The sequence below is a fragment of the Choloepus didactylus genome, chromosome Y, assembly GCF_015220235.1.
Source record: "Choloepus didactylus isolate mChoDid1 chromosome Y, mChoDid1.pri, whole genome shotgun sequence".
Lineage (NCBI taxonomy): Eukaryota > Metazoa > Chordata > Mammalia > Pilosa > Megalonychidae > Choloepus > Choloepus didactylus.
Genome location: NC_051335.1, coordinates 8,604,568 through 8,676,656, shown reverse-complemented (window position 1 = coordinate 8,676,656; position 72,089 = coordinate 8,604,568). Strand labels below are relative to the sequence as shown.

The following is a 72,089-nucleotide window of genomic DNA, read 5'->3' as shown; positions in this document are numbered from 1 at the left end:
TGTTAGTCCCCAATACTTTCAAGAATGTTAGGAATTCCCCAGGTGGGGACGATTAACATTACCACATTTCCCCCCAGTCCCTCAAGGGGGCTTTGCAAATACTTTTTATTCTCTGCCCAAATTGTTCTGGGATGTATCAGGGCTTCACACTAAACTGTACAAACCAACCAGAGATCACCCCCTATTCAAGGTTCCTTGCTATTGTGGTGTTTGAATAAAGTGAGCACACAAGTTAAATTATATAGTGTGTTAGAGAAAATATAGATTTTTCAACAAATGAACATCTCTTCCTTTGGCCTTACATAGAAGTAGAAGTTTTAAAACACGGTCAATATCATCCTTTACCCTTTAGTCTAATTTGCCTTAGTCCCGACCAATTCCATTTCATTCATATCTCTGACTGAAGTCTGATTTCTTTTTCACCTTTTTAAACAGTTGCTGTATGGAGTAACCCTGACATTCATAGCTGGTGAACTCTGGTTCTGAGTCTCAGGTGTCACACAGATACCCAAAGTTCCAGATACCGACCAGGTTATATACAAAGAGCTCAGCATCTCAAAATTTAGAAATAGCCGTTACAACTCATGAATGGATGTGACTGCTGTAGGAGCTTACAATCTAAGAACCTTTACCATAAGCCTTCCCCTGATAATCTATGCTCTTAGACTAAATTCTCAGAGTTTGTACATTAGTCCATATTAATGAGATATTATGATGTTTGTCTTTTTTATTCTGGCTGATTTTATTTTTTCCCCTATACCATCCCATTCTCACCACCTTGCAAAGTTGACATTCATGTGTTCTCCCTCATGTAAAAACATTCATTGACCACTCTAGGTTTTGCTAAGTTTTACAATCCCAGTGTTTATATTCTGTCTTTCCTTCTGGTGTCATACATGCCCCTAGCCTTCCTCTTTCAACTGTACTCACACTCATCTTTGTTCAGAGTACTTAAACACTTATGATATTGTGCTACCATCACACAGTATTGTGCTATCCATTTCTGGATCTATGCAATCAATCCTGTTAAACTTCTTTTCTTTTGTGTGTAGGATTTCAGATGTCCTGTCCTCTACTTCATGAATCCTTTCTTCTGCCTCTTCAAATCTGCTGTTGTGTCTCCATTGTGTTTTTCATCTCTTCTGTTGCGCCTTTGATTCCCATAAGTTCTGCCAATTGTTTTTTCAAGCTTTTGAGTTCTCCCTTATGTTTGCCCAATGTCTTCTTTATATGCTTCACCTCTTTTGCCATATTTTCCCTCAACTCATGGATTTGATTTTTTAATTGATTTACCATATTTGTTTGAACATCTTTATTTAGTTGTTTCAACTCCTGTATCTCACTTGAAGTGTAAGGTTGTTCCTGTGACTGGGCCATATCTTTTTCTTTGTGTGAATTGTAATTTTTTTGTTGTCCAGGCATCTTGTTTCCTTGATTATCCCAATCAGATTTTCCCAGACCATATGGGGCCAGGTCTCAAGATAAGGGTGTAATCAGTATCAAGTTTTCCTGAGGCTGAGCCCCAGAAGATTGTCAAACTTTTCCTGTGAGGCCTCTAGATTCTGTGCTTCTCCTATCCTGCCAAAGGGGTGGCATTTGTCAGTCCACAGCTCCCCACCAGTGTAAAGCAGTGCATTGCCTTCAATTCTCAGCAGACCCTGTCCCTGATCAGGAGGGTGGTGGTCAGAAGCCAAACTTAAGCTATTTCTGCTTTGTTTTTTCTTTTTCCTGAGGCCCTAGGGTCTGAATTCTCTGATGAAAGGTAGCCACTTGAGCTGAGCCTTGCACCCCCTTTCCTTAGGGAGGATAAACCCTTGAGGAAATTATTTCCTTTGCTTGATTTCTTCCTTTGTCTCTCTAACTATCTTACCTCCACCTTTGCCTGGGTCAGTGGTGACAATTACAGATGCCTGAGGCATTCTCTCACTAACTACCCAGAATGAGAGAAAAAAAAGAACAAAAAAAGAAAGAAATCCCCTTTTCAGAGCAAGTCCCCAGCTCCCCAGTTTCACCAGTCACCTGGAGTTCGTACCCAGTTCTGTGTGCCCCTTTTCTTGGGACGCAGCTCTTTTCCATTATCCTGAGCTCAGCCGACTCCCAAAGCCTCTGTTTTTATTTATTTATTTATTTATTTATTTATTTATTTATTTATTTATTGTTTTTTTTTCTGTTAGCCTTTCTGCTGGGAGAGACCTCAGGGTTCCTTTCCTGCTTGCTCTGGGTTTATCTGTGCTCATAACTTGTATTCAGTAGTCCAAATTCATTAATTAAAACCACAATTCGAGCTTGGTTGAACTACCTTACCTTGCTCCCAGCAAAGATTGCTTCTTTTTCCCACTGGGAGTGTTCCAACTTAGTCTTCCATGCCAGCGGTGGGGGGAGAGACCAGCTCTGCAGTTTGGAGCACTTTACTTACAGTTCTATGCTGTGATCTCAGCCATTCCCCCCATTCTAGACTGTTGTGTGAAATGTGTCTGGCTATTTATTAGTTGCTCTAGGGTGCTAGCTAAATTCCACACCTCCTTATGCCTCCATGTTTCCCCGACTCCCTTGTGGCTTTTGAAACGGGTTTATTGATTCATTACTTGCCCTGTCAATGCAGCCCTTTAAATCTTTTCCTTACTTTTGATGAAGACTGCTGTCTTTAAGATTCCTCTGCCACCTTTGCCCAAGGTGGGTTTGGTCAGAGCCAGTACCCAGCAATCTGGAGTAGCTGATAAAAAGCAGGGATCAGGAATCATACCATACTCTCCTGGAGTTTGGAGGACTAGGTCTTATGTCTCACCCTGACACCAGCAAACTATACCAGGAGCCCAAGATCCAGTCCCCACTGTTGCTTACCATCAGGCTGGGCAAAGGGGGTTGGTAGTTTCTAGAGCGAGGGTGAAACTCACTGGTATTTTTCAAAATTTACAAGCCTCTACCTCCTGCTGCTCCCTGGTTGTTGCACAATTTTCTGCTAGACTCTGGAGTTTCAAATTAGTGGATTCAGACAGTTCCTACTAGTTCGATAGTTGTTTTAGTGGAGGGACTGATCCTGGAGCTTCCTACTCCTCCATCTTCTCACAATGCTCCTTATAGTATGTGTCTTGAAAATGTTTTTGGAATTGGACTGATTGCTATTGATATGCATGGACTCAAGGGATGTGGAATTAAATAAGATATGGATGGCCTAAACAACAAAGAATTGACAATGCACTTAGGCGGATGTTTTGCTACAAAATATGATAAATGTCTTAAGTGAAAACATAGGGTTAAGGGTTTCAGTGTACAGAGCACTCATATTCATTTTGGAACATCAAGAAGGGCCTCATCTCGAAGGTAAGATTGCAAATGGACCTGGGAAAGTAGTCAGATTTTGAAAGGTGAAAACAGAATAGGGCACAAGAGGGATGGTGAGAACCTTCAAGATGCATGAGAATGCCATGAACAAAGGTTTGGTAGTAGAAACACACAGTTCAACTATAGCATAAGGAGTAATTGGAGATTCTTTTTAACAATTGGAGGTTATACTAGGGGAAATGCTGAATGCCAATCTGTGGAGTTTGTGATTAATTTGTCAAGCAGTGTGGAATTTTTGAGGCTTTTGAGTAGGAAAATGATTTAAATGGAGCTATCTTTTAGGAAGGTTCTGCTGGCAATAATATGAGTGCTTGGCCTTCAGGTGGTTGGCTGATGTAGCAGTTTAGGTGAGAATTAAGATGCTGATTTAGAGCTGGGGGAGTGGGAAAGGAACAGCATAAGCAGATTGATTACCATTCAGTAGCTCATTTGAAAACTGGATCCATGTCTCATTCTTCTATGTATTTTCCTTGGAGTTCAGCCAGGTGCCTGCCATGGGCATTTGGTGACTATCTATGGTTAGAGGAGGGATGCTCTGGAGGTAAAATCTTCAGAGGCAATGCCGAATGATAGCAGCTTTCCTTCGTCCACATCTTCCACCTTTTCCCTTTGTTTATCACAAAGAACTTGCTTTGTTACATTGCCTGTTTCAAGAATATAACCTTCATTTACATCAAGGAGTGCCTTAGCTGTTATACCAAGATCTTGGTGAAAACAGTGCAAGCTAAACAACTAATGGCTTTGATTTTCTTTAAAACATAGAAGAAAGCATTTAAGACAGATTTCTCTGTATCTGTCAAGCTCCAATGAGGAAGTTGGTCCTCCTTACTTAAAGCCATCATCCTCTAACACAACTGACTGTTCCCAGGTTCTGAGACTCTAGCACCTCTCTTTCTGCCCATTTGAATGTGATGCTTCTGATAGCAACAGATAACACTTAATCACTTACAATTGTTAATTTTATAATCAGAAAAATAGCTAAAACATATATAGTAGACAATCTGAAGCTCAGAGAGGTTATGTAACTTGCCCAAGGTCATTCAACTGATAAATAGTAGAGCCACTTTTTGACTCTTCTGTTCTATTCTGGAGCAACTAATCTCACATCTGCCCTGAAAATGCAAAAGCAATGTTGGCACCTTAGCACAAATCAAGGTAATATCACTAAAATCAATTGGTAGTTATTGTATTCTTCCCCACCATGTATTCATCCAAAAAATGTGTGTATGTGTATGTATGTGTGTATACTTCATTTCTTCTTGCCACCACTCAAAATTCCAGTGTAAGTACACCCCACAGTTCACCATTCCTCTCCTCCCCGCCCCTCCCCTCCCCTCCCCTCTCTCTTCTTATTCATTCCATTTATAAAGTACTCCAGTAAGAGCATCCTGAATGAGGTGGGTCACATCTTAACTGAAGTAGTCTCATCAAAATATCCTAATTACAATGGGTCCACATCCACAGGCATGGATTAAATTTAAGAACATGTTTTTGTGGGGTACATAACAGCTTCAAGCCTCCACACCTGGTGTTGTCAGAAAGATTCCTATTTGACCTGGGGTAAGAATGAGTCTACCTGGGCTGCCTTCCTTTGCTAGATTTGGGGTCAAGAAATGCCTGGCTGGGGTCATGTTCTTGTGCTGGGTGGTTGGGGATGGGTAGTAACACACCTGATGCTTTGTTATTCCTCCAGTCCTGGGGTCCTTAATCAGTTTACCTACCTGTTTCCACTTTTCAGAGTTCCCCTTTGTTTGTCTCTTGCATTATTTCCTTGGTTTATAGTTGTACTGAGCCAGGAGGTATAGGGAGAAATGTGTGTATGTCAAGTTTTGGTGTAGTAACAAAGAAGAATATCCATAATTATAGAAAAAGAGTATTAAAATCCTCTTCCCTTTCCTAACTGCATTTCTGTTTGAGGCTAGATTTTCTTCAAATCCTTCAACCAAAAAATATATTGCAACTGATTGAATGCAGAAGCATATATAAGAATCCTGCTATCTTCTGATAAGCTTATTAAAGAGATTGCAAATTCTACCATTCTTTTCTTCATTTTTGTTTTGGAAAACATAGTTATTTTTGTAGAAACATGTTATTTATGTAAACATTTAATGTGGTTTATTAGTTTTAAATGAATATAAATATTTTAAAATTTCTGTTTCAATTTCCAACATGGTCAAAATTGATACATATTACCCACATGGACAGAAACTCTTAGAGGAGTCCTCAGAAATTTTTAGAATAACATGGTCCTCAGACCAAAATGTTTGCTATCTGTTGGATTCAGATAATGGAGATTGTCTCACCTTTTCCTGTACCATTATTTTTATGGGGTGATTACTTATGGTTTATGTTTTTGTAGTTAGCATGTTGACTTTTTCAAGAACAGAGCCTCATGTTAATCATTGATTCCCAGCATGACAAGACAAGTGCCCAAGTCACTATCTAGGATAAAAAATATATTTATAGAGGCAATTTAGCATATTGGTTATGAGCTTGACCTTTGCAGCCAGATATCCTTGTATTGCCTGTCACATTCACTGTGTCCTTGTGCAAGTTTCTGAAATTCTCTGTGCTTCCATTTCATTATGTGTAAAATTGGATAATAACAATACCTGTCTCAGAGTTGTGAGAATTAAATGAGTGTGTGCATATGTATATGCATACAGTGATTGGCACATAGTAAGTGCTCAATGAATGTTGTTAGCTATTGTTATTATTTAAGGGAAGGAAGGAGAGGGATAAGGGACCAATGAAGGAGAGGGTGGGAGAGCAGTCAGAGAAGAGGATCAGGAAAGTATAGGTCAAACCATGAAAAAACACTGTCAGGGATACCAAGACAAGAGTTTCTAGAATGTTGGCCGGGTCAGTGATATTAAAAGGTATGAATAGAATGAGGAGGATGGGGGAAATGGGTTTGAAGGGTAATGGAGAATGGGGGAAATGAGTATACAAGCCACATTCTAAGAGGTTGGAAAGTCAGAAGAGGAGGAAGTAAGTATGTTCTCTTTTCAGACATTTGGTATTGAGTGATAAGTGGGCCTGTAATTTGAAGAGGGTGTAGCAGGATCAAGGGATGCTATACGATAAGAGAAACCAGAAAATTTTTAAGTATGGAGAAAATAAGCCAGAAGAAAGGAAGATACTAAAGCAATTTGCTGTTCTGGATCTGGCAAAGTGGCTGATGGAAAAACCTGAAAATCATTTGACTCTAAAACACCTAAAATAGTAGATAAAATATAACAAACACCCTTTTAAATGCATGGCTGGGGTTTCAAGGATTTGAAGAAATAACCAGGGTCTAAAAATCAAGAGAGTGCTGAAAATAGAGTGGAAGGCACAGAGATTCCCCTGGGGAGGGGCTGTGGCAGGTGGTTAGGGACTTGGTTTTAAGCTACAGTGAAGGGACAGAACAGGCCTTGGGCTCTTTTCAGCTGAGAATTTGCAAATGAGACCCCCATAAATCCAGGGCCTTTGTTAGGCTATATCTTAATAAAAGGGTAAACTAGAAAAAGATCTTCCAGTGACCCAGGGATAGTACAAGAATACTTTTCTGCTTTGGCTTTTCCTCTAGTCAAGGGAGGAAAAGGTAAGGTCTTCCTTTCCCCCTGTGCTTCTCATGGATTTAAGGTCTGTGGTCTGGAAAACCTAACACTGAGGGCTAACTTTGATGAAACCTCTTGCCATCTGGCAGATTCAAATCTTCTCAGGCAAAACACTCCTTCTACCCAGTTGCGTAGCATTCCCAGAGATAACATCTCGCTAAAGATGAATTCACGATTCACAATTATAAAATATACAGGGAAATAATCCATTGTAAACAGATGACAGGAGATACAGTGAATGCAAGGGTTTATTCTCATCTTATTCTCTGTCTTTTTCCGTATGTTTGAGATATTCAGAATTAACAAAATAAAATGAAACAAAGAATATACAATTGAGAGAGGGAGAAAATTTGCAGAGCAGTGTTCCAGGAAGTACCAAAGGGAATGGGACTAAGCGGCAGAGGTATTAATTTGAAAAGGAAGAGGGATGGGACACTTCTTCCTTTGAAATTGGTGGAAGAAAGTGTGGGGGGGGGATGGGGGAAGGGGGGTTTAGATTGAGTTTTTGAGAGAGAAACATAGGAGTTTGAGGAGACACATCATATGACTTTCTTAATAAAATAGAAGGCAAGGTCTTTTGAAACGTGTAACAATAACATTGAGTTCTTTGGAAAATAGAGTTTTGAACTGCACCTTCTTCAAATACATTGCCTATGTTTAAAAAGTTTTCAGTTATTGAACAGAATTAATTGATAATCAGCCAAAGGTGCACTTAGGACAACAAACTGGATTTTTCTCATGGCCTAGTAGTTAGGTACTTTGGGGCAAGTATATTATAGTGCTCTGGAGTGTGGGCTGTGGAGCTGGACTGCCTGGGATCAAATCTAGGCTCTGCTGCTTTCTGGCTTTGTGATTATAACAAGTCCTTACCCTCTTTGTCTTTCAGATTCTTCATCTCTAAAATTGGAATGATAGTAGTACATACTTACCAAAAACTCCTCATAGAATCCTTTCGTGGATCAAATGACTTGGTATATGTGAACCCTGTCCTGTATTAAGTGTCCAATAGATGTTAGCTGGTGTTATCAATATTAGCTATTAATGGGGCATTAATATTTTGAATAATTGCTGTTCACTTTTTAAAATATTTTTAAATGCCATTTGGACTTCCTTTAGAATCTATCAATTTTTTAAATTTTAAAAAGATATATAGAAGGCATAGAGATGTTCTTTACCTTGGTCAAGGATTCTCAATTGTGGAATGACAAAGGGTGGCAGAACTGCCAGCATGCTGGGAATTGGCAAGACCCACAACTTCTGACATCCTCCAGTAAAATAGAAGCAGCATCAGGTTTTCCATGGTTGTGTCCATGTCACTAATATCCATGAATTTCCTTCTTCGGCAGATAGTTGTTAGATTGGGAAAGACAGCCAGCAAATATGCCTCTTCCTGATTTAAATGGCAGATAGCATTTGAACTGAAAGAGAGAACAAGGATGTTTGGAGAAAGTGACTTCAGGAAGGTTTATCCTCTCCTTTGTTCCAGTAATAGATCTTTCTAAGCATTTTTCTCCCCACCACCCCATAAAAGCAGCTTGAATGTAGCAGTTAGTATGCATGGTATCTTTAACAATAATCTACTCTGCATGTTTTTATACAATATTGAATTGTAAGTTGAAGCAAATGTACTGGAAATAATCCACTTGGTATTAGTTTTGACTACCATTAATTCTTTTACAATTCTTTTAGGCTTTTCTTAATGAAACCCACCAATCAAGAGGTCAAACTGATCATTTAAGGCCTTATTTTTCCTTTCCAGACAGCAAGTTTTCTTTGATTTTCAAAAAGCTCTTGCAAGAGAGATAATCAAAGGCATAAAATTTATCCATATAGTTTTATATAGGCAAAAAGTGGAGTAGAGACTTAGAACTTTACAAATGCTGGTTATTAAAATGATCATATAGATTTTATCTTTGTATTGAAAGTGAGGTGGAGAGTTGAGGCAATTATCTAGTTGGGGGCGTTGGCAGAATGTCTCATATTTACTTCAATTATTGGGTTTAAAGGCTTGCTTCCTTCCCCAGTTGAGGGTTGTGATCTGGACTTCCCTTCGTAAAGGCCGGCTTTGCTTCTTCTGAGCTGTAAAAGCTATGGAATTAACTTGGCTATGGTCTCGGCATTCAGTGCCTTTCCTAGCTTTATTTTGGCTTTCTATCTGTATAATGGGAATACCAACAAAGCTCAAAATAACTGGCTGCTTTTCTAGAAAAAAGAATGCCCAGTTAGCAGAAATTTAGTATTTTCAAGCTACCTATATAAGTGGTACTTGAAAATGTATGGTGCTAGTGTATATATTGGTTTGTTTGGGTTCTGTTCCCTACCACACATGCAAAAAGAAAAGAAAAAAGAAGAAGAAGAAGAGGAAGAAGGAGAAGAAGATAATTGGAATTTTAAAATACCTGAATCATGTTTGGGTAATCCTTGAGGCAATATTGTAATTAAGGGTCTGACCTTAGATGCTTCTCCATTTCTCCCAGTTTCCAAATAGGGATATGTGTGTATGTGTGTGTGTGTGTGTGTGTGTGTGTGTGTGTGTTTGCATCACAAAAGAGAGTAAAAGAGTTGGAAATGGGGAAAAATTAACACATTCACTTCTTCCTGCCATTTCTTAGGTTTGGTTGCCAAAGCACTGCACTGAATAAAACACAAATGTATTGCCCCCACAAAGCACTGCACTGAATAAAACACAAAGGTTTGCCCCCAAAATGCAAGCACCAAAGTTATTAATACAGAGTCTGTATTACAGACAGGCAGGCAACTTTGGGAACAGAGCTGTCAGACCACATTGAGCAGGGAAGTATTTCCTCCTGTTATTTTAATATGAAATGGTGTGAGTGGCAATTTAGAATAGAGAAGGGACTGCCACTGAGGAGATTCCAGTACTAAAAGCAGAGGTAGCCTCTGCTATTGCTGCTTGCAATTATTTCTTTTTTAAAGGGAGATTGTACTTATTCAATATGAAGATGACAGTGTTCCAGAAGGGTGTTGATTGAGAGTGTTAAAAATAAGGTCCTCTATTTTTGCATGAAATAACAGGTGAAAAGAAGAAGTACTCAGTGATGAATGGGCTTTGTGCTTGATGAGTAGAACAGCATTTTGTTCCCTGGACCTATTTAATTTTCTGTCTCTGATGCAATTATAAAATAGCACACTCATTGTCTTCTTCATTTTCTTTCTTTCTTTGGTCCCCCCACCACCACCTTTCCAATTTTGGTCCATCATGGGTTTGTCTCTTATTAGACCACCAAAACTCTCTGGACTGATGTGGGTGAGGTGGCTTGTCTGGAAGTCCTGCATGCCTTTAGGAAATTTTAGAGACAAAAGTCATGGTTTGCTTCCTCTTCTATTTATGGGAGAGCTGTGGGGCTGGTTACCTTGGTTGAATAGCAGGAGATCTTACTTTATGCTGTGCTATCATGTTGGGAATTCAGTTTAATTCACTTCAGCTTCTTATCAAGCGATTCTGGAGGGTGCTGGGCTATGCCCTAGGCAGTTTCAGCCCCTGAAAGGTGAGGTACTTAGTAGGATAGTTGCCTGCCCCTGCCCAACCCACTTCCCAAACTGGGTCCTGTGGTGAACAGTAGTGCCTCTTCCCACCGCAGCTGCAAAAATGCCTGCTGCTTGCTGGGGGAATGTGTTTGTCACTGTGCAGGGAGAGAGCCAGAGTTGGTGAGGTCAGGGTGGGAAGTTGTTCATGGGCCAAGACCACCCAACCATCAGGATAAGGCAGAGGAAGGTGTGGGGAGAATGTTGTGAGAATGTTGTGAGAATGTCAACCTGTACTCTCATAGGCAGTTCCCACAGCCATGGGGCGTGGACTGCAGCAGAGCTCTCAGCTCTTGGAAATAGAAGGTACTTCATCATGTTGAGGGAAAGCAGCATGGGGTTATGGGAAGAACCTGGAGTTGGTAGTCACTGGGCCTGTTCCTGAGTCCCTGCTGTGTGACTTGAGACAAGTCACTAGCTTTCTCTGATCCCTACCAACTTGACAGGACTATTATGAATATATGATCCAGCAATAAACTCCAAAACTTTTTCTAAAACTACAGAACACTAAATCAGTGGTGCTTGTTTGTCTGAGAGTTCAGGACTGGAAATGTAGATTTGAGCCATCCACATAAATGTGAGAAATAAAGCTTGAGAGAAGCCTGTTGAGATTTTCTGTCCTTAACTTATCAGATTTTGTAAACCCGGATTTTCTCGTATTAGTTTTGCTTTTCCTGGTGTTGATCTTCATTCGCGTACTCTCTTGGGGAAGCTGTCTCCCCTTGATAGTAGACACCCCCCTCACAGCTCCAGTTATATTTATCTGTTAAAAAATAGACTTTCACTGTTCAGCGCTCTCAGGCCTTCCATTTATTAGATGGGGTGTGTCTTCCTGAGCCTCCAGAGCTAAACTGAAGAACCAGCCAATCCCGCTGGCCTTCGTGAGCCTGACAACATCTGAGAGGACTTGCCCAGCCCCATGGGGCACCAGAGAATCTACTTGTCCCAAGAGGGGCTGTAACTCTAAGGGAGCTGCAGTTATACTTGGATAACAATGGCAAAGTTCCCACCTCACTGAAGTCCAGTCTCAGTGACTGGGGCTCTATCTGGGGAGGGGGAAAAGGGAGGGAAGGAATGACATTTGCTTGTCATTTCTAGGAGGTGGGAACCCTTCCAGCCCCTGGGCTTGAGGTGGTGATGATGGTGGTGTAATAATGAAGGTGGGAATGGAAAACTAAAATTCACTTCCAAAATCACAAACTTTAGATTTTGGCTCTTCCTTATTTGGGAGGTAAAGATGATAAATTCTGGTGATTTTTTTTTTTGGTGGGTCAAATAAATAATTTTGTGGGGAGAGGAAGCACTGAAAAGTCTGAGCTACAACTAGATTAAATTGTTGACAACTTCATGTGAGGGCTTTCATCACCTGGAACAATGATTTGTTATGTCATTTTAATAGCTTTTGGAAAACATCATAAATCCATAATTTAAACTATTTTAAATTGCCAAGCAGGGAGAGTCTCCCATATGAAACAAAACAAAACTAAACCAAAACCAAACTGACAGAAAGCCTGGGACACACTCATGAACAGTAATAAAGGTTATAGCTCTAAGTATAGACACATCGATATGAGTTAGAAGAATAGATACTTTATTCCCTGTCATTTTTACAGGCCACAAAGATTCAGACTGGTATTATTTGGCAGGAGTTTGGAGGCAGGTGTTAGACATGCAATTATCATAAAGGCTCTATGAGGAGGATGACCACATGATACAAATTTATCTTTATTCTAATATAGTTTACAGAGTTTTTTTCCTGACAAATTACACTTTATGGAAATGTAACATTTTGTATGAATGGGAAGGATAAGCTTTGTCACATGCTAATGAGGGAGAGAAAGTAGCCTCTCTCTTATTTGCAACTGGCCTAGACCTTTCCATTAGCAAATTAAAATCTGTTCAAATTTATTTACTAATATATTAGGAGAAGCTTCAGGCTCACCCCTCGACCTGTATTATATAGCAAACAGCTGTAGCAGTGAAAATAATTAATAACATGTAATGCACCTCCTGTTTATTTCTTCTTCATGCCCAAGGGTCAGCAGTATTATGGGTTTGCCATCTGCATTCGGTTACGCGGGTATATTTACTTAAAAATTATCGATTATAGCTTTAAATGGCTTTCCTTAATTGCAGCCTTCTTATTCAAGTGCGATACCTGTCATATATATGCTTTGTGCTTATTTGTATATTATATCACCTGCTCCTGACCAATTCCAAGAGGAGCCTATTAATTTGAAAATAGTCTCCCATAGCCTGTTGTGGTGTTTGTGTTTACAGCATAATCACTAGAGAGCTGTGGCTTTGTTCATCCTCATTACACTAACACAGAAACGATTACTGCTCACTCTTTATGTCTAGGAGAAACCTCCCTTCAATTATCCTGTGGATCATTATAAGTGAGTTCTGGCTGCTAATGGACCTGAAAATTTGCACTAATGCAAGTCAGGGTCTATGAGGCTTCCCAGGAGTAGATGAGTAGATTGGTCTTTGCTGACCTCTACTGTCTACTTTAAAAGGCAGTGGTGGCTTCTCTTACTGCAGAGGGTGGTTTTGAGGCACTGTTGAGAAACTGATCACAACTTGGAGCTATTAGCAATGGAAAGGTGCTGTTGGGATAGCCAGTGCACATAGAGGGTCCCAGAAGGACATGGTCTCTGCTTATCCAAGAGCCAAGCTCATGCACCTTTCATAGATAGAATTCAAAAATTGGGGATGGTCACTCATACAGTGCTATCCTGTTGCATTTTTTTTCAAAGTCTTTATCAGAAAATCTCCCAGCATACAACTGGGCCCCCTCCCCCAGTTTTTAATATGGTTGAGGATAATATCTGTGCTAGGATAGTCTTATGATGAGAGGGTCCTCCAAGTCAAAGTAAGACTCAAAGATGGGGTGGAAATGCAATTACAAATTGTGGGAGTGGTTGGGGTACAGACGTGCAGAGTGTCTGGGTGAGTTTGGGTGATTTCTGTTCAGCAGAGATGAAAGGTGAGTTTCTCTATATTTAGGATTCCAGGGAATTGTTATCTTCCTTTCTCTCTTACATCCTCCACATGAAGTTTTTCTGGTTGTAATCTACCTGTGAACCTCAGAAGAAACCATAAGTTGGGGTGATGAAAGGTCAGGGCCTGTTCGTGGGTGAACTCCCTGTAGCATCCACTGTGTCGCCCTCCTCCCATTTCTACATGCTAAACAGCGGGGCCCTGAAGGGTTGTTAATTTTCTTGGCCACTTGTTCCAGTTTCCTAGAGCTGCCATTAAGCAAAATACCAGAAATGGATTGGCTTTTGTAAAGGGGATTTATTAGGTTGCAAAGTTACAGTTCTAAGGCCAGAAAAGTATCCAAACTAAGGCATCAACAAGAGGATACCTTGACTGAAGGAAGGCCAGTCTGGAACACCTCTGTCAGCTGGGAAGGCATGCAGCTGGTGTCTGCTGGACCTTTGCTCCTGGGCTCTGGTTTCAAAATGGCTTTCTCCAAAATATCTCCAGCCTTGTCTCTCTTAGCTTCTTCAACTCCTGTGTATCCTTGTTTCTTTCTCACGGGGTGTTTCTCTCTAAGCATCTGGGGGTCCTCTCTTGGCTTCTCCAGGGCAAACTCCGGGCTTCTTCTCTTAGCTTAGCATCTCCAAACATCTTTCTGTCTGCATCTCCAAGTGGCTGCAAGCATCAGCATCTGTGTCGGCTCTCAGCTCTCTTAAGGATGCCAGTGAACTAATTAAGACCCACCTTGAATGGGCAGGGTCACAACTCCATGGAAATAATCTAATCAAAAGGTCTTGCCCACAGTTGGTGGGTCAGATCTCCATGGAAACAACCTAATCAAAAGATACCACCCATAATAAGTCTGTCCCCACAAGACTGAATTTTAGAACATAGTCTTTCCTGGGGTACATAACAGCTTCAAACCGGCACACTGTTCTATCATTCTACTGGAGTAGGGTGAAGATAGGTGTATCTCTGTTTCCTGTTTCTATGTGAACCAGGCTACATAGGCAGATGCCTTGAATCACAGCTGTCCCTTCTGTTTGTGTAGTGCTCTCTGTCTACAGGGGTCTCTCAAATAACCTGTGATGAAGAAACACTTACAGGATGTAAGTGACCTGATAAAAGTCACAACCCAAAACCTTGAAGGCCTCAAAATGCAGTGAGCTCTGGGAAGTGTTCTGAAGTAAGAAATCCTCGTACAATACATGTCATGTGCTAGCACCATCTCTTTCCTTTGAATTCCCATCACCATCCCATTTTCTCTTACCATCCTCCTATTCCTGAGCCCAAATTCCTGTCCAGTGCCTTTTGTCCTTTCCCTGTTTCTCCTTTGCTAGCCACCACCATATCTTCCCTCTGTCTCTAACTGCACAAAGCTCAAGGAGCCACATCAGGCCCCTTCCAGGTTTGCATCCATCCTCCTCCTCTCCTGAAGTGAAGCTAAAAGACTTGCATATCCTATGATACATGAACCTTCAAGTAAATTGCACTGCTTATGCTGCAAGAAAATGCCATATGCCATGCTGGTGCCATAGCTATTTTGGCCTGAAAGATTTAGCCCACTTTCTTAAATGGCTCTCAGCTTTCTCCGTCCCCATATGATTTCAGGTTCCTATTCAGAGGTGGACTAGAACTGTAGGCTTGTAGGTAGTTGTTACTTGACAGGTTGCAGTCCGTCTTTGGATTGTGCAGGCTGTGTGCTTTCTTTGGAGTAACAAGCTAGAACATTGTCCATATTAAGTGGTTCCTACATGTTTTAGGGTTCTCCAGAGAAACAGAAGTGACAAGATATATATATATATATATATATATATATATATATATATATATATATATATATATATATATATATATAAATATTAAGAGATTTATTATATACATTGGCTCACACAAATATGGGGATTGGCAGTGAATTCCATAGGGCAGGCTGTAAGTTGGGAACTTGATGGTGACCTTGAATTTACCAGGAGAAGCTTCAAGTTGGGAACTCTGAAGAGGGTGATGGAGAGTACCCCAGAAGAAGCTGGCTTGCTGAAGTTGAGATAAAAACTCTTTCTGACTGCTGAAATCCTCACTTCTCCCTTTAAGGCCTTCAATTGATTGGATGAGACTTCTCTCATTGCTGAAGGCAATCTCTTTGTTGATTATAGATGTAATCAGCCATAGATGCTGATTCAACTGACTAATGATTTAAATCCACGAAATACCGTCACAGCGACAATCAGGGCCAGTGCTTGCTTGGCCAAACAACTGGACACCATTAGCTAGCCAAGTTGATGTGTGAAATTAACCGTCACACTATACTAGGTGCTGTACCAAGCATTTACCGTGGACTGAATAAACGATATCTCAGAAATATAAACATGCTGTCTTTTTTTAATGTTGGTAATTGCCATTGTGCTTAATTAAATGCAAATTGACCATAAGATGTTACTGAATTTACAGGAGCAGTTTATCAGGAAAGAGTTTCTTAATGAACTGGCATTACTATCACGTGGTAGGCAATGAAAATTTTCAGTGCAAAAATGGTCTCCTAAGATTCAAAAAATTGGGGAATCTTCAGCAAAAAGAACTGAGCTGGAACTCAGAGGATTTGGATCTTAATTCTGGCTCAGTTATATAGTAAGCAATTTGGAAAAGTGAGTTATTCTCCAGTTCTGTATTTTCTCAGTCTAATAAGAAAGTTTCACTTGTTACTAAATATTTATTGCTATTCTGTTACAGTGCTAATATGTATTCGGTGCTTATTCATGAGTCTTAATTCATTATGGCATGCAATTAAGATTTCAGTTACTTTTATTTTTCCAAATAAAATTGATTCTCCAATTACTATATACTGAATTCTTTCATCACTTATTTTAAGTGGAACCTGTATCATATGCTGAATTTCTACATATACAGGATCTGTTTCTGGACTCTATTCTAGTCCATTGATGTATTTGCCTAATCCCGGGCCATTTCCGTGTTGCAATGACTGTAGTTTATAACGCTTTGATATTTTGTGGGGTGTGTGTCCCCTCCTTATTTTTCCTTAATATTTTCTAGAGGCTAGAAAATCTGGATCATTCTTGCCTGTTTTTCTCTTCTGGATGAATGATTAGACTGAAATTTTTTTCAAGTTTTATGGAAAAAAATCATTTGTAGAGAACTGACTTTTCCAGACCATGGTATATTTCTTCATTTATTCTCATCATCTTTCATATGCTTCAGTAAAGATTTTATAATTGCATTCATGTCAGTCTTAAACATTTCCTGTAGGTTTATTTCTTCAGATGATTATTATTATTGCTATTGTGAATAAGTGGAGCTAGCTTTTGAATAATGGGTGAAATGTGGCTTGGGGGAACAAAAACAGCAAAAGCAAAGACTTAATGAAGAAAATGGGCATGTAGTGTCCCAGAGAAGGTGAGAATTTATATGGGCTGGTAGAAGCTATCTGGTTGATTCCCTGTTATCTCCAGGATAAACTTTCACTGATGCTATGTGTCTTCCCTCCTTTGATAGAGCTATTATGAAAGTTCTTGAAGTGTATGAAATATATGAACATTAGTCTTCTAGTCTAATGTGAAGTAAGCAGAATTGTTAATTAAGGGTTATGTAGCTATTAGATGAACACATTCTGACACCTTGTGGTCATTTTAGGCTATGCGTGGTGTAATTCCATTCATTGAACTGAAAGCATATGCATTGTCCACAGAATGGTATTTAGAACTAAAAGGGGGATGCAGAGATGATCTAATCCAGCCTTCTTGTTTTACACATAAGGGAAGAGAGGCCCAGAGAGGAAAGGGGTCCTGCCCAAGCTCACACAGTGCTTAGTTGCAGAGCTGGGACTAAATCTACTGGCTTCTTGCCTCTTGCTCTTTCTGCTATATTATGTTCCATTTACCAATTTCCCACAATTATAGGAAAGAGAACTAAAAGAAATTATTATGATTTTATATCCCAGAAAGACATCTGTACATAATTTTGTGCCATCCCTAGTAGAGAATTTAAAGAATTTATGTGTATGTTTAGTGTCTGGGGGTGTTTTCTGTGGGTGGGAGGGAGGAGTAGGGCTGACTTCTGGGTATTCCTGAAGCTGGCCAAATTGTAGGCCCTAAAAGATTTGGTCACTCCAATTCAGTGCAACTCTTTGAGTGTCAGGGATCTAGAATGTCTTCCAAGTCATACGAGGATTTTCTTAATAGCCAAAGCTATTTGTGTAGCAGTTTTCAAAGTTGTTTCATATCGATTTAATTTATCCTGCCAGCATCCATCTGAGGGGTCATGTCTGCTGACTTTTATTTTCTTTTTCATAAGGAGTACCATAAGTTCTAGAAATATCCAGGCTTGCTCAGGGACACATATTATTAATGATAGAGTCAGGAATGCAACTCCATTCTGCTGACTTTCTGCCCATTAAGCTGTCTAATCTTCCATGCTATGATTCAGTTGGTCATAATTTTACTACATGAAACTGATTTAGAAACTGCTATAATCCTTGCAATCTAGGATGAACTCCGTCCTCCCAGTAACACTTCCCCCAGGCCACACAGTCATTAGGAACAATATGTGATATTATGGTGTGGTAGTCTGAAGCTGTATGTACCCCAGAAAAGCATGTTCTTAAAGCTAATCCATTCCTGTGGGCATGGACCCATTGTAAGTAAGATCTTCAGTTAAGATGTGACCCATCTCATTCAAGGTGGGTGTTTCTTTTTTTTTTTCTTTGCCTTGATTTTTTTTTTATTTCAAAACAAATCATACATTCGATTGTTCACAGTACCATTACACAGTTGTACATTCATCACCAAAATCAATCCCTGACACCTTCATTACCACACACACAAAAATAACAAGAATAATAATTAAAGTGAAAAAGAGCAATTAAAGTAAAAAAGAACACTGGGTGCCTTTGTCTGTTTGTTTGTTTGTTTGTTTCCTTCCCCCATTTTTCTACTCATCCATCCAGAAACTAGACAAAGGGGAGTGTGGTCCTTGTGGCTTTCCCAATCCCACTATCCCCCCTCATAAGCTACATTTTTATAGAATCATCTTCAAGATTCATGGGTTCTGGGTTGTAGTTTGATAGTTTCAGGTATCTACCACCAGCTACCCCAATTCATTAGAACCTAAAAAGCGTTGTCTATATTGTACGTTAAGAGTGCCCACCAGAGTGACCTCTCGGCTCCTTTTGGAATCTCTCTGCCACTGAAGTTTATTTCATTTCCATTCACATCACCCTTTTGGTCAAGTAGATGTTCTCCATCTCAAGGTGGGTCTTAATCCTCTTACTGGAGTCCTTTAAAAGAAGATAAAAGACAGAGAGAAGACACAGAAAAAAGCTCCGGAGAAGCTGAGAGAGAAAAGACACAGAGAAGCTCAGAAAGAAGGTCACAGATAGAGCAGCCAGAAGGTGAAAGCAACAAAACCCAGGAAAGAAGGACCAGCAGATGCAGCCATATGCCTTGCCATGGGACAGAGGAGTCCTGGGTCACCAGCAGCCTGTCTTCAGAGTCCAGATATCATCTTTATGATGCCTTGATTTGGACATTTTCTTGGCCTTAGAACTTGTAAGCTTGTAAGTTGTTAAGTCCCCATTGTAAAAAGCCCACACATTTCTGGTATACTACATTTTGTCAGCTTTAACAAACTAAAACATATGGTATTAGAAGCCTTGGGCACTCAGCCTTGGTAGTATGACTGGTAACTCCTGCAACTCCATCCTATTTGTAGCTGGTCTCCACTTTACCCTTCACTGCAGACAACACCATCAGAAGGAAGACAGGGAAGGAAGCACCCATCTGTCTCCTCTTTCTCCATGATTCTGGTAGTTGCAATTGCTCCCTCCAGAGTCACCACTTCTCACACTGGAAGTGAAAGGAGTTTGTTTTTACCTTCCCTTCCCAGTATGTCATCCTTTACAGCTGCTAATCTTAGGTGATCGTGCCTCAAAGTGTGTATGCCATTTTAATGTCTTTAATAGGTTTCCTTGCCTTTGAAGGTGTGAGTTATTCCACTCTAGGAGGAATGGCTACTTACCCTCCATCTTCCTGCCAAGATGGGGGTCAAGTGTTCTTGAATCTTTCCAACCTCAAGGGGACTTTCCTGCCTGCCTTGTTAATATGTGTGTAAGAGGGTCATTAAGGAGAGGGAGTCTAGAAACATATGCCTGGATCATATGTCAGAACCCCACCTATCTCATAGCTAGGCATTTCTGGTTTTTCCCTCCCATATATTGGGCTTGAGGCTGCCAAGCATTGTACATTATTGTGTGGTTGACATCAACCCTCCCTCCTTTACTTGATGCATAATACAAAGCAGCCCAGCTTCTCCTTGCTGGTATCAGTACACAATACATACTTAGGCTGGAGGGCCTAGCCACTGTCTTCAATGGTTTTGTGATGTGTCACAAATGGTTTTGTGATGTGTCAACTGGCTCCCTCATTTTCTAAGAGCTTCCCTAATTTGGAGCTCTGAAATGTAATCACTGTGAAGTTGAGCAATGATATACTCATTGTTCTCCCTTACTACCTGTAAAACTGACCAGCAACCAGGGAAGTTTTGATTTCTGGCATATAACCAGATGGTTGTAGCAGGGATGTTTTTAGAGTTCATACCTACTCACTGAAAACACTTTAAGCCCAACAGAGATAATGAGGAAGCCTTAATATATCTTTGGAGAAATGTTCAAATTTGGTTTGCCATGGAGTCTATCACATGAACATGCTGCGGGCACATAGTAAGGGCCAGACAAATATTTGTTCAGCCAAAAAAAAAAAAAGATAAAGGAAGATAAAGAGGAGTTGTTACAACTGCTTTTAACTTGTCTGCGTGGCCATTTCTCTCAGTAGATTCCAAGCTCCTTAAAGACAAGGATGACTGTATTTAATCTGGTGTTATTTATTTTGATAGCCTTCATTTTCTTGTATAAAATGGAGAAGAGCTCCTGCTTGCTCTTTGGGTCATCATGCAAATTAATATATTTTGGAATTGATAGATAATATCACTGGAAGATTTTTTTAAAAATGAAAATGTTTTCCTGATACTTGTACTTCTTGTGCAGGAGTAAAAAAAGAAGAAAGTCTTCCAATCCATAAACATAGAATGTTTCGCCATTTATTTAGATCTTCTGTGATTTCTCTTAACATTGTTTGTGGTTTTCACTGTAAAAGCCTTGCACTGTCTTCAGTTTATTTTAGTGTATTTTAGTCTGTTTCATGCTAGTGTAAGTGGAATTGTTTCCTTAATTTCATTTCTGGATTATTCATTGCTAGTGTATGGTAATACAGTTAATTTTTGGTGTTGATCTTGTATCCTGCAACTTTGCTGAATTCATTTGTTAGTTTAGTTTTTCATGAGTTCTTTAGAGTTTTCTACATATAAGATCATGTCATCTGCAAATTGGGTTAGTTTTACTTGTTTCTTTCCAATCTGTGTTTTTTTTTTGTTTGTTTCTTTTTCTTTCTTACTTGCCCTGGCTAGAACCTCCAGTACAATGTTCAATAGAAGTTTCAAGAGAAGACATCCCTGTCTTTTTCTGATCTTAAGATGAAAGCATTCAGTCTTTCACTGTGGGTTTTTCATAGAGGCTCTTTATTAGGGTGTGAGCATTCCCTATTCCTAGTTTGTTGAGTGTTTTTATCGTGGAAAGGTGTTGGATTTTGACAAATGTTTTCCCTGTGGTTATTGAGATGATATGCTTATTCTTTCCTTTATCATATTAAATAAAAAATAAATAATATATTATAAATGTATTCTATTACATTTTTTTATTTTTAAGCAGTTTTATTGAGATGTATTCACATTCCATACAGTTCATCCAAAGTGTTTAATCAACAGCTCTCAGTATAATTCAGAGTTGTGCATTCATCACCACAATCAATTAGAACATTTTCATTACTCCAAAAAGAAAAACCCCATATTCCTTATATTCCCCCATTATTGACACTTTGCATTAGTGTGGTACCTTTGTTACAACTGATGAAAAAATGTTAAAATATTACTGTTAACAACAGTTCATAGTTTGCATTAGGTATATTTTTCCCCATATACCACCCTATCATTAACACCTTGTAATAGTGATGTACATTTGTTCAAGTTCATGGAAGAACATTCTTATATTTGTACCCCTGTCATCATCCACAACAGGATTTACTGTGTTATGCAGTCCCGTGTTTTATCCTCTAGCTTTCCTTCTGGGGATATCTGTAGTTGGCCAAGGGGAGTTTAATCTAATTCGTTGAAGGCTTTTATGGGGGAGGTGATAGCTTCAGTGGACAGAAGAGATAACTTTGATCTCACTTTGGCCAACCAGCCTTCCCTGAGGAATCTATCAAAGACCTTCATAAGAGTATCAGCTTGCAGCCTGCCCTTCAGAATTTGGACTTGTGCCTCCCACGGTTGCATGAGATACTTTTACAAAATCTCATACTATTTACAGATATCTTCTGTTGGTTCTGTTTCCCTCGAGAACCCTGACCAATATAGCTTTGGTACCGGCAATGAGTTTTGAGAAAAAGCATCTTAAAAATGGGTTTTTGCAATTGTTTTTCAACTCTGATTATATTCTAAGGCACTAATGACTCTGTTTCTAATAATCAAGATGGCACTGACAGTCCACGATGTGAGTGGGCAATGGAGATACGCAAAATATCACCATTTGATTCCGCTAATCATACCCTTATATGAAGCAGGGCTCTGGGTGACAGTGTTTTTGACACCTTAACTGAGTTTTGTGGAGATAAAAGATATAATGATGTTGGCTGATTGTTCTTAGAAGTGCTGGATACAGTTAAAAGAAAAAAGAGATGAGCTGAAAGCTTCAAATTTGCAACTTCAGCACAGTATGAAAGATGTTAAAATTTCTTTGTGTGCTCTGAAAGAAAATCTTATTTCCTGTGACTGCAGACTTGAGAAATCTCAATACCAGACACAGAGTCTCATTGTGCGAGTAGCAGATTTACAACAGAAACTAAATTCTCAACTTTGCAGGGTGTCTGCTGTTAAAGTGAGGGCATTGATTGGGAAGAAATGGGATCCTGAAAATTGGGATGGGGACATGAGTTGATGGTGATGACAGTGTGGACATTTTGAAACCCTAGATTCTGCTGAGTCTTTGCTAGACAAACCTGTAATGGTTTGTCCTTAGAAAACAGCCACCCCACCTCCAGCCTGCCCTAAGGAAACAACCACCCAATCTCCAACCTGTCCTAAGGAGACAACTACCTGACCTCCAGCCTGCCTTGAAGAAACAGCTTCCTGACCTCTGGTCTTCCCTGAGGAGCCTGCTGTCCAACCTTCACCTGAGAGATTAACCCTTCAGTGTCTGTTAAACCTGTAACCACCTCCCCTGGGGAAACAACCTTCACTCCTCTATCTGGAGAGGTTAATCCTGTTTCAGCAGATGAAGCTGCAATGGAATGTCCTGAGGCAATTGGCTTGAAGAATACTTCTAATTATTTTCATGACCCGCCCCCCCCCACCACTGCTCTTGTCTTCAAGACCTAAAAGTAGACTAGAGTTCCAATAGGCCCCAAAAGGTGAGGTAAAAAGTGTGACTCATGAGCAGGTATGCTACATGCCAAAAGAACAGCATGGGTTTTGCAATTTATATAGACAGAAATCAGGGTAATATGTGTGGGAATGAATATTAAGAGTGTGAGATAATGGTGGAAGGAATATAAAGTTGTATCAGGATGAATTTATTGATATGGGCCTACTAAGCAGAGATTCTGTATTCAATGTTATAGTTTGAGGGGTAAGAAAGTGTGTTAAAAATTTCTTGAGGGGGATGAAACATGGATCAAAAGGTGGCTGACATTACCTGAGGTCGAAGTACCAGAACTGCACTGGTATAATGTACAGGAAGGGATCCAAAGGCTTAGAATGTTAGAGTGGATTTATCATGGAAGACCTGCTCACACACCCCTGGAATGTCCAGAAGACACACCTTTTACCAGGACTGTGAGGAATAAATTTGTGAGACTAGTTCCATCATCCCTGAAGAGCTCTGTAGTCGCCCTTCTGTGTAGGTCAGATATTACTGTGGGAACTGCTGTCACTGAGCTGGACTCCTTAAACACATTGGGGATGATCAGATCCCAAGTCGGCAGAAGCCACATGGGAGCACTTAATCGCCAAAGACAAAGTGGGTGTGGCTACCATAATGGACAGCAGGCTCAAAGCAGCAGTCAAAATAATCTGTCTCACAGAGACCTATGCCACTGGCTGGTAGATCGTGGAGTACCTAGAAGTAAAATAGATGGGCAGTCTACTAAATTCTTGTTTAATCTGTTTAAGCAGAAAAATTCTAGGTCAAGTGAACAAAAGTCCCCAACTTGAATTAAAAAAACAGAGTCATGGCCCTGTAATCAATTCCCAGACTTGAGACAGTTTACAGACCCAGAGCCCCTTGAATGAGGGGAAGGCCGAGTATCCTTGTGGACCCTGTTACACTGCCCAAAATTTATACTGTTAATCTTCCTCTGAGCCTTCTTCTAGGGGACCTACGGAATTTACCAGGGTAACTGTGCATTGGGGAAAAAGAAATGATCAGATATTTGGGGGATTATTAGACACTGGCTCAAAAGTGACATAAATTCCAGGAGACCCAAAACATCACTCTGGCCTACCAGTCAGAGTAGTGGCTTAAGGAAGTCAGGTGATTGATGGAATTTTAGCTCAGGTCCATCTCAGTGTTCTGTGGTTGTTTCCCCAGTTCCAGAATGCATAATTGGAATAGATGTACTCAGCAACTGGCAGAACCCCACATTGGTTCCCTGACTCATGGAGTAAGGGCTATTATGGTAGGAAATGCCAAGTGGAAGCCACTAGAGCTGCCCCTACCTAACAAAATAGGAAATCAGAGGAAATACCAGATTTCTGGAGGGATTGCAGGGATTACTGACACTCTTAAGGACTTGAAGGATGCAGGAGTGGTGATTCCCACCACATCCCCATTCCTACCTCAGGGGTATATAAACTCTCTAGCTCTGTCATAATCTTGTCTGCAGGGACTTGATCATTTCTCCCTTCCACAAGACATCATACTGGTCAATTATATTGCTGATTGGACGTAGTGAGGAAGAAGAAGCAACTACTCTAGACTTATTGGTTAGGCATTTGTGTGTCAGAGGTTGGGAGATAAATCCAACGTAAATATAGGGGCTTTCTACACCTCAGTGAAATTTCTAGGTAGCCAGTGGTGTGGGGCATGTCAAGATATCCCTTCCAAGATAGAAGGATAAGCTGTTGCATCTGGCCCCTCCTATGACCAAAAAAAACAGGCATAATTCCTAGTTGGCCTCTTTGGATCTTGGAGACAACATATTCCTCATTTGGGTGCTAGTCTGGCCCATTTACCAAGTGACCAGAACAGCTACTAGTTTTGATTTGGGGACTGGAACTAGAGGAGACTCTATGACACTTCCAGGCTGCTATGCAAGCTTCTCTGCCACTTGGACCATATGATCCAGCAGATCCAATGGTGCTGGAAGTGTCAGTGGCAAATAGAGATGGAATCTGGAACCTTTAGCAGCTCACTGTAGGAAAATCACAATATAGGCCCTTTGGATTTGGGAGAAAAGCCTTGCCATCCTCTGCAGATAACTGTTCTCCTTTTGAGAAACAGCTTTTGGCCTGCTATTGGGCCCTAGTAAAGACAGAAGAACACTTAACCATGGGCCACCAAGTTACCATGAGACCTGAGTTACCGATCATGACCTGGGTGTTGTCTGACCCACCAAGCCATAATGTTGGGCATGCACAGTAGCACTCCATCATAAAATAGAAATGGTATATACAAGATAGAGCTTGAGTAGGTCCTGAAGGCTCAAGTAAGTTACATGAGGAAGTGGCCCAAATGCCTATGGACCCCTTTCCTGCCATATTACTTTCTCTTTCCCAGCCCAGAGCTATGGCTGACTAAGGAAGAGAAAACTCGGGCCTGGTTTGTAGATGGTTCTGCACAATATGCAGGTGCCAACCAAAAGTGGACACCTGAAACACTGCAACCCCTTTATGAGATATCCCTGAAGGACAGTGGTGAGGGGAATTTCTCTCAGTGAGTGGAACTTTGAACAGTGCACCTGATCGTTCATTTTGCTTGGAAGGAGAACTGTCCAGAGTTGTGTTTGTACACTGATTCATGGGCCGTTACTAATGGTTTGGATGGATGGTCAGGGACTTGGAAGGAACATGGTTGGGAAATTAGTGACAAAGAAGTCTGGAGAAGAGGTATGTGGACAGACCTTTCTGAGTGGGCAAAAACATGAAGATATGTGTGTCCCATGTGAATGCTCACCAGAGGGTGATGTCAGCATAAGGTTTTAATAAGCAAGTGGATAAAATGACCCATTTGGTTGATACCAATCAGCCTCTTTCCCCAGCCACTCCTGCCATTACCCAATGGGCTCATGAACAAAGTGGTCATGGTGGTAGGGATGGAAGTTATGCATGGGCTCAGCAACACGGACTTCCACTCACCAAGGCTAACCTGGCCACAGCCACTGCTCATTGCCCAATCTGCCAGCAGCAGAGACCCACACTCAGTCCCCAATATAGCACCATTCTCTGAAGTGATCAGCCTGCTACCTGCTGGCTGGTTGATTACATTGGACCACTTCCATCATGGAAGGGGCAGTGATTTGTTCTTACTGGAATAGACACATACTCTGGATATGGGTTTGCCTTCCCTGCATGCAATGCTTCTTCCAAAACTACCATCTGTGGACTTACAGAACACCTTATCCACCATCATGGTATTCCACACAGCATTGCTTTGGACTAAGGAACCCACTTCACAGCAAATGAAGTGAGGGACTGGGCACATGCTCATGGAATTCTGTGGTCTTACCGTGTTCCCCATCATCCAGAGGCAGCTGGGTTGATAGAACGGTGGAATGGTCTGTTGAATACTCAATTATGGCACCAACTAGGTGGCAATACCTTGCAGGGCTGGGGCAGTGTTCTCCAGGAGGCTGTGTACGCTCTGAGTTGGAGTCCACTCTATGGTGCTGTTTCTCCCATAGCCAGGATTCATGGGTCCAGGAATCAAAGGGTGGAAATGGGAGTAGCACCGTTCACTATCACTCCTAGTGACCCACTAGGAAAGTTTTTGCTTCCTGTCCCTGCAACTGTAAGCTCTGCTGCCCTACAAGTCTTAGTTCCAAAAGGAGGAGAGTGCCTACCAGGAGACACAACAATGATTCCATTGAACTGGAAGTTAAGACTGCCACCTAGCCACTTTTGGCTTCTCATGCCTCTGAATCAGCATTAAGGTATGAGATTACTCTACTGGCTGGGGTGATTGATCCTGACTATCAAGGAAAAATAGGACTGCAACTACACAATGGAGGTAAAGAAGAGTTTTCCTGGAATACAGGAGATCCCCTAGGGCATCTCTTAGTACCACCATGCCCTGTGGTTAAATTCAATGGAAAAATGCAACAACCCAATCCAGACAGGACTACCAATGGCCAAGAAACTTCAGGAATGAAGGTTTGGGTCACCCCACCAGGCAAAGAACCATGGCCAGCTTAGGTGCTTGCTGAGGGTAAAAGGAACATGGAATGGGTAGTGGAAGAAGGTAGTGGTAAATATGAACTATGGCCACATGACCAGTTACAGAAACAAGGACTGTGATGGTGTGAATATTTCTTCCTTGTTTTGTTGTATGTTTGCATTTGTATGTAAAGCAAATATCTTTGTTTTCTTCTCTATCTTATGACCTTATCATGTGACAAAAGTTGCATTATTCATGTAATAGTATTTAAGTTATAGGATATCAAGTTCAAGAGTGAATATTACCCAAGGACTTGCACCCTATTCTGGAGAGATTGAGTGAATTTCCAGTTGTATGCAGGACAGTTGAGTATTATTAGGTGAAACATATGTCTGTTATGGTGCTCTATTTAGAGATTAAATATGGTTTAAGGTGATGTCTATAGCTGCCAGGTTGACAAGGTGTGGACTGTGACGGTTGGGTTCATGTGTTAACTTGGCCAGGTAATGGTACCCAGTTTTCTGGTCAAGCGATCACTGGCCTATCTTTGCTGTGAGGACATTTCCTGGACTTAAATCATCAGTATGTCAATTTCATCTGTGGCTAATTACATCCGGACTTGGCCAAGGGGAGCATCTTCCTCAGTGAGAGAACTTTTTTCCTGTTGAAATCTTTTATTTTGTTGTTGGTACTTAAAGAAGACAGTATTGCCCATAGTACACTGTACCCTGGACTTATGATACCAACTGCTATGTGGTTGATTAAGAACCAGGCCAAACTGCCTTCTTCTTAGGTCTATTTGGTCGATAAACGGCACTTAACTAATGTGCTGGTTTGAAACTGTTATGGACCCTTCCAGTAGCATTAGGTAACTGGAACAAATTTTGGTACCAGAGGAGTGGGGTGCTGCTGAGTTTGCAAACACCAAACATGTTGGATAAGGGGAAGATTCTGGAAGAATTGTGAGGAGTTTGTCATAAAAGGCCTAGATTGCTTTGAAGAGACTGTTGGTAGAAATATGGACTCTAAAGATACTTCTAATGAGAACTTGATTAGAAATGATGAATATGTCATTGCCAACTGGAAGAAAGGTGACCATTGTTTTAAAGTGGCAGAGAATTTGGCAAATTGAATACTGGTTTTGGCTGGAAGGCAGAATTTGAAAGTGACGAGCTGAGTTACGTAGCTGAAGATATCTCCAAATTAAATATAAAAAATGCAGCCTGGTTTTTCCTTGCAGCTTATAGTAAAATGCATGAAGAGAGGGGTAAGCTGAGAACTGAACTCTTGGGTTCAAAGAAACCAGAAATTGATGGTCTGGAAAATTCTGGGCTTCCAGAAAGAAACTCCAGAAGCTACAGCCCCGTGTGAGGATTTAACAAAACCTGGAACCAGCTAGCCATTTCAGTACAAGCCAGGATTGGAGATGGAGTTATCCAGAAAGGGTCTGTGGAAAGTCCTATTGTCTGACGGTTTTGACTCCTGTGTGCTGCATGCCAAGTCAACAATTTTTTTTTGCAAGATCTGTATAAATGGAATCACTGCCAGTCTGGACTAAAAGGGACAGAAAAGGGACAGATTGAAGGAAAAATTTCTTCAGAGAAGGCACAACCATGGAAGCCAAGGTCTGACACCAAGAAATCTCAGGCAGGGAGAGCAGAGCAACCCATGCATGTGGAAATGGTGAGTTTGCCCTGGAGGAAGAGAGTGGGCCTTCCGCCTAGATGCTCAGGAAGAGTGCTGCCACCCCTGGCCTCAGAGAGGGTGGGGCACATTCCCCGCAGATTGGGGAGAGCCTGGCCACCACCCCACTATTCTGAAGGGGTTGAGCATGTGCCTCAGAGATGGAAGAGAATCCAGGTGCTGCACCAATGTTTTTGTAGGGTGGATATGTGTGGATATGTTGGAGCATTCACCCCAGCATTTGGAGAGAAAAAGGCTGCTGCATAAGCCCTTGGAATGTGTGGGACTGCCAGCCTCTCAAGCCCTGAGGATAAACCATCATTGTGTAAATGACTCTCAGGCTTTGGAATCTAATGAAGTTTGCCCTATGGGTTTTAGGAACTGTTTTGGTCCTGTGACCCCTGTTTTCCTTCCAATTTCTTCCAATGGCAGTGGGAACATTTATCCTATGACTGTTCCTCCTTTGCATATTGGCAGCAGATAACTTGTTCTGACATTCAAAAGTCCACAGCCAGAGGAGAATGTTGCCTTATGACAAACCACACCTGTAACTTATTTTGATAAGATTTTGTACTTATCTCTATTGTGATGGAATAAATATATTTTTCCATTTGGAAAGACCATGTCTTTCTGAGGTCCAGGGGGTGGAAGGTGCCAGCTTGAAGCTGTTATGGACCCCAGAAGAGCCATGATCTTTTAACCCAGTCTTCTTGGTAGAACCTTTTGATTGAGTGTCCCCATGGAGATGTGACCCACCCATTGTGGATAAGACATTTGTTGAAATTATTTCCATGGAGGTGTGGACCCCGCCCATTCAGAGTGGTCTTGATTAGTTCACTAGAGTACTTTAAGAGGGTTCAAGAACCCACACAGATGCTGATGCTTGGAGATGCAGACAGAAAGACATTTGGAGATGCTAAGCTAGGAGCTGAGGCCCAGAGTTTGCCGTGGAGAAGTTAAGAGAGGAACCCCAGATGCTTAAAGTGAAATGCCTTGGGAGAAATAAGCAAGGACGCACAGGAGCTGGGAGAGGGGAGTGAAGACAGATGTGCAGAGACATTTTGGAGAAAGCCATTTGTAAACACAACCTAGGAGTAAAGGACTGGCAGACACCAGCCATATGCCTTCCCAGCTGACAGAGATGTTCTGAACACCATCAGCCATTCTTCAGTAAAGGTATCCTCTTGTTGATGCCTTAGTTTGGACAGTTTTATGGCCTTAGAACTGTAACTTTGTAACCTAATAAATCCTTTTATAAAAGCCAATCCATTTCTGGTAATTTGCATAATGGCAGCTTCAGCAAACTGAAACAACTAATGATTTTTTCATATAACCTTTAACATGAACTCATAAGTTAAAATAAAACTTTCTCCAGTTGAGTTTGATCTCTTCTCTTCCCAGTCAAAAAACCTAACAATTGCTGAATCTATTATGGAAAACAATGGGCACCAAGCCTCGATAACACTCTCCAATTCATAGGATTTCAGTGACGTGAAAGCCTGGTAAGTGTTTGTAAATTTGTCATGATGCTTGTGGCCTTGAAGCAATGTTTAAACTCTTCCAAATGGAGTGAAAATTGCTTCTGTTGTCCCTGCAAGCACTGTAGCCACACTATGAGTTACAAACTCTGGGTTGCTGGCATGCTTATGGAGAAGCAAATAAAATTCTCATACAGACCAAACATAAGGGCCAGTATAGTTGTCTTCTGCATTAATGAGGGGAAGGATTCTGTGATACAGGTTTCAGAGTCCATCCCTCCTCATCCGAAATACAGCATCCTGAGTTTTGATTCCATATAGCTGTTGCTGAAAGAGGACCTTCTGTGTAGGAAAAGTGAGTGCTATATTGTTGAAAGCTGCACAGCAGCCACATAAGTAATGCTTCATTTCACAAACATTTGTAATATGAGGTGATATATCTTGTTTTGAAGATGTTATGATTGGTGGCCTCTTTTCATGGTCTTCTTAATCCATCACGTTGCTTAAGATCTTTCTTCTTCATGAAGGATTTTTTTTTTTTTAACCATCTGGGCCTGCCAGTAACTTTTTGATATCTTTCCCAAATTCATCCATTGCTAAGGTCTTTTAGGTTCTCTCTTCTGGAGACAACTGTGGTAAGTGAATTTCCTTTCAAGGATCTGCAAGTGTCAAAGTGTTGTGGCACAAGAAAATAATGGTAAAGTTTATATATTCACTGTAATTGAAAGTCCATGTGGATAAGCAAGATCCAGATGTGACCCAAGCATAAAGGTCTTTGTGCAAAACTGGGGAGACGGTGATTGTAATTCTCAAAGGTTGTAAACTGCCACAAGTCAGCAGGTCTAATTCAGCATTGTGAACAAGATCAGCCTGGGTTCTAATCCTAGTTATAGTACTGTCTTGTTCCCATCACCACAGACGTCCCAGCCCACGCCCAGTAGCCACCCGCCCACAGGTCAGCAAGCCAGTGAGGCCAGTAAGAGACATTTAATCTAATCAGTTGAAGGCTTTTTAGGGAGAGGTGATAGTTTCAGCAGTCAGAAGAGAGAACTTTCATCTCTACTTTGGCCTGCCAGCCACTCCTAGGGAATTCATTGAATACTTTAATTGGAGTGCCAGCTTGCAGCTTGCCCTACAGAATTTGGACTTGTGCCTCCCCACATTTGCATGAGACACTTTTATAAAATCTCATACTGTCTACAGATATCTCCTGTTGGTTCTGTTTCCTTAGAAAACCCTGACTAATACAATGTGCTACAGAAAATTTCAGTTTTGAACAGACTGTGAAGTTTTAAAATACAGACAATATCATCCTTTACCCTGTATTCTGATTTGCCTTGGTCCCATTCAGATCAGCTTCATTATTATCTTTAATTGAAGTCTGCTCCTTTTCTGCTTCTTTAACAGTTGCCATATGGAGTGATGCTGACTTTCAGAGCTCCAGGACTCCAACTCCGAGTCTCAGGTGTCACACAGGTACCCATAGTTCCAGCAAAATACCAGGTTATACATGTAGAGCACAGCATCTCATAATTTAGAAATAACACTTAAAGCTCAGGAGTAAAGTGACTGCTGTAAGAGCTTACAATCTAGGCCCTAATTTTCTAATAAGCATTTAAAAAATGACACCATACAATTTTTGTCCTTTTGTTTCTGGCTTATTTTGCTCAACATATTGTCTTCAAGTTTCATTCACCTAGTTGCATACCTCATGACTTCATTCCTTTCTGTGGAGGAAAAATATTCCATCGTATGTATATACCACAGTTTGCCCTTCTGCTCCTCAGTCAGTGTACTGCTTGGCCACCTCCATCCATTGGCTGTCATAACTAATGCCACCGTAAACATCAGTGTGCAAATGTCTATTCGAGTCCCTGCTTTCAGTTCTTCTGAGTATATTCCTAGTAACAGGATTGCCTAATCATATGGCGACTGTGTATGTAGCCTCCTGTGGATCAGCTACATTACCCTCCTGAGGGGCTGCACCACCCTGCTACCCTACCAATATGGAATATCTATACCTTTCTCTCCACATTTTCTCTAGGACTTGAACCTTTCTATTTATTTGTTTATTTATTTGGAATTTTCAGATTTCATTGAGATATATTCACATAGCATATATTCTAACCAAAATAAACAGTGTCTCACAGTATCCTCACTTAGTTGTACAGTCATCATCACTCTCAATTCTAGACCATTTTCATTGCTGCAAAGAGAAAAGTAACAGATAGACATACCCACACCAAAGAGAAAACCCAAAACACCCCATAATTCTTATTGCCCCCCCTCCCCAAATTATTTACCCCTAGTATTGTTGTGATACTAGTTAGGTATTCCTGTTAAATATAGTCCATAGTATGCAATACATAGTTTTTCCCATATACCACTCTATTTTTAACTTTTTGTACAAGTGTCATACCCATAAGTAGTTCATGCAAGAACTTAATTTATATTTGTAGTGCTAATCTGTGAGAAACATGACTTTAAAAACGCCTTACAATCATAGTCACTTTCAATATGGTGCTATTACTTACAATCCCATTAATGAACTACCATCAACTCTATCCATTCCCATACATTTAAGTTCAACCTCACTAACAGTTCTGTACATGTTAGGTAACCACTCCCCCTTCTCTAGCTTCTGTCTGTCTCCAGATCACCTATATTCTACATTTGAAGAGTCTGACTTTGCATTTTCTAGGGGGTTCATATTAGTGAAGTCAAACAGAATCTATCCTTTTGCGTCCAGCTTATTTCACTCAACATTATGACCTCAAGTTTCATCCATATTGTTGCATGCTTCAGGACCTCATTCCTTCTTACTGCTGCATAATATTCCATCATATGTATATACCACATTTTTCTTTAACCACTTGCCTCTTAATGGATACTTGGATGGCTTCCATCTTTTGACAATCATGAATAATGTCACTATGAACATTGGTGTGCAAATGTCTGTTCATATCCCTGCTGTCAGATCTTCTGGGTATATACCAGGTAGCAGAATTGCCAGGTCATAGGGTAACTCAATATTTAGTTTTCTGAGGAACCGACAAACTGTCTTCTACAGCAGCTGTACCATTTTACCTTCCCACCAGCAGTGGATAAGTGTTTAATTTCTCTACTTCCTCTCCAACGTTTGTAGTTTCCTGTTTGTTTCATGGCAGCCATTCTTATAGGTGTGAGATGATATCTCATTATGGTTTTGATTTGCACTTCCCTAATAGCTAGTGAAGGTGAACATATTTTCATGTGTTTTTTTTCTTGTATTTCCTCTTTGGAAAAATGTCTATTCATATCCTTTGCCAATTTTATATTTGGGTTGTTTGTCCTTTTATTGTTGAGTTTTAGATTTCTTTATATATACTGGATATCAATCCTTATTAGATATATGGTTTCCAAATATTCTCTCCCATTGAGTTGGCTGCCTCTTCATATTTTTGACAAAGTTCTTTGAAGCACAGAAGGATTCAACCTTGAAGAGTTCCCATTTATCTATTTTTTCTTTCATTGCTTGTGCTTTGGGTATTAGGTCTAAGAAGCTACCTCATACCACTAGGTTTTGAAAACTTCTAGGAGTTTTATGTTATTGGCTCTTGTATTTAGGTCTTTGATCTACTTTGAGTTAATTTTTGCATAGAGAGTGGGGGTAGAGGTCCTCTTTCATTCCTTTGTATATGGATATCCAGTTCTCCCAGCCCCATTTATTGAGAGACTGTTCTCTCCCAGATCAATAGATTTGGGACTTTGTCAAAAATCAATTGACCGTAGATCTGAGGGTCTACTTCTGAACTCTCAATTCAATTCCATTGATCAATATGTCTATCTTGTGCCAACACAATGCTGTTTTGATCACTGTGGCTTTATAATAGTCTTTAAAGTCAAGAAGTGTATGTCCTCCCACTTCATTCTTCTTTTTTAGGATGTTTTTGGCTATTTGAGGCCCCATTGTTTTCCAAATATATTTGATAACTAGCTTTTCCAAGTCTGCAAAGTAGGTTGTTGGAATTTTGATTGGGATTACATTGAATCTGTAGAACAGTCTGGGTAGAATTGACATCTTAATGACATTTAGCCTTCCTTCCATGAACATGGAGTCTCTTTCCACTTTTTAAGGTCTTCTTTGATATCTTTTAGCAATGTTTTGTAGTTTTCTGTGTACAGGTTCTTTACATCCTTGGTTAAGTTTATTCCTAGAGATTTGATTCTTTTAGTTGCTATTTTGAATGAAATTTTTTTCTTGATTGTCTCCTTAGCTCATCTCCAGTGTATAGAAACGCTACTGATTTTTGCACATTAATCTTGTATCCCATCACTTTGCTGAATTTGTTTATTAGCGCAAGTAGCTTTGTCATAGATTTCTCAGAATCTTCCAAATATAGGGATCATGTCATCTACAGATAATGGGAGTTTTACTTCTTCCTTTCCAATTTAGAAATTTCTTTTTCTTTCCTAATTACTCTAGCTAAAACTTCTAGCACAATGTTGAATGTCAGTGTTGACAATGGGCATCCTTGTCTTTTGATCTTAAAGGGAAGGCTTTCAGTCTGTCACCACTGAGTATGATGTTAGCTGTGAGTTTTTCATATATTCTCTTTGTCATGTTGACGATGTTTCCTTCTATTCCTATATTTTGAAGTGTTTTCACAAAAAAAGGATGATGAATTTTGTCAAATGCCTTTTCTGCATCAATTGAGATGGTCATGTGGTTTTTCCACTTTGATTTATTGATGTGGTGTATTACATTAATAGATTTGCTTGTGTTGAACTACCCTTGCATGCCTGGAATAAACTCCACTTGCTCATCGTGTATAATTCTTTTAATGTGCCATTGGATTCAATTTGCATGTATTTTGCTGAGAATTTTTGCATCTATGTTCATTAGGGAGATTGGCCTGTAATTTTCCTTTTGTTGTGCTATCTTTATCAGATTTTGGTATTGGAGTGATGTTAGCTTCATAAAGTTAGTTAGGTAGTGTTCCTGTTATCTTCAACTTTTTTGGAAGAGGTTGAACAGGAATGGTGTTAGTTCTTCTTGGAAAGTTTGGTGAAATTCTCCTGTGAAGCTATCTGGCCATGGGCTTTTCTTAGTAAGAAGGTTTTTGGTGAGTGACTGAATCTCTTTACTTCTGATTGGTTTGCTGTTGTTTTCTATTTCTTCTGAAGTCAGTATAGGTTGTGTGTTTCTTGGAAATTGTCTATTTCATCTAAGTTGTGTAGTTTGTTGGCATACAGTTGTTCATAGTATCCTCTTATGATTTTTTTAAATTTCTTTGGGGTCCATGGTAATGACCCCCTCTCAATTATGATTTTATTTACTTGAATCTTCTCTCTTTTTGATATTGTCAGTCTAGCTAATGAGTTGTCAATCTTATTGAATTTCTCAAAGAACCAACTTTTGGTTTCATTGATTCTCTCTATTGTTTTTTTGTTCTCCAAATTCATTTATTTCTGCTTAAAGCTTTGTTATTTCTTCTCTTCACTTGCTTCATGGTTAGTTTGCTGTTCTTTCTCTAGTTTCTTTAGCTGTTCAGTTAGGTTTTGAGGTTTAGCTCTTTCTTCCTTTTTAATGTATCTGTTTAGAGCTATAAATTTCTGTCAGCACTGCCTTTACTGAATCCCATTTTTTTTGTTTAAACAACAAGAGTTTATTGGCCTATGATTTTGGGGCTAGACATAATCCAAAATCAAGATATCGGCATGGAGATAAAGATATCACAAGAAAAGAAAATTACAGAACAATATTCCTCATGAATATAGACACAAACATCCTTAATAAAATACCAATAACACTTTAAAAGCATTATACACCATGATCAAGTGGGATTTATCCCAGGAATACAAGAGTGGTTCGACATAAGAAAATCAGTTAATGTAATGCACCCCATTAATAGAACAAAGGAGAAAACCGCACGCTCATCTCAGTTGACACAGTAAAGGCATTTGACAAAACCCAGCACCCCATCTTGATAAAAACATTCAGAGAACTAGGAATAGAAGGAAACGTACTTAACATGATAAAAGGCATATATGAAGGCCTCAGGCTTGCTAGAGGGGATGAGATCCCAAGTCCAAGTGGAAGGTAGTGGGCTTTAGAGTGGTATAGAATGCCACTTCTATGGTTACAGGGAAGAGAAGCAGGAAGCCTGGGCACAGGGACAAGAGGGTTGGTAGATCTGGTCTGAAGACTTTTAATTTCTCAAGGAAGGATGAGCCAAGAACATCAGCTGAGGATATAGAAGAAAGTAGGAAATAGCCATCTTGGAGAATAGGAAAATGAAATTTCTAGGAAAGGTTGATAGGATTGCCAGGCATGAGGAGTGCCAATTTGAGGTTTGTGGTCAGGAATGTAAAAGGCAACTCATCAGTAGGGCTGTCTGTTTTTCTCCATCATCATTCACTGTTCTGGCTTAGGCATGGAGAAGGTAAAGGGCTCATTTTTCCCAGGGTTGGGATTTAGCCAGGTTCATATAATGGAAAGAGAGGGGGGGCAAGTTTATTGAGGAGGTTAGCCAGGGACTGACAGCTATGATGGAGCACGGGATATATGTGGGGTAAGGAGGGAAGGAAGGACATGAAAGGGTTACAGCAAAAAAGGAATAGGGTTCATGGGTTTGAAGTTTTAATGAAGCATGGGGAGGAGAGGATGTTAGAGCCCATGATAAATGAGTTGACCTGATTGGAAGATTGTTGCAGGAAACTGCATGGTGGAGTGGAATATGGTGTACTCTTGTTAAAGGTGCAAGGATTTGGAAAGTGGAGGAGGATAGATGATTTGGAAGAAGCGGTTGAGAGCAGAGGGCACCAACATTCCCCACCATCCTTCTCTGCACTAGTTTCTCCCTACATCTCCCAAACCATCCTCTCTCCTTCCAGGTTGCCTGAAAAAGCCTGTGACAACCTGGATTTCTTCAGTTTTCCAGCTGTGAAGGCACTTTTTCAACTTGGCTCCTTCCCGTGGCCTGACCTAGCGCCCAGGCTGACCACACTGCACAGGTAGTGGTGATGAGATTTCTTTTTCAAAAAGTGCAATTTTATTGAGATGTGTTGACATATCAGATAATCATACAAAGTGTACAATCACTGGTTCATGGTATCATCATATAGTTGTGCATTCATTACCACAATCAATTTTTGAATATTTTCATTACTCAAAAAATAAAACTAAGAATAAAAATTAAAGTAAAAAATAACACCCAAAACATCCAATACCCCTTATCCCCCTATTATTTATTTAGTTTTTTGTATTTATTTTCTTACTCATCTGTCCATACACTGGATAAAGGGAGTGTCAGTTGCAAGGTTTTCACAATTACACAGTCACACCATAAAAGCTGTATAGTTATACCATCATCTTCAAGAATAAAGGCTGCTGGACTACAGTTCAATAGTTTAAGGTATTTCCTTCTAGCTATTCTAATACACTAAAAACTAAAAGAGGATATCTATATAATGCCTAAGAATAACCTCCAGAATGAACTCTCAACTATTTGAAATCTTTTAGCCATTGAACATATTCTCTCAGCATTTGTTTATCTGTGAAAATTTTAATCTCTCCCTCACCTTTGATGCAAAGCTTTGCTTGATAAAGAATTCTTGGCTGGCAATTTTTCTCTTTTAGAATCTTCAATGTATCATACCACTGCCTTCTCGCCTCTGTTGTGCCCACTGAAAAATCAGTACCTAGTCATATGTGGCTCCCCTTGTATTTGGTGATTTCGCTTTTCTCTTTTTGCATTTGACAGTCTGATTAGTATGTGTCTTGGAGTGGGTCTGTTTGGATTTAATCTATTTGGACTTCATTGGGCTTCTGTGATTTGCATATTTATATCTTTTATAAGGGTTTGGAAGTTTTCCCCAAATAGCTCATTAAGTAATCTTCCTAGCCCTTTACTCTTTTCTTCTTCTGGGGCACCAGTGATTCTTACATTTATGTGCCTCATGTTGTCCATCATTTCCCTGAGCTCCATTTCAGATTTTTCAGCCTTTATCACCATTTGTTCTTTTGTGCATTAGCATTCAATTGCTCTGTTCTCTAATTCACTTATTCTTTCTTCCACCTCTTCAAATCTGCTATTGTGTGTCTCTAGAATATTTTTAATTTGATCTACAATATCTTTCATTTCTGTAAGATCTTCTATTTTTTTAAATTATTCTTTCAAATTCTTCTTTCTGCTCTTCTAGTGTCTTCTTGATGTCCTTTATGTCCTTATCCAACTAATTGAAGTTATTTAGGAGATTTGTATGAACATCTTTGATTAGTTGATTTCAAATTATGTATCTCCTCTGGCTTTTAACTTGTTCATTTGACTTGGCCATATCTTCTTCCATCTTCATGTTATTTATGATTTTTTGTTGGTTTCAAGGCATGTGATTATCTTGATAAGGTTGTTTTGAAAGTTGATTTTCCTCACTTGCTTAAGATTTTGTAGTTGCTTTGGTTTTCATTGAAGGTGTCCTTTGCCAATTGGTTTGTCAGGAATCCCCAGCCAAACCCATCTTGGGGCTCAAGCAGGCCTCACTGCCTGACTGCAGCAACCTACCATGCAGGGACCTGACCAAGCAACAATCTGGTCAATCCCACATGTCTCTGTGTATGCTGGAAGCTGCCAGCCCTGGTGGTAGGGAGTGGGTGCTGTGCACCTCGGCAAAGAATCTGCTTGTGGGCATGATGGTTCTGTTGATTCCCAGGTTCCTGTGTGGAATGACCTCAGGCTGTGGGACTGAGAGGTTCAACTTCCCCAGCCCACAGCCAGTCTAGGAGTTCCCTGCCTTTGCTGGCCCACAAGACCCAGGCTAGTGTGCACCCATGGGCCTGTGGGATGGAGAAAGGAGCTTCTGGTGCTGCAAAGTGGCTCCCTCCCTTGTTCCTGCATCTCTGTCTATGCATGCCATGAGTGCTCCTGAGCCTCTGTGGAGAAAGGATAGAAGTAGCCTGACCCAAAGTGTCTCTCTCACCTGCCAATTTCAGATTGGCTTTAACCCCCAGTTGTCTCCAAAGCCAGGCACCCACAGCAGCCTGCCTCAGGTTTGGGGGGTAGGCACTGGGCACTGCAGCAAGGTCTCTGGTGTGGATAAAACAAGTCTGCTGGCTTGCAGGAGTGCTATGCTTTTCACTGGCCAGCAAGACCTGAGTTTGTTTTAGGGCACTGCTTTTACAGTTGGGTCATCCTTATTTCTCAGCCGAAAGAGGGCTGGGTTTCCATACAGGGGGTGTAGAACTTCTCCAGTGGGCCTGGTATAGGATCTAGAGAGGTTCTGAAAAGGCCTGTAATTCCCCTGTACTTTCTCTACACTTTCCCCTGTACTTTCTCTGCACTTTCTCTGCCTAGCAGATACTACTATTTGGTGACTTAATCATCTTCAGAAGCTGTTTGCCTTCCGGAGCCCTGGCTGCACCTGACTGGGTGGGGATGAAACTGCAAGTTTCCTGTATCCTCACTTTGCCAGCCCAAATCTGGCTCAATGTGGGGCTGTGTCTCCCACTTTACTTGTTGCAGAGGCTTCCCCAGCTGCCCCAGTCTGTAACTGACCCCCAGGCAAGGGTCAGGCCACCAACTGCTGTTTCCCACAATGGTAGAGGATGGGCACCAGGTCCCAGGACTGGAAACACAGTCTCTGTCCATGTTTTCTCAGACTCTCCCTCCCTCATTAACCCAAGTCTTGAAATGTCCTCCCCTGTCCCCTGGGTCCTCAAGTGGTGGAGGTATGTCTTACTAATGTGAGAGATTTTACAGTTTGTGTCCCTGGCAGTAGGTTAGAGGGATCCCAGCTGCTGCTTCTGTGCTCTTCTGGTGCTGTGTTGGGCTGAGTGAGGGGGAGGGGAGAGGACTGGCTGGTCTGGGATGGAAATTTCCTACCTGATATTTTTCTCTTTCTTCAATTTGGCATCTGTAGGTTCCTCCTCCAATCTATACCTTCCTCCAGAGTTCTAAACAAGTGAGAACTGTCTTTTTTTTCACTGAATCTTTGGGGAGAGATTTTCAGTAGCTGTTTACATCACCATGTTGATGATGTCTAATAGTAATATTTTGAAAGGGATCTTTTTTCCTGAGTGAAGGTACATCTCAACAGTGGGCTTAAAATATTCAGTAAACCATGTTGTAAACATATGTGCTGTCATCCAGGCTTTGGTACATTTATAGAGCACAGGCAGAGTAAATTTAGCACCATTCTTAAGGACCCTAGGATTTTTTGAATGGTAAATGAGCATTGGCTTCAACTTAAAGTCACCAGCTGAATTAGCACCTAACAAGAGAGCCAGCCTTTACTTTGGAGCTTTGAAGCCAGGCATTGATTTCTCTCTAGCAAGGAAATTCCTAGATAGCATCTTCTTCCAATAGACGGCTGTTTTGTCTACATTGAAAATCTGTTCTTTAGTATAGCCGATTTTATCAGTTATTTTAGCCAGATCTTCTGGATAACTTGCTGCAGCTTCTACATCAGCACTTGTTGCTTCACCTTGCACTTTTTATTTATGGAGATGGCTTCTTTCCTTAAACCTTGTTCTGGTGTGCTAATGCTGCCATTATGCAAAATACTAGAAATGGATTGGCTTTTTTAAAGGGAGTTTTATTTGGTTACAAAGTTACAGTCCTAAGGCCATAAAAGTGTCCAAACTAAGGCATCAGCAATGGGATACCTTCACTGAATAATGGCTGATGGCATCCGGAACACCAATGTGAGGTGGAAAGGCACATGGCTGCCGTCTGCTGGTCCTGGGTTGTGTTTCAGCTCCTCTCAGCTCCTGTGCACCTTATATTAGCATCTCCAAACATCCTTGTGTCTGCAGTTCCAAGGATCTCTAAGCATTTCTAAGTGTCAGCTTTCAACGGCCATCTTCAAAATGTCTTTCTCAGATGCTCTTGGGGCATTTTGTCCTCTTTTAGATTCTTCAGCTCCAATGCATCTAAGCATTGAGGTCCTCCCTTAGCTTCTCTGGAGCAAACTCTGGGCTAGCATCTCCAAACATCTCCAGGCATCTCAAAGCATTAGCAAGCGTCTCTCCAAAAGTCTCTCTCAGCTACTCTTGGGGCATTTTGTCTTCTCTCATTGGATTCCAGTGATTTAATTAAGACCTACCCTGAATGGCTGGAGTCAAATCTCCATGGAAACATTCAATCAAGAGGCAGCACCCTAATCAGAAAGATTAATAAATTTGTCCCACAAGATTGCATGAAAGAACATGGTTTGTTAGGGGACATAATATAACCAAACTAGCAAAAACCTCATGAACCAACCTCTGCCAGCTTCAGACTTTTCTTCTGCAGCCTCCTTAACTCTCTCAGCCTTCACAGAATTGAAGAGAGTTAGGGCCTTGTTTTGTATTAGGCTTTGGCTGAAGGGAATGTTGAGGCTGATTTGATCTTCCAGCCATAGACTGAAACTTTCTCCCTATCAGCAATAAGGCTGTTTTACTTTCTGATCATTCATGTGTTCATTGGAGTAGCACTTTTAATTTCCTTCAAGAACTTTTCCTTTGTGTTCACAACTTGCCTAACTGTTTGGCACAAGAGGCCTAGCTTTAAGCCTGTCTTAGCTTTCGACATGCCTTCCTCACCAAGCTTAATCATTTCTAGCTTTTGATTTAAACTGTGGAACATGTGACTCTTCCTTTTAGTTGAGCACTTAGAGGCTCTGTAGGGTTGTTGATTGGCCTAATTTCAGTATTGTTTTGTCTCAGGGAATACGGAGGCTAGAGAAGAGGGAGAGAGATGGGGGAACGGCCAGTCAATGTTGCAGTCAGAACACACACAACATTTATCCATCAAGTTTGCTATCTTATATGTGTACAGTTTGTGGTGCCCCAAAACAATTACAACAGTAACATCAAAGATCACAGTTCAGAGATCACCATAACAAATATAATAACAATGAAAAAATTGACATATTGCAGAAATTACTAAAATGTGACACTGAGACCTAAAGTGAGCGCATGCTGTTGGAAAATGGCACTGATAGACTTGCTTGATGCAGGGTTGCCACAAACCTTCAATTTGTAAAAAATGCAATATCTTCAAAACACAATAAAATGAGGGATATGCCTGTACTAGCACTTACTAGGGAAGAGTGGATCATCTCTGCAATCCCAGATGATTCAGGGAGGTGAGGGGAGGCTGCAGAGCCAACATCTTCAGGGCTTCCTTCCTGGTGTTCCCACTGAATATTTCAGTGTCCCAGGTTTTGCCCACCAGAGCCCTAAACTTCACATAGCTTGTGTTGCCTTGGCTGAGCATTCAAATATCTCTGACTCTGTATATTTAACAGTTAGGTTTTTAGCCTTCCATTGACTTCAGTAGAGCTCCATTATCCCTTTGTCTCTTGAGCACCTTTTCCCTCTTTGGAATGTCTTTTTGTGCATACCTTGATATATGAGAGATACTCTATGCCTGACTTGGTTGTTGTGTCTCAAAAGTGCACTTCCCTATCTTAATGTTTTTGCTTTAGATTTTCTTAAACAGGTATCCAGAAATCTTAGAAGTTTTACAAAATTGGGCTTATATTATCATATATGTTGCACTTGTCTCACTGCATTAGTTAGGGTTCTCTAGCGAAACAGAATCAACAAGAGATATCTATAAATATAAGATTTATAAAAGTGTCTCATGCAACTGTGGGGATGCATGAGCCCAAATTCCGTTGGACAGGCAGCAAACTGGCAACTCCAGTGAAGATGTCAGATGAACTCCTCAGGCAACAAACTGGAAACTTCAAAGAACTCCTCAGGAAATGCTTTGCTGGTCAGCCGAAGAAGAAGTAAAGGTCCTCTATCTGCCTTGTTTAAGTCTTCAACTGATTGGATTAAATCCAGCTGACTGCATTCTCTCACTGCAGAAGACATGACCTTCGTTGATGTTATCAGTCACAGCTGCAGCCAATTGACTGATGATTTAATAAACCAGCCTGTTGGTTTATTAGCCAGCCACAAATGTCCTCACAGCAACAGTTAGGCCAGTGCTTGCCTGACCAGACAGCTGGGCACCATCACCTGGCCAAGTTGACACGTGAACCTAACCATCACACTCATTGTTATAGTCCGATGCTCCTTTTAAAGACCTCTCTCTAAAGTAGGAGTCTTTCACTGGGGATCAGTGAATTCTCTGATGGTCTTTGCACAAGGACATATGAAAGTGGGCCTGGACCAGATTGAGGAAGTTGGGACGGGTAGAAAAGGTCCCCATCTCTGTTCTAAAGGCAGGAATGCCACATTAGTGTGCATGCTTAGGGGAAGTGATTTGTCTATGAAAATAGTTTGTTCCCAGAGCTCTGTTTTTAGATGCCCAGAATTTCCCTGCAAAATGAACCAAGCAACCAAATAAACTGTTTTCCCTTTAGTATAATTTGATGGAAACAATTCCATTTCTGTTGATGTGGCCAGAGATAGTAACTTTTATTATCTTTTTTATCTTTAACTCCATTATATCCCATTTAGCTTTGCTTTTCAAATCCAACCATCTTTACCAGCTTGGTTTGGAACATTTGTTATAACTGATAATAGCACATTTTTCTAATTGTACTATTAATTAAAGTCTATTGTTTAACTTAGGGTTCACTGTATGGTATAGTTCCATGAATTTTTTTTTAATTTATTCTGTTGCCATTTATACAACCTAACATTTCCCACTTTTAGTCACATTCAGCAAATTTCAGTGCTGTTAATTGCATTCACAATGTTATGCCACCATCACCACTATTCATTACCAAAACATTTCCATCATTCCAATAAAATATTTTAACATTTTTATAGAGCCAATAAAGTTGTTGCGTTTCATCAACCTGTTCCAGACCACTAGACATACTAACAAATATGAATTTAGGAATAAATTTTAACTGTGAGCCATGTCTTAATCAGGTGACCAAATGTCTGGAGAGCTGGACCACCTTCTATGTAAGTCTCTTGTGAGGGGGTGTAAGTGGAGGAAAAAGGCAGAAATGGACCTTGAAACCAAAGTAATTATAGTCAGTTCTCAAATTTCCTTGCTGATATGTAAAAGAGGGGTGGCTCTGATTATCACAAAGAGTGGATCATCCAAAGCTGCTTCTCTTTGATGTGGAAATGGATGATGGAGTGGTTTCTTTTCTTCCTAACATACTGATCCTTTAATTCTCTTTGATTTCTGTAAAGAAAAGTAAATTTTGAGTTAGCTTATTAGTCTTCAAAGTGGCAGAGTTGTGGTGAGGGAGGGCATTCTAGAAGCATGCTGGTTTGGCAGGATGAATTCGGTCTGTATTAAACATTGTTAGAAACAGTCAAGAAATTGAGTAACAAATATGAAAACTATGAGCATTTACTTTACCCCAGCTCATTAACTGAGCAATGAATGATCAGGCAGATAGTCTTTCTATTTATATTTCAGAGAATTACTTTGGAAATCTTTGAGTATACTAATGAAATAAAGAGAAATTACATCTTTAGCTCTCCAGAATGGTAGAATGTACCCCAACAAAAAGCATGTTCTTAATCTTAATTTGAGTTCAGGTGGTTGTGAAACCATTTCCAATGAGGGCGTTTTGAAGATGTTATTTTTAGTTAAGGTGTGCCCAACTGAATGAGGGTAGGTCTTAATCCAGGTTATTGGCAACCTTAAAAAGAGAGGAGCCCAGTAGCCAGGAGTAAGAGACCACACAGGAAAAAGCTGAAGCCAACAGAAACCAGAAGATTTTTATTGGGGATCTTGATTTTGGATTTCTTCTAGCCTCAAAACCATTAGCAACTAAATTCCTGTTGTTCAGTCAAAACTCGTTTGTGTTATTTGTGATAGGAGCTCTGGCAAATGAAGACAGTAGATAACCCAGAAACAAGCATTCTGGTTACTTTTTCTCAGTAGCATTATTCCTTTGATTTTGTTTTCCATCTCAATTTGCCTACATTTTATGTATTTCAAGGTGCTAATAACATGACTACATGAAAAAATACATTTACATGCCAATATACTCTTTTTTTCTACTTAATTTTAGAAGAACAAATAAGTTTGTACTTTTTCAATCCCTTTATGCTGCAATATATTTGAATGCTGGAGTAGAAATCAGAATATGTTGATTCCATTAAGAATGCTTCTCTCCCTACTGGTAATGTGATGATCCATTGTGGCTCACATTACTAAGTTCAACATAATAATATCATCTGAAAGAGCTTGAGCTTGACCACAAGTTTGATATGCACAATGTGATCTTTGTGCCACAAAGGCTAATATCACCATAAGCTGGGCTGATAGGATTTAAGTATCTAGAGATAAAAAGACAGTGGTAGTCCTTCTCTGCTCTGCATTGTTAACGCTCTGTCTGGAATACTATGTTTTTTTCATGACTCCACATTTTGGGTGAGATGTTAGGAGGATGGCCAGCATCTGAACAGTGGCTTTCAAACATTTCTGACCATGAGATATGTGCTGGCTTGGATCTGTTATGCACACCAGAAAAAACCATGTTCTTTTAATCCAATCTTGGGGGGGCAGCCCTATTGTGGATGGGACCTTTTGATTAGGTTGTTTCCATGGAGATGTAACCCTTCCCCTCAATGTGGGTCTTAATCCTTTACTGGAGTCCTTTAAGAGAGAAACTAAGATATGTCATTGAGAGTTTGCCCCCAGGAGACTCTAAGAGAGAAGCCAAGACAGAAGCCCAGAGACGTTTTGGAGAAAGCCATGGAAACCAGTAGCTAAACCTGGTAGAGGACTAGCAGACTCTGGCCATTTGCCTTCCCATATGACAGAGGAACCCCAGATGCCATTGCTCTTTCTTCAGAGAAGGTATCATCCTGCTGATGCCTTAATTGGGACATTTTCATGGCTGAAGAACTGCAAATTTGTGAGCTAATAAACCCCCATTGTAAAAGCCAATCTATTTCTGGTATTTTGCATTTTGGCAGCTTTAGCAAACCAGAACAGATTTTGGTACCAGGAGTGGGTTGCTGTGATTTGCAAATACCAAAAATGCTGCAATGGCTTTATAAATGGGTAAAGGGAAGATTCTGGAAGAATTGTGAGGAGCTTGGTAAAAGAAGCCTAGATTGCTTTGAAGAGACTGTTGTTAGAAACATGGACTCTAAAGATATTTCTGATGAAGCCTTAGACAGAAGTGATGCACTGTCATTGCCAACTGGAAGAAAGGCAATCCTTGCTTTACAGTGGCAGAGAATTTGGCAAAATGGAGTCCTGGTGTCAGATGGAAGACAGAATTTGAAAGTGATGAGCTGGGAGGGATATTTAGCTGAACAGTTTTTCCAAACTAAATGTGGAAAATGCAGCCTGGCTTCTCCTTGCAGCCTATAGTAGAATGAGAGAGGAAAGAGATAAGCTGAGAACTGAACTCTTGGGTACAAAGAAACCAGAAATTGATGGTCTGGAAAATTCTGGGCTTCCTGAAAGTGAGACCTCAGGGATTAGTGCCCCACATGAAGATTTAGTGAAACCTGGAACCAGCCAGCCATTTCAGTACAAGCCAGGATTGGAGATGGAGTTATCCAGGAAGGATTTGTGGAAAGTCCTATTAGCTGACAGTTTTTACCCCTATATATTGCATGCCAAGCCAAAAAACTTTTTGCAAGATCTGTTTAAATGGAACCACTGCCACTCTGGACTAAAAAGACATAAAAGGGACAGATTGAAGGAAAAATCATTTCAAAGGCAGAACCATAGAAGCTGAGGTCTGGCATCAAGAACCTCAGTCCAGGACAGTACACTCACCCATACATATGGAGAGGATGACTTCAAAGAGGATGGAGCACATTCCCCAGGGATTGAGGAGAGCCTGGAGACAACCTCAGTTTTGAAGTGGTTGAGCATGTGCCCCAGGAGATGGTAGAGAGTCCAGGTGCCACCCAGATGCTTGAGGAGGGTGGAGCCAAGAGCAAGGTGGTCTCCCCAGTAGTTGGACATGTAGGAGCCCTCACCCCATTGTTTGGAGAGAACAGGGCCATTGTGCAAGCCCTTGGAAAGGTTGGGACTGCTGCTCTCTTAAGTACTAAAGATAAAACATTTTTCTGTAAATGACTGTCAGACTTTGAGATCTAATGGAGTTTGCCCTGAGGGTTTTAGGAACTGTTTGTGTCCCTTGATCCCTGTTTTCCTTTCAGTTTCTCCCCATTGCAATGGAAATATTTGTGCTATGACTCCCTCCTTTGTATATTGGAAACAGAAAACTTGTTCTAAGTTTCACAGGTCCACAGCTAGAGGATAATTTTTCCTTAGGACAAACCACACCTGTAACTGATTTTGATGACTTTGTACTTAATATTGTACTGAAATGATTTAAGGCTTTTGTGATATTGTGATGGAATGAATGTATTTTGCATATGGAAAGAACATGTCTTTTTGGGGTCCAGAGGGTGGAATGTGCTGATTTGGATCTGTTATTTATCCCAGAAAAGACTATGTTTTTTTAATCTAATCTTGTAGGGGCAGACCTATTGTGGGTGGGACCTTTTGATTAGGTGTTTCCATGGAGATGTGGCCCCACCCATTCAAGATGGGTCTTAATCCCCTTTCTGGAGACTTCTATGAGAGGATAAAAGGCAGAGGCATTCTGAGAAAGCTCAGAGAAGCTGAGAGAGACAGAAGCCCAGAGACGTTTTGGAGGAAGCCACAGAAACCAGAAGCTAAACCTGGGAGAGGCCTAGAAGACTCTGGCTATGTGCCTTCCCATGTGACAGAGGAACCCCAGATGCTATTTGCCTTTTCTCAGAGAAGGTATCATTCTGTTGATGGCTTAACTGGAACATTTTCATGGCCTTAGAACTGTAAATTTGTAGCTATTAAATCCCCATTGTTAAAGCCAATTCATTTCTGGTATTTTGCATTCTGGAAGCTTTAGCAAACTGAAACAAAAATACATTTTACAATATGTGTATTTGTGTATGTGTGTGTGTGTAACAGAAACATTTCATTAAACATTTAATACACATAATGTACTAGTATTTTATGTTCTACTAAGTTATATTCTGTTTTGATTCATTTAAAAAAACTGATATCGTGACTGAACTCATGAGCACATCCCCCATTTAATAAACACTGGTCTGAAAATAACTATTTGACTATAATAATTTAGTGATTTTTATGATTATGATGATCATCATGATCATAACTAGTTGAGAAATAACACCCTAGTAAATGTGTAATTGCTTACTTAAAGGATATCGATTGCTATTTAGTATATACATATATATATTTCAAAAAAATTATCATTCCATCTGTCAGAGAAATAAGGGTAGCTGCATACGCAATTAAAATTGCTTGAACAAAAGCTGTTCTATGTGGAACCACTGCTTAAAATGTAAAGAAAAGACGTTCTAATGAAAAGTTTATTTAAATGTTGTCTAATACATAACATATGTGTTAATCATATGGGACCAGAAGAGAAAGCCAGATATACCTAGAGAAGTCATAAATACCATTTAAATAAAAAAGGAACTGAGACGACAATGCAAAGTATGTGTAATCAAATAGAAATTAAATTCCCACCAAATCTCTGGCAACCTTATTTCATCTGCCTCCTATCCTTAATCAAAGCACCTGTCTCCTACTATATAGAGAATCTGAATTCCTGACACCGATTGCAAGTGTCATTACACTATTTGTTTGAAAAAAGTGAGTCTACACTTTAATGCTTAAATGATTCATTTATTGTGTCATGTTGTGTAGTGCTGTAATGAAAAATAATGGAGCAATTTTGGATTGAATTTCATAAATCGTTATTTCTTACATTCCATTTGATGTATCTTTGAGGGGTAGCATATGCTGTATCATCATCCCTCTGGGATTTGATCTCTTGGCTATTACTTTCATTTTTCATTATGCTTGGGATAAAAGAAAACAAAAAATTAATATTGGTATAAATTGAATAAAAGAACAATAGATTAACTATATTACATATTCATTTCTTAAATCTCACAATTAGCGCTGACTGTCCATTTCCCTACCCTCTGCCCTCCCTCACGGTACAGGTTGAGGTGGTTTAGCCCAATGTTCATGCCATCAGTACCAAAGGATTATGGCATGATGAAAATAGCAAAAGCTGTAGAAGTCAAGTACAGTAAAATGTTTAATTTTAGCATCTAGATAATGGGTATAAGAGTGTTCAAAGTACAGTTCTTTCCATTTTTTCTGTATGTTTGAAAATGCCTATAATAAAATGTTTGAACAAAAAGGAACATGGTTCAGATAAGATTAGGACTCAGATTGACTTTGGAGTGGCAATGTAAAGGTAATTGGAGACCTCGACAAGGAATGGTTTGGTGGAGTGGTGGGAATGGAGCCAATGAATCCATGGATTCAATGGATTCAAGCCTGGTTGGGATGGATTCAAGAGAGAAGGGGAGGAAAGGAAAGGGTGACAGCGAATTTGGGCAACTCTTTTGAGGAACTTTATTGTAAATGAGGGCAGAGAAATGGGGCAGTAGCTGGAGAATCTGAGGGAGCAAAATGATGGGAGAAATGACAGGATGTTTAGATGATAATGGGAATGATGCATTAGAAAGGTAAAAGATGATGACACAGGAAAGGAAAAAAAAATTGCAGGAGGAATATCCTTGAGTTGGCATTGGTGGAGAGAATTTTGGTGTGTAGGTAGAGGGGTTGCCTTTAATGTGGAAAGTTCATCTCTAGGGCAGGCACAGAATACAGATAAAGCTGCAGGTAGATGGAGGGATGTAGTGGTGGGAGGTTGTGGAAGTTCTCTTTTGATTACTTGTATTTTGTCAATGAAAGAGGAAACATGATCATCAACAGGAAGTGAAGCTGGTGGGATGGGGGATGGATATTTTGGGGATTTGAGTTGAGAGGAAAATGTATGAAATAGTCTCTTGGAGAATGTGTGAGCTGATGGACTAGGGAAATGGAATAGAGTATTTTTAGGAAACATCCTAGAAGTTGAATTCCTGGGTCAAACAGTATGCATATCCTTTTATTTTGATAGTTATTGCCAATTTACCTCTGTAGAAGTTGTACCCAGTCATACTCCTACAAACAATATATGAGTTCATATGTTTCCCTGCTCCTTTGCCAATGTGCAGTATGTCATCAAGCATTTTGATCTCTTTCAATATGACAGTTGAAAACTGTATTTCAGTTTTTTTCAATTTGCATTTCTTATTATGAAGGAGGTAAGCATCTTTTCCTATATTTCAGAGTCAAAGGTTATATATATGTTATATTTCACAATTAAAAAAAGAACAGTCGAAAACAAGAGTCAAATGTTATACAAGAAAAGGATTTTTCCAGGGAACTACTTCTCAGTCTGATCAGGCAAAAAATTCTCCCTTCTGTCTCCATGATTAAACCTGCACTGTAACCCAAAGCCCAGGATCAGAGAAGCATGGGTATGGAAGAAATCTTGGAAGAAGCCTAAGAGGAGGTCTTAGGTTTGTCCAAGCTCACACACATACACAAACAAGTTAGTTCTAAATTAAGAACCATAACCCAGGGCTTGTGATACCTACCTGGGCCAGGACTCAGGCTCTTTGCTTGGTGTTGGAAAAGACACAGGTTTTGGAGCAGGCAAGAGAAACATTGATACTTGGGCTGTATGAAGATGAATGAGCCCATGGGTTTGTGATGGATGAGGATGAGTGAGAAGCAGTGACATGCTCCTAGCAGGCATTTAGTGCATATGCGAAGGAGAGAGAAAGAGAGGAGAAAGCTGCAAGACAAAATGGTGGCCTTCTGGCTTAAATAACTTTGAATCAAGTGGTCTTGTAGGTTACAGGAAAGAAAGCCAAGACAGAGGAAAAAAACTGCTAGAAACGCCGCGCACAGGACTGCCATGTGATTGTGCAATTTGTGTATCGCACAAAGGCAGCCAGTGGGTGGTGATGGGTAGTATGGACTGTATTTCAGCCTGTGCTCTGGTTGCTGAGCCATGAGACCACAGGAGAGGGCTATCATTTCTAACCTGTCCCATGAGAGATTAGATTCTCCCAGATGAGTATCTTTTCCTAATCCATCTCACTAGAGGGGGCTCCTTTCTCTAATTTGCACAAAGGTACTGTGTAGGCTGTGGTAGCCACATTGGTGTCCTCTGGAGCCAGGCAGCACATCCCTGGCATGGGCTACAGGTCATCACCCACCCTCCTAGGTCTTCAACTTCACAGACAAAGTCATACAGTCAAGTTCATGTGATCTGGTTGTGATCAAGGTTTTTGAGTGTGCCAGCCAAAATGAAATGAAAGAGAAGAAAGCAGAAATCCCTAACGAAAAAGGCCAGCTTACAGAGATGGAAGAGTATAGTAGTTAATTTCGCAGCAAATGCTCTTCTAATTATTGTATTTTATGGATATAGTTGATAACCAATCCACAAGGAAAGATATTCACATGCCATACAAGAGGAACCCTAGCCTGTATTTTCCTTTGAAAGTGTCATAATCTCACTGAATCTGAGTAATGCATGGATTTATCTGAGCATTTGGAGGGATATCTTTGTTCTTGTTGCTTTCCATTTTTATTAATTGTTGCAGTCAGTAGTCCGCTGATGTTTACGGGTGCTGCAAAAGATTTGTAAATATTTATTGTTTCAAAAAGGAAACTTGTAACAGTGAACTATAAGTACCCCAGGATGCAACTTTTCCTTCCCCAAAGAGTAATGTTCCTCTTTAAGTCCCCTAGTTGTCCCATTAGTTTTCACTCACCAGAATAAAGTGAAAATGTAGTTGGCATTCCACTAAAAACACAAAAATACAAAAATAAAAGAACTTTGGGATCTTGCCCATCATTCAAATACTTTTAGCCCACAGACAAAAGGAAATGTTTAACTGTTGCTTGGCTATCTGCCTTGTCTCTGTCCTTTGAACCAAGATGCACTGATTCCTTCAGGATTCTGAATTTGAGCCTCTAATATGAAGTCAGCGCCTGTCACCATGATTGTATTACATCATAAACCAAGGCAGCCAATGAGGGGGTGGGACTAGAGTGTTGCTTAGGGATCCTGATGGGCCTGTGTATATAAGGGTGAATAAAACTAAGTCTTTGCCTTCAGGGAGATTACAGTTCAATAACAGCAGGCAGCCAGACACTAATGATAATTCAGTGTGACACACATCACAAGAAGCAGATAGAGGAGGCAGTAGAATGTAAAGAGGAGGGGCTCTCTGTTCCAAATAGATCCCAGTCCTGGCCTTCCCACTTATTAGTTGTTGACTGTGAGCATGCTACTTGCTCTCTGAGCCTCAGTATCCTCTGAGGCTTTTTACATCTGTAAAATGGGTGTGATAGTACCTCTCTCATAGGGTTATTGTGATTGTTAAATAAGACAATCAAAGTTTTTAGAGCAGAGTCTGACACTGAATAAATGTTAACTTGTTATTATATATGGTAATATATATTCATAATATGTCATAATATCCATAATGTATCACAGTATCCATAATAAAACAACTCGGTACACCTGTAACCTTTGAGATACTATTCAGAGACCTAGATCCAAGTGGCTGCCTCCCAGAGTTCCCCTTAAGGAGGCGAATTGGTGAATCCAAAAATGTGAAAATGGTAATAAAAGGTAGATGACATAGGAGGTTTCTAGCCCTTGCTTTTTCCCCATTCAGAAATTCTCAGTGCACACAAAGCAGTTTCTGGCTGCCCCTCTTCCACAACCACTTAGAAGATAGTGGATTGGTAGCTGTTTAGACCCTTCCAAAGCCCACTGGGATTAGGCATTACTTCAGCCTATCCTGTGTCAGAGCACCAAGGGTCAACTCTCTGTTCTGCAGAATGTATGGATGGTCAGTCTGAGATCCACCTGACAGCCCCAACAGTTGAATATGGCAGCTTCCTGCTTTATTCCTACTCCACCCAATTCCTGTCTTCCTCCCATCACCCTCCAACTATGAAGGACCCATGTCAGAGCTTGGTCCTCACTCTGTCTCTGCCCTGAATTCTCAGAATTACATCTATGACTCATTCCTTCCATATTGATTTGTCTTTGGACCTGGAATGACTGTTGTTTCTTGTCCTTCTTTTGACTTGGTTTTGGATTGGTGATCTGCCCACAGGTTCAACCAAAAAAACCAAATATACATATTATTTTAAGGAATTGGCTCACACAATTGTGGGATCTGGCAAGTCTGAAATCTGTAGGGCATACTGGCTGGCTGGAAACTCATGCAGGAGCTGACTCTATAGTCCACAAGTTTCTTCCTCAGGGAAACCTCGGTTTGGCCCTTAAGTAATTGTATGAGGCCCACCACCCAGATTATAAAGGATAATCTCCTTTACTTAAAGCCAGCCAGCTGACTGTAGATGTTAAATCACATCTTCAGAGCAACACCTAGGTTACAGTGTTCAATTAAATAACTGGGTAGTGTAACCTAGCCAAACTGACAAATAAAACTAACCATCACATCCAGTCTTCTCAAATTACCCCAAAGTCCAATTAGAGACTTGCTCTCCTTGACTTGGTCCTTCCCTTGGCTCTAACATGCTATGCACCTGGCCTAGTTGGCTATCCATATCAACCCACAAGGATATAGGTCTGCCTTAATGATGTTAACAGAGGTACGGAGAGAAGGATGAGTTAGAGGACCATTTAATCATGGTCTCTCATTTTCTTATCCCTCTGGAGTTAGAGATAAGTCTTAAGTAAACAGTTGGGCTTGAGATGAGGTCATTAATGCCCTATTGGTGATGCATCCTTGATGTATTTCAGATAATCTAGCATTGGGAATCATTTAGAATCTAGTAATTTCTAAACCTGCCTAGGCACCCCAATCCTTTAGAGAATTAAAAACTACAGACTTCCCAGGCACCAACCCCCAAGACCTACTGATTCATTATCATTAGGGTGAATACAGCATATCTGTGTTTTAAAAAAATTTCCTTAGGTGATTTTGATGCATAGGTAGCTTTAGGAACTGCTGATATCGTTTGGTGCCCTTGGGTGACTTATAAGGACATTTTTACAAAATCTTTCTGCTGACCTATACAGTTTATCCATTTTGTCTTTCAAAGTGCTTCCCTTATACCTGAGAAAGGGTTCCATTCAGGATTGCTTCTGTGCATAAGATTGATTATGCATGTCCCTTTTCTTTGTTATCTCTAATTGGTCTACAGCCTCCCACAGACAGGCACAGTCCCACTCTGGATCCAGTCTTGCCTCCATACATAACACTGCCTTGCAACAGTCTTGATTTTTACCATAACCCCTAGCTATTGTAACTGAGCTCTTCACTTACCTTGTTCTTTGTGTGACTAACAGAATCCCTTTTGTGGTACAATGCCACAGTAGAGGCTACGTTTGGATAGATGTAAGTGGTTGGAAATTTTAATTTATTGCCCTTGTATGCAATGAAAATTACTTAAGTGTATTTTTGCTTGTTTGGAACTGTTGCATAACCCAGAAAAGCCATGTTCTTTTAATCTACTCTTGTGGGGGACAGACCTATTGTGGATGGGACCTTTTGATTAGATTATTTCCATGGAGATGTGACCCCACCCCATTCAAGGTGGATCTTAATCCTTTACTGGAGTCCCTTAAGAGAGGTCACTGAGAGAGAGAGAAAGAGAGAGAGAGAGAGGGAAAGGGCACGCTCAGAGAAGCTGAGAGAGACATATTTGGAGAGAAGCTAAAATATGTAATCCAGAGCTTGCCCCCAGGAGAAGCAAGCAAGGACCCACAGGAGCTGAGACAGAAGCCCAGAGACATTTTGGAGAAAGTCAATGAAACCAGAAGCTAAACCTGGGAGAGAAGTACCGGCAGATGTTGCCATGTGTCTTCCCATGTGACAGAGGAACCCTGTATGCCTTTCCTCAGGGAAGGTAGCTACTTCTTTATGACTTAATTGGGACATTTTCAAAGCCTTGGAACTGTAAATTTGCAACCTATTAAATCCCCATTGAAAAAGCCAATCCATTTCTGGTATATTGCATTTCCAGAATGTAATTCCATTTCCAGAAAGCTTCTAGGGCAGCTTTAGCAAACTGTAACAATTTATATTCTCAGATTTCATAGTCAGTAGCTTTCAAACTCTCCCCCCTTCCCAATTTCCTTCTTTATCACCTGCTTTAAAAGGAATTTGAGTTATTTTTCCTAACAACATCAGGCATGGGCACATCAACAGCTCACAATAATGACTGCAAAGGAATTTGGCTCCAGTTCAGTTTTGCTGAGTGGAATCTTCACTTTGCCAGTCCTTCTCTACATACAGGTTCTTCTTTTTCCAATGAAATGGGTCCTGGGTATCCCACCATGCTGTAGGAGTGGCAAGTGTGGTGATGTCATTGAGTCTATTAGTATGTCCGTTGTTACTAATCTCTTTGCCCGAAATAGGGATCCAAGGAAAAGCTCCAAGTCCTTGTAATGATTTCCAAGGAGTACCATGGTTTCTTAGACAAATCGTGCCTTTAATCCTCTGCCTTAACAGTCCAGTTCCTGACTACTACTTTGACGACCTTCCCTAAATGGTTTATTAGATTTCAGATATTTAATTTAAAGTGGGTTGCATTTTCATCTTGGAATAATTTATGTCAGGTGTAGAATAGAGTCATTCCTTTGGTATAAATATTCTTTCCAGAATTCTCCAATGAAAATATTCAGATCTTATTTGGAAGTGGTGGCACACACTAGAAGATGAGAGTAATTTTCCCTTTTCCTGCTATCCCTTCCAAGAATTGACATGACAATTATACTAGTATTATAAAAGATATTAGGGAGGTTGGGCCTGGGAAGTTATTTTTGTTGTTTAAAATGAAGCTCTCTATCATTCATTCACCAGCTGGTTTTGGCAGTTACTGAAGATCACTGCCCAGATCCATTGTTTTGTTGGGGCTTGCAAAATGGTGATTTCTTTTCTAATTCTCTCATTCCTTCTGCATTTATTAGTTGAAATTTGTCTTAAAAGAAGAACTTCCCCTTATCAGCCATTTATTTATGTTGAAATACAGACTGTACGGGAGAGTTTAGATAATTCTTGCATATTTCCCTTATCAATTGAGCAGTGGGTTTCTCGGTTGTGTAGCAGCTAAGATCATACCACAACCAGCAGCTGTACCCTGGGTAGAAGGTGGCGAGAGCAGAGTGAAGTGGAAGGTCCAATGCTCACTAAAACCAGAGAGGTGGATGAGAAACTCTCATGGCAACTTCCTTCAGGATAGGAAGACAGGTGAGAAATGGCCTTGTGACAGTTCCTGTCACATGGTGACATGTATTAGGGAGTATCACAGGGCATTTCATCAAGACTTAGGTCAAACTGTGGTTGAGCCTTCCCTATGTGACTTATGTGGAAACATGCAAGGTTGCCAGAGTTGCCCTACACACTTTGTCAGATTAAAGAAATTTCTATCATGAATTTTCCAATAGTTTAACATGAATGGATATTGAGTTTTATCAAATGTTACTTTTGCTCTGTGTCTGTTGCCACCACCAAGTTTTTTTTCTCTCATGTAACCTGCCACATTCTCTGTCTGCAATGCTCTCCTTCTGCCTCAATTTTTCTAATACCTATTCATCTTTAATATTTAACTTGGACTTCATCTGTAGTCTGGAAGCTTTCTCAGATACATCCTCCCCACTTAGGTACCCATCATCCATCTCCCCCACAACTTTGACCATAGTCTATGAGAGTACTTACTACACAGTATTGTAATCATTTATTTCACTTCTCTCTCTTGCCCACTTAACTTAGAACTTCTTGAAGGCAGGGACTATGTCTTATTTTCTTTTCTACATCCGTGGTACAAGGATTGGCTTATAGGAGGCATTCAAGAAATGTTTGTGCAAGGAGGGGCAAGATGGCAACATCGAGAAGTGTAGAATTTAGTTAGTCCCTTGGAGCAGCTAATAAACAACCAGGAACAATCAGTGAATAATCTGGAAAATCTGCTGGGAGACATCTGTGACTGTCCACACATTTTACACCAACCTGAATTGGGTGGAATGGCTGAGATCACAGCAAAAAATCTGTAAGTAAAAACTGCGGAGCCATACAGGGAGCCCCCTCCCTCCACAGCCTGGTGAGCTTGCAAGACCTTGCTGTGGGAGAAAGCAGCATTCCCGGAGCAAGCAAATATAGCTCAGCCTAGCTCCAACTGGGGTTTTAATTAACAAATGTGCAATGCTGTATACAAGCTACAAACATAGACAAACCCCTAGCAAGCAGCAGAGTACCCTGAGGTCACTCCCAGGGGAGAGAAGGTAGGGATGACAGAGAAAAAAATAATTAAAGAAAAGAAGGAAAAATACAGAGGCTTTTAAAGATGATTGACCTTAGAGAAAACAGAAAATGCCTGTGCACCGGGAAAGGGAGCCCGGAAGACTGGGTGCTCTGTCTGACCAATGGGCAAAACTAGGGGGCCTTGGACTGGCTCTGAAAGGGGGCTTTCTTTCCCTTTTTCTCTCTCTCAACCTAAGTGCCTCAGTGGAGAGAGCCTCAGCCATTTTCAGTTCACAGTGCTCTGACCCTGACAGAGGTAGAGTTCTCAGAGTCAGAGAGACAAAGGAGTAATTCAAATGCAGAAGATAACTCCCTAGGGGGTGTATCTTTTCTAAGAGGAAGTGGTTAGGGCCCATCTCTAATGCCTACCCTCCCTTTAGAACTCAGATCCCAGAGCCTAGGGGAAAACAGTCAAAAACAACCTAAGCAGAGAATTAAAGGGGTCACACTTCCTTACAACAGTTGGGAGTGACAGGATGACAGGCACCATGTGCTGGGCAGGTTAGGAAAATCACAGCGACTGGAAACCTCATAGGAAAGTCTGTCATTCCTCTAAGATACACCCTGAATATAGCCCCATTCTGAGACCTGAACCCATTCTTGTCTGGGAAAATCTGACTGGAGTAACAAATGAAACCAGATGCCTAGACAACAGAAGACTACAAATTACACTAGGAAAAATGAAGATATGGCCCAGTCAAAGGAAGAAACTTACACTTCAATTAAGAAACAGTTGAGATAGTGTTTCACTTTAATGAAACAATCAATTAAAGATTTTCAAAGACGTGCTAAATCCATTCAAAAACCAACTCAATGAGTTCAGGGAAGATATGGCAAAAGAGATGAAGGGTATAAAGGGAACACTGGGCGAACATAAGGTAGAAATTGTAAGTTTGAAAAAACAACTGGCAGCATCTGTGGAAATGAAAGACACAACACAAGAGATGAAAAACACAATGGAGACATACAGCAGCAGATCTCAAGAGTCAGAAGAAAACACTAAGGAACTGAAGAACAAGACACCTGAAATCCTACACATGAAAGAACAGATAGGAAAAAGAATGGAAAGATATGATCATCGTCTCAGGGAATTGAATGACAACATGAAGTGCATGAATGTACATGTCATGGGTGTCCCAGAAGGAGAAGAGAAAGGAAAAGGGGCAGAAGCAATAATAGAGGAAATAATCACTGAAAATTTCCCATATCTTATGAAAGACATAAAATTATACATCCAAGAAGCTCAGTGCACCCCAAAAGAATAGATCTGAATAGCCCTATTCCAAGACACTTAATAATCAGATTTTCAATGTCAAAGACTAAGAAAGAATCTTGAAAGCAGCAAGAGAAAGGAAGCTTGATAAGACTATGTGTGGATTTCTCAATAGAAACCATGGAGGCAAGAAGGAAATGGTGTAATATTTTTAAGATAATGAAAGAGAAAAACTGCCAACCAAGAATCTTATATCCAGCAAAACTGTCCTTCAAATATGAAGGAGAGTTTAAAATATTCTCTGACAGACATGAGAGAGTTTGTGAATAAGATACCTGCTCTACAGGAAATACTAAAAGGAGCACTGCATACAGATAGGAAAAGACAGAAGTGAGAGGTTTGGAACACAATCTTAGGTGATGGTAGCACAACAATGTAAGTACACTGAACAAAGATGACTGTGAGTGTGGTTGAAAGAGAAAGGTTAGGAGCATGTGGGACATCAGAAGGAAAGAGGAAAGATAAAGACTGGGACTTTATAACTCAGTGAAACCTAGAGTGCTCAACAATTGTGATAAAATGTAGAAATATATTCTTACATGAGGGAGAACAAATGAATGTTAACCTTGCAAGGCATTAAAAATGGGGTGGTATTGGTTTTTGTTTGTTTGTTTGTTTTTTACTGGCCAGACTGGCCTACTAAATGGACTGTGAGTGGGGATTATAATGCCCACTCTTTCTAATTCCTTGATGGTAGCAGTAACTTCTTGATGTCCCCCTGACAACTTATATTGATGCACTACTACTGTGCATGTGGGGAAGGGTATCTTTACCGGTGACCACTTAGCATGTCCTCTTTGGATGGTTTTGACCACTCAGCACCAGAGATGGAGTTCACCTACAGTAGTTTGCACAGTGATATGTTGTAAAATATCAATTCCTAATATATATTCTGGAATAGGAGATATGTACACTGTGTACTTTTGAAGTGGTAGCCAGCCAATCTGCACTATTAATTGTTGTTTTGTTGTTTTAATACTTTGGCATCTATACCTGGCTAATGTAGGCCCTCCAGGCTGTGGCTGTTTTCTGTATATTGGGCTGCATTTTGCTCCAGTATTCACTAGTGCTGAAACTATATTCATTTAGTGGGGGACCAGAAAATAGTTAACTCCACATGTAGCCTCTGATCCCCAGTGTCTGTTATTTGGAAATCTTGACCTATCCCATGTGCAAGGGGAAAAGGGGTTTGCCATCCTCCTTGGCTGAGTTTTTCAGCCAGAAAACCTTTCTCCCTCTGGTAATCTGGTTCTAAATTTGGTGTATCTCTGCACTTTTGGTAACTTACTTCAAAATCTTACTAGCACGGGGTTCAACTGTCTATCAATGTCTTCAATTTTAGTGCCAGTGGCTATTAGGTCAGCTCACATCTGTCTGCACATCGCTCAGTTTGGACCATCATGTCTTTTGGGGGCATGGCCCATAGCCCTAACTCCAGCCCCTTTTTACCTTAGGCATTCAGATTCTCCTAGATCTGCTACTACTTGGGCAGCCCTGGAGATGTGTTGCTCCGCCAAAGTGCTAAGAATGGGCACCAAGGTCCCATATATTGATTTGGGGTACTTTGTAAGATGGTGTTTTTTATGCTTGTGGTGAAAGTTTCATTATCTGGTCCCACAAAGTTAGCAGCATAAACTGCATGTTTCATTCCTAGCCCCCTTAGTATATTTTGTAATTCATCAAGCATGCTCCAATGGGAGTGACCTGGGGCATGTTCCCCACATCGGGCCAAGTTTCTTTACGCTGAGTCACTAATCAATTTATTAGTGAGCTGTACTCAGGTCAGGTGCTAAGGAATGTATACATTTGAGAAGGGAAGGTGAATAGTAATAGATGCCAATTTGCTTATTTTGTGTCCTGAAAGCAGTATTCCCTCCATGCCAGTATCCCAGAGGCACAATAGTCAATTTGGTAAAATTTCTTTAAGTTTTTGTCTGTATTGATTCTCAATGGCCCATAACTCAGGGGCATCTAGTCCCACATTGTAACCAGCACCTTTTGATCAGGAGGTGCTGCTAGGGCAGTGGCAGCTGCAGCACCATCCCCCTAACCCCTGGGGATCAGAGTGTTGTATCTGCTCTGTTTTGATCTTTTGGTGGACCAGAGGATGAACATGCTTACTTTCCTCAATTTCAGGTTCCCAGTCAGATGGGGACTCATCCTCACCTGAAGAAAAATCCATGGGGTCCCACACTCTGGGATCCCAGTCAGGAGAAGTCACATATGCCTGACCTGCCCTTTGGGCAGCTTGTGCCCTCTCATTCTAGTGTACCAGCATGCTAATATCTCTAAATTTTATCTATGTGACACAGCCTCTCATTTAATGCATCCTTCAAATCTGCTTGGGCTGTCTGCATGTCTCTTTCTAACTTAAGTTCCCCTTCTAGGCGGCAAACCTCAGTTTTGACTGCAGAGCCTCTTCTGCAGCTGAGTGCACAGCTCCTAACAGAGGCCATGCAACAGCCGCAGTGGCCTGACAGCTCTCCCTTTTCTTATGAAATCCCAACTGTCCTGTGGCCTGTTGCAGGAGAACCAGCAATCCAGCCAGGAAGTTCTTGGCATTGCTATACTCCCTCTGTGGCCCACACTCATCCAGGAGGGCTGCCACCCCTCCGACATGAACTTTCAGGCCATCCTGGGTTTCTCCCTGGTCTGTCTCCTTTCCCAGGGCTCATCATGCCCATTACAACTGGTGGTTCCTTCGTCTCCTGGCTGGCAAGCCAAATGTTCCAACCCAGATTAGCCCCAAGACCACAGAACACACCTGGCACAGAGTTACCCATGAGTTTAATTAGGGACTTACAAAATGGTGGTGACTTAGGAGAGTGAAGGCAGTGTTTCACCATTCCTGAGAGAGAGAGACTGAGAGAGAGAGAGAGACAGAGAGAGAAAGCAGTGCCAAGGGGTGGGGTGCTTATAAAGGTTTGTGAGAATGTAGTTTCTTGTAATATTTGGTTACAAGGTCTCCTACTATTTGGTTACTAACAGTGATTAGGGGAGGGGAGTTTTAATGTTTTCCCCATGTGGAGGGAGGTGTCTGTTGCCTGGTCATGTAGGCAGCTGCATGGATCTCAGTAATGGAGGACAGGGTGGGGCCCCAGGTCCTGGGTCCTCACACCTGGGGTTTATATTACACAACCTGCATCTATTAGGTAATAAATTGAAAAGATTCCAACTTAGCTTCAATACCATATACGTACTCTGCTTCTCTATACCCATTTCCCTTCTTTATGTTGTTTTGCCCCATATAACCTCTTTATATTTTGCATGTCTGTTGTCAGGAAATACGCCTTTTTTTTTGTTCTATTGTATCCTTGACTCTCACAGGAATTAAAGAGTTGAGTTGTATATTAAGAACACAATACTATTGGATTTTGAGTTCACACTTTTAATTTGCTTTACTGAATGTCTTCACTTCACAGTACTCCAAGCCACTATTGCCTGTCTTCTCCTTTCAAACTGCAGAAAGTCCTTTAGTAATTCTTGTAGGGCAGGGCTTGGCTGACGAACTTTCTCAGTTTTGGTTTATCTGTGTCTAATTTAAACTCTCCCTCATTTCTGAAGGAAATTTTGCCTGATAAAGAATTTTGTGCTTGCAGTTTTTCTTTTCCTCTCTCTTAAATATAACATACCACTGCCTTCTCACCTCCATGGCTTCTGATGTGAAATTGACAGTCTTATTGAGCATTCCTTGTATGGGATGAATCACTTTTCTCTTGCTGTTTTCAGAATTCTCTCTTTGCCTTTAGCATTTGACATTCTGATTAGTATGTGTTTTAGAGTAGGACCATTAGGTTTTATTCTTAGACATGTATATTTAAGTCTTTCATAAGTGTTGGGATATTTTTAGCCATTATATCCTCTGATATTCTTTCTGCCCCCTTCCCCTTCTGTTCTCTTTCTGGGACACTCCCATGATGCATATGTTTGGATGCTTCATGCTATCACTCAAATCCCTGAGGCACTGCTCATTTTTTTGCATTCTTTTTTCTATCTTTTCTTCTGACTTGTGTGATTTTGACTGTCCTGACTTCTAGTTCACTGATTATTTCTTCTGCCTGTTGTAGTCTCTAGTATATTTTTACTCTCCATTTTTGTGTCTTTCATCCCCATAGTTTTTGTTATGTTTCTTTTTTTCTGTGTTTCTTAAAATCATCTTGAGCCTTATGATCACATAATTTGCAAACTTATGCTGATTGTCTATCTCCTCCATCTAAATCCTTATAATGAGTTGGCAAAAGCACCATGACCAGCCACACATAATTCAGTGGCTCTACAATTTTATGTGGTTTTTAATAGCAGTTTAAAGACAACCCTGAATTATAACGTAGTCTGACTTAGAGAGCAAAGAATTTAAAAAACAACAAAATTTAACTTGTTACTATACATCCAAACTTATGGATTATCTATAAAGTGTGAGAAGTGTTCAACATTCTTTATTTGTTATTATACATAAATCACACCAAAATGCCTTTTTGTTAAGTAAAAGGCAATATTTCAGACACAGAAAATTTTAAATAGAAGACCAAAAAGATAAAGTGGATATAGTTATCTTATTTTCAGCAACTGCCTTTAAACAGGCTCATGAACACCAACTGAAACTCAGGTGAGTCTTGCTCTGTTCCGTGAGACAGTGAAAGGATTTCCCTAGTATGTAAATATATTCCTAAAACCCGTTATATAAATCTAAATATACAGCCAATCTCCTATGAATTGTGAGTTGACATTCACCATCTTTGTGAAAAGTTGAACATTACTGATTCACTCTAGTCAAGTCCAAATGTATCTTTAGAAGTCAGAAACAGTGATAGCACTTGCTGAACCAGAATTACTTAATCAGAATTCAAAAAGCTTTATCATATGCATTTAACCATAAGCTAATCATATTTAACTGAGGACTGTCCAACAAAAATATCCTATCACACATTCGTGATCTGAATTCTGGCATATGAGATCAATTTAAATATGGTACATGTAAAAAAAAGTCACAAGACTTCTCTGTTTTGTAATAACACAGTGGCCTGATATTACTCATTAGTAGATTTTTTGAGATAAGCTATCAAGTCTGCCCATTCTGCCTTCTTAATGCCAGCAAAGATCATTTTTGTTTCAGGAATGTACTTCTTGGGATTCTCCAAATACTTCATCAGTGTCTCTTGTTTCCAAGTGACGCCTTTATTCTTGTTGACATCCGTGTAAGAGAATCCAGGGGCCTAACCTGTCTTCTGCCCAAAGAGACCATTCACATTTGACCCAGTCTTGTGCTTGCCTCCTTTTTCCACAGTGTGGCACTGGGCACACTTCCGAACAAAAATCCTCTTGCCCTTCTCAACATCACCCATTTCGTATTTGCTCTCTCATTGCATCTGACACAAAGGTCCCTGCTCAGAAGCCAGATGTCCCACCCTCTCAAGCTTCTTTTTAAACTTTCAAATTCCTTTTTTTGTGCTCACACATAGTTTTCTTTTTTATGGGAGCATTACTTTTTTGAGATAAGTTTATCATTGTGTCTCTTATCTTTGACCTTTTGAGGTCTTTGAAATAAAAGACAGATATTTCTTAAAATCCTAAGAAGTCAAAGACCCAAATACAACTCTCCTACACTTTGGGAAAAAAATTACAGTATATATTATAATTTCAAATTGGCTGTATTTTAAAAATGAATCAGTATCTCTTAAATACTGTTGGCCAAATGTCCTTCAACAGATGAGTGGATAAATAAAATGTGGTATATACACACGATGGAATACTACGCGGCAGTAAGAAGGAACGATCTGGTGAAACATATGACAACATGGATGAACCTTGAAGACATAATGCTGAGCGAAATAAGCCAGGCACAAAAAGAGAAATATTATATGCTACCACTAATGTGAACTTTGAAAAATGTAAAACAAATGGTTTATAATGTAGAATGTAGGGGAACTAGCAGTAGAGAGCAATTAAGGAAGGGGGAACAATAATCCAAGAAGAACAGATAAGCTATTTAACATTCTGGGGATGCCCAGAAATGACTATGGTCTGTTAATTTCTGATGGATATAGTAGGAGCAAGTTCACAGAAATGTTGCTATATTAGGTAACTTTCTTGGGGTAAAGTAGGAACATGTTGGAAGTTAAGCAGTTATCTTAGGTTAGTTGTCTTTTTCTTACCCCCTTGTTATGGTCTCTTTGAAATGTTCTTTTATTGTATGTTTGTTTTCTTTTTAACTTTTTTTTTCATACAGTTGATTTAAAAAAGAAGGGAAAGTTAAAAAAAAAAAAAAAGGAAAAAAAAAAGATGTAGTGCCCCCTTGAGGAGCCTGTGGAGAATGCAGGGGTATTCGCCTATCCCACCTCCATGGTTGCTAACATGACCACAGACATAGGGGACTGGTGGTTTGATGGGTTGAGCCCTCTACCATAAGTTTTACCCTTGGGAAGACAGTTGCTGCAAAGGAGAGGCTAGGCCTCCCTATATTTGTGCCTAAGAGTCTCCTCCTGAATGCCTCTTTGTTGCTCAGATGTGGCCGTCTCTCTCTGGCTAAGCCAACTTGAAAGGTGAAATCACTGCCCTCCCCCCTACGTGGGATCAGACACCCAGGAGAGTGAATCTCCCTGGCAACATGGAATATGACTCCCGGGGAGGAATGTAGACCCGGCATCGTGGGACGGAGAACATCTTCTTGACCAAAAGGGGGATGTGAAAGGAAATGAAATAAGCTTCAGTGGCAGAGAGATTCCAAAACGAGCCGAGAGATCACTCTGGTGGGCACTCTTACGCACACTTTAGACAACCCTTTTTAGGTTCTAAAGAATTGGGGTAGCTGGTGGTGGATACCTGAAACTATCAAACTACAACCCAGAACCCATGAATCTCGAAGACAGTTATATAAAAATGTAGCTTATGAGGGGTGACAATAGGATTGGGAAAGCCATAAGGACCAAACTCCACTTTGTCTAGTTTATGGATGGATGTGTAGAAAAGCAGGGGAAGGAAACAAACAGAGAAAGGTACCCAGTGTTCTTTTTTACTTCAATTGCTCTTTTTCACTCTAATTATTATTCTTGTTATTTTTGTGTGTGTGCTAATGAAGGTGTCAGGGATTGATTTAGGTGATGAATGTACAACTATGTAATGGTACTGTAAACAATCGAAAGTACAATTTGTTTTGTATGACTGAGTGGTATGTGAATATATCTCAATAAAATGATGATTAAAAAATAAAAAAATAAAATGGAGATAGGGTAGTGGCTACCTGCTATGGTTGTGACAGAATTAGATGCAATAATGCAAGAGAGAGTATATACCAATAAAAATAACACAAAGATCATTCCTGAATGGTAAGCCTAAGGCTTATCTTCTTAAATAGTGTTAATACTTCATATTTAATAAGCACTGTATTAATTTTGTTTAAAAAATAAATCAAGTTAAATATTCTCTTACAAGGCTGCCTTCTCAATAACATAGTAAGTAAATAAATAAATATGCATGTGTGCATGTTATATTTACAGTGCTCAAACTTAGCATATTGTGGACAATAAAAGTTACCATTATAGAAAAAAAATAAAAAAATAAAATAAATAAATAAATACTGTTGGGTATTTTTATTTTCCTTCTTTACCTGATTTTTCCTATTTCTTGCCTTTATGCTATTTCCTCTATTTGATGGATCTCTATTTCCCCTACTTTTGCTTCTTCTTTTTTAATGCCTAATTTATTGTTATATATTCACACACCACATAATCCATCTAAAGTATAAAGTCAGTGGCTCACAGTATCTTTACATTGTTGTGCAATCATTACCACAATAAATTTTAAAACATTTTAATTACTACAAAAAATTAAAAGTAGACATAAAAAAGAAAACTTACAGCATCCCATACCCCTTAATCAAAGTATTGTTGACCCTTAGTATTGGTTGGTACATTTTTTACTGTTGATGAAAGACCATTAAGAAATTACTGTTAGCTATGGTCCATAGTTTGTAATAGGTACATTTTTTCCCGTATACCACTCTATTATTAACTGTTTGTAAAAGTGTCATACATTTGTTCTGATTCACAAAAGAACTTCTTTATATTTGTAGTGTTAATCACAGACATCATCCACCACAAGTTTCACTGTGTTGTACATTCCCATGTTTTAACCTCTAGCTTTCCTTCTGGTGACATACATAACTCTAAACAACCCCTTTCAACCACACTCACGATTCAGCACTACCAATACTCCCAGTAACATGAAACCATTGCCTCTATCCATTTCCAAGTGTTGAAGTTCAACCTAGTTAAGAATTCTGTAAATGTTAAACAACTGCTTCACATTCTCTAGCCTCGTTCTATCTCTCAGTAACCTATTGTGCTGGTTGAGTCTGTTTTGTACCCCAGAAAAAAGCCATTTTTAAATGCAATCTTGTGGAGGAAGACTTATTGTGGGTGGGATTTTTGATTAGGTTGTTTCCATGAAGATGTGACCCACTCAATTGTGGGTGAGACCTTTGATTAGATTATTTCCATGGAGGTGCAACCCTGCCCATTCAGGGTGGGTCTTGATTAGTTTACTGGAGTCCTTAAGAGAACTTAGAGCCAACACAGATGCAGATGCTTGGAGATGCAGATAGAAAGACGTTTGGAGATGCTAAGCTAAGAGATGAAGCCCAGAGTTGGCTCTGGAGAAGCTAAGAGAAGATCCCCAGATGCTTAGAGAGAAATGGCCTGGGAGAACAAGCAAGGATACTCGGGAGCTGAGAGAGAGAAGCTAAGAGAGACAGAAGCCAAGAGTCATTTTGGAGAAAGCCATTTTGAAACCAGAACATGGGAGCAAAGAAGGGACCAGCAGATGCCAGCCACGTGCCTTCCCAGCTGACAGAGGTGTTTTAGATGCCATCAGCCTTTGTTCAGTGACGGTATCCTCTTGTTGATGCCTTAGTTTGGACACTTTTCTGGCCTTAGAACTGTAAATTTGTAATCTAATAAATCCTCTTTATAAAAGCCAATCCATTTCTTGTATTTTGCCTAATGGCAGCTTTAGCAAACCAGAACACCTATATCCTAGATTCTGTGACTATGAGTTTACATATTATAATTAGTTCATACTAGTGAAATCATATAATAATTGTCCATTTGTGTCTGACTTATTTCACACAGCATTATATACTCAAGGTTCATCCTTGTCTCGTGCTTTAGGACTTCATTCCTTCTTAATGCTGAGTAATAGTCCATCATATGTATATACCACATTTTGTTTATCCATTCATCTGTTGATGGATACTTGAGTTCTTTCCATCTTTTGGCAATTGTGAATAATGCTGCTATGAACATTGGTGTGCAAGTGTCTGATTGTGTCCCTGCTTTCAGATTTTCTGGGTATATACTGAGTAGCATGATTGCCAGGTCCTAAGGTGAATCTATATTTAGTTTTCTGAGGAACCGCCAAACTGTCCTCCACAGTGGCTGTACCATTTTACATTCCCACCAGCAGTGAATAATTGTTCCTATTTCTCCATATCCTCTCCAATGCTTGTAGTTTCCTCTTTCTTTAATAGCAGCCCTCTAATGAGTGTAAGATGATACTTCATTGTGGTTTTGATTTCCCTAAAAGCAAGTGAAATGAGCATCTTTTCATGTGCTTTTTAGCCATTTGTATTTCCTCTTTGGAGAAATGTCTATTCATGTGCTTTGCCCATTTTAAAATTGGGTTGTTTGTCTTTTTATTATTGAGTTGTAGGATTTTTTTTTTATATATTTGAGCTATCAAAACCTTACCAGATATGTGGCTTTCAAATATTTCCTCCCTTGAGTTTGCTGCCATTTCACCCTTTTGACAAATTCCTTTGAGACACAGAAGAATTACATTTTGGAGAGGTCACATTCATCTATTTTTTCTATTGTCACTTGTGCTTTGGGTGAAAGGTCTAAGAAACTGCCTCCTATCACTAGGTCTTGAAGCTGTTTCCCTATATCTTTGTCTAGGAGTTTTATGCTACTGACTGTTTATATTTAGGTCTTTGATCCATTTTGAGTTAATTTTTGTGCAGGGTGTAAGGTAGATGTCTTCTTTCTTTTGGATATGGATATCCAGTTGTCCTAACACCATTTATTGAAGACACTTATTCTGTCCAAGTAAAATGGATTTGGAAGCCTTGTCAAAAATCAATTGATCATAGATCTGAGGGTCTTCTTCTGGACTCACAGTTGAATTACACTGATCAAATATGTCTATCTTATGCCAGTACCGTGCTGTTTTGGCCACTGTGGCTTTAAAATATGCTTTAAAGTCAGGAGGCATGAGTCCTCCCACTTCATTCTTCTTTTTCAAGATGTTTTATGCTGTTAGAGGACCCTTCACCTTCCAAATAAATCTGATAACTAGGTTTTCAAATTCTGCAAAGTAGGTTGTTGGAATTTTGATTGGTATTGCATTGAATCTATAAATCAGTTTGGGTAGAATTGACATCTTAATGACATTTAGCCTTCCAATCCATGTAGGATAAATTTCTTTCCACTTATCAAGGTCTCTTTTATTTCTTTTAGCAAAATTTTGTAGTTTTCTGCCTTCAGGTCCTTTACACCCTTGGTTAAGTTTATTCCCAGATATTTGATTTAGTAGCTATTGTGAATGGAATTTTTTTCTTAACTACCTCCTCAAAGATCATTACTATTGTATAGAAACGCTACTGAATTTTACATGTTGATCTTGTATCCCAACACTTTGCTGAACTCATTAATTAGCTTAAGTAGCTCTGTTGTAGTTTTTTGGGGACTTTCTAAACATAGGATTATGTCATCTGCAAATAGAGAATTTTTTTTCTTCCTTTCCAGTTTGGATGCCTTTCATTTCTTTTTTTGCCTAACTGCTCTAGCTAGAACTTCCAGCACAATGTTGAATAACAGTGGGCATCCTTGTCTTGTTCCTGGTCTTAGAGGGAAGGCTTTCAGTCTCTCACCATTGAGTACAATGTTGGCTGTGGGTTTTTCATTTATGCTCTTTATCATGTTGAGGAAGTTTCTTTCAATTCCTACCTTTGAATTGCTTTTATCAAGAAGGGATGCTGAATTTTGTTGAATGCCTTTTCTGCATCAATTGAGATAATTATGTGGTTTTCCCATTTTGATTTGTTAATGTGGTATATTACATTAATTTCTGATGTTGAACCACACTTTCATACCTGTGATAAAACCCACATGATCATGGTATATAATTCTTTTCATATGCAAGTATTTTGTTGATGATTTTTGCATCTATATTCATTAGAGCAATTGGTCTGTAGTTTTCTTTCTTGCAGTATCTTTAGCAGGCTTTGATATTAGGGTGATGTTGGCTTCATAGAATGTGTTAGGTAGTTGTATTAGTTAGGGGTTTCTAGGGAAACAGAACCAAGAGGAGATTTCTGTAAATATGAGATTTTAAAAAAAGTGTCTCATGCAACTGTGGGGGTGTACAAGTCCAAATTCTGTAGGGCAGAACACGTGAGTACAAATTCCGTAGGGCAGGCAGCAAGCTGGCAATTCCAATGAAAGTCTTCAATGAACTCCCTGGAAGAGGCTGGCTGGATGAAGAAGAAATGAAAGTTCTTTCTCTTCTCCCTTAAAAGTCTTCAACTAATTGGTTTAAATCCATCTGACTGAATGTTCTCAATGTGGAGGACACTCCCTTCATTGATGTAATCAGCCACAGATGCAGTCAATCAACTGATGATTTAATTAACCAGCCTTCTGGTTTATTACCAGCCACGAATGTCCTTGCAGTAATGGTTAGGCCAGTGCTTGCTTGACCAGACACCTGGGCACCATCACCTGGCCAAGTTGACAAATGAACCTAACCATCACAGTAGTGTTCCCTCTTCTTTAATTGTTTGGAAAAGTTTGAGAGGAATGATGTTATTCCTTCTTGGAATGTTTGGTAAAATTCCCCTGTGAAGCCATCTGGTCCTGGGACTTCCTTTGTTGGGAGTTTTTTTAATGTTGAGGTCCTCTATTTCTTCTTGAGTCAGTAGAGGTTGTTCATATGTTTCTAAGAAATTGTCCATTTCATCTAAGTTTTCTAGTTTGTTGGCATAGAGTTGTTTGTAGAATCCTCTTATGATTGTTTTTATTTCTTCCAAGTCCATGGTAATGAACACCCTCTCTTTTCTGATTTTATTTATTTGCATCTTCTCTCTTTTTTACTTTGTCAGGCTAGCTAAGGGTTTGCCAATTTTATTTATCTCCTCAAAGTCCCAGCTTTTGCTTTTTTTGATTCTCTTTATTGTTTTTTGTAGTTGTTGTTGTTCTCCATTTCATTTATTTCCAATCTAATCTTTGTTACTTCTTTCCTTCTGCTTGCTTTGGGATTAGTTTGCTGTTCTTTCTCTAGTTCCTCCAGTTGTTCAGTTAGGTCTTTGGTTTTAGTTCTTTCTTCCTTCTTTATATAGGCATTTAGAGGCTATAAATTTCTGCCTCAGCACTGGCTTCACTGCATCCCATAAGTTCTGATATGTTGCATTCTTGTTTTCATTCATCTCGAGATATTTACTGATATCTCTTGAAATTTCTTCTTTGACCCACTGATTGTTTAAGAGTGTGTTGTTTAACTCCATATATTTGTGAAATTTCTAGTTATCAGTTTTTTATTGATTTCCAGCTTTATTCTATTATGATCAGAGAAAGTGCTGTGTATAATTTCATTTTTTAAAAAAAATTATTAAGATGTTATGTGTGCCAGCATATGGTCTATCCTGGAGAATGTTCCATGAGCACTTGAGGAGTATGTATATCCTGCTGTCTTTGGGTGCAATGATCTATATAACTTGGTTAAGTCTATTTCATTTATCATATTATTTAGGTTATCTATTTCCTTATTGATCCTTTGTCTGCCTGTTCTATCTATTGAAGTAAGTGATATGTTGAAGTCTCCTACTATTATTGTAGAGACATATATTACTCTCTTCTTGGTGAATTGCCCATTTTATTAACATATAGTGTCCTTTGTCTCTTTTGATATTTTTTGGACTTAAAGTCTATTTTGTATGGATTATCTTCTTCCATTCATTCACTTTCAACCTACTTGTATCTTTGGGTATAAAATGAATCTCTTATAAACATCATATAGTTGGATCATATTTTTTATCCATTTTGCCAATCTGTGTCTTTTGATTGGGAAGTTTAATCCATTAACGTTTAGTGTTATTACTGTAAAAGCCATCCTTACTTTGACCATTTTATCCTTGGCTTTTATTTGTTGGATCTATTATTTTTCTCTCTTTTTATTATTTTAGTTACCCTTACTATTAATAATCATTTCTATATTCTCTACCAAGCCTCTTTCTCCCATCTGTTTTTTTCAGCCAGCAGATCTCCCTTTGCTATTTCTTGCAGGGTAGATCTTCTGTTAACAAACTCTCAGCTTTTGTTCATTTGTAAATATTTTAAGCTCTCCCTCCCTTTTGAAGGACAACTTTTCTGTATAAAGAATTCATGGCTGGCAATTTTTCTCTTTCAGTATCTTAAATATGTCATACCACCACCTTCATGGTGCCTGATGAGTCATCAGCACTTAGCCTTATTTGGCTTACTTTGTATATGGTGAATCGCTTTTCTCT

The 72,089-nt window shown here is 39.9% G+C and overlaps 2 pseudogenes; both read right to left on the bottom strand.

Annotated features, from left to right (window-relative positions):
* Positions 1 to 30,057: 30,057 nt before the first annotated feature.
* On the bottom strand, positions 30,058 to 33,031 carry LOC119524006 (annotated as a pseudogene).
* Positions 33,032 to 63,558: 30,527 nt separating this feature from the next.
* Positions 63,559 to 63,873, bottom strand: LOC119524245 (annotated as a pseudogene).
* Between the last annotated feature and the right edge of the window lie 8,216 nt (positions 63,874 to 72,089).